At 39.8% G+C, this 72,089-nt stretch overlaps 1 protein-coding gene across 1 annotated transcript; it reads right to left on the reverse strand.

Moving 5' to 3' along the window:
* Positions 1-20,763: 20,763 nt before the first annotated feature.
* Positions 20,764-53,667, reverse strand: ZPLD1 (zona pellucida like domain containing 1). The gene is made up of 11 exons (XM_033052914.1): positions 53,581-53,667; positions 44,469-44,582; positions 39,063-39,283; positions 34,023-34,204; positions 33,323-33,395; positions 30,244-30,341; positions 29,553-29,633; positions 28,558-28,729; positions 27,137-27,245; positions 22,817-22,846; positions 20,764-20,939 (listed from the first exon to the last, which is right to left on the reverse strand). The coding sequence occupies exons 2-11, from the start codon at positions 44,572-44,574 to the stop codon at positions 20,764-20,766; spliced, it is 1,248 nt and encodes a 415-aa protein (XP_032908805.1). The 5' UTR covers positions 44,575-44,582; positions 53,581-53,667.
* Positions 53,668-72,089: the final 18,422 nt, after the last annotated feature.

The raw sequence follows: 72,089 nt of genomic DNA on the forward strand, positions 1-72,089 counted from the left end.
ACTGGAAGCAAACAAGGCACAAACAAGAGAAAAGGCATACAACTACACAGCAAGAGCAGAGGCATGTTCAGAAGGAGAGGTGAGACCAGAAAGTTCTGGGAAAGGTGTCAGTCCCCCTCCTCTAAATGCCAGACCCACGGGCAGATGAGTTAGCACTGCTTGAATAGCAGCACAGCGGGGAGGAAGAAGGCAGGACACTCATGACTGCTGTCCTGCAGGCAGTCCCTTCTCATTTTACATCTGCACAGCCTTTTGCTGAGGGAGAGATTCACAGGAGTGATTCTTGCCCCAACACCAAAGGCAAACCACCTTGTTTTTCAGGAATGCTACCACCCCTGGCCCAGCCCCATCACCTACCTTTCCAGACACAGCTGTTTCCTCCCCATACCCAGGGCAGGAGTGGAGACTGGCTGGCTTCAGGAGCAGAGACAGCCCCCACCGACCCCCTCATCACAGTCACAATCCTCCCAAGGCTGCTGACATCACACCAGCACTGCAGACCTCTTTTCCCTTAGCTCCCACCAAACTCCAGCAAAAGCAGACTATTGTCACTCTGTGTCAGACCAAACCCTCCCAATCTCAGGGAGCCCCATGGCTCCCCATCCTGCCCCACAGCCCTCACAGCTCTCTCAGCCCAGACTCCAGAGGGAGCACTGCCTGCTGCACTGCTCCTAGGCCACCACTGCCAAGTTAAGCTCTGCCCAGCCTGCCAAAACGCCTTCAGCCTCCTCCAACCACGAAAATTACTCCGGCCATTTATTTTTATTTTTATTTTTTTAGGTTTATTAGCTAATTGCTGTTGCCTCCTGGTTATGGCTGTGGAAAACCTTTACCCTTCAGCTACTCAATCTTTGCACTGTTATGCAGGCTCACATTTCAGTGTTTTAAGTTATAGGCCATTATCTTATTCCCTGGCTCCTCATTATGGTACTGATCCAAAATCAACGGAGGCTTTCCTCTGGCTTCAGTGCTTTCTGGATTGGGCTGACAGGACAGCACAGCAGCATCTGGCACACTGATGGCTGGTTTGAGTGAGCTGTTATCCAAAGAGAGTTCAGAAGAAAATGGCCAATAACATTTGGAGGCAAGGGCAGAGTGTTATGGAAGAGATTGGCAGTGGACATTTAAAAAGCGCCATGAGGTGGAAAAGCAACAGCTCCCTGAAGTGGTTCAGAAATCCCTTGCAAGGAGATGCATGGCTAAAAATATGCCCAGCTTGGCTGAATAAGCACACAGGAGATGGACCAGGTAAAAACAGAAGGAGAAATGCAATGAAATTTCAGACCAAGCACTAAGAAAAAAGTCCCCAGACAGACCCCTGCTTAGCTTCTGGAACACCCTCCAACAGAAAGTAATGACAAGCTATCAATTGTTATATTTACATGCAGATTTGACAAAGCACCAATAAATACTCTATTGAGAACAATTCTACAGTGACAAAGCTATGCTTTTGCAGAGGCTTTTTTCAGCATTAGGCTATGTGATTTTTAGGATACTAACTGGAAAAATGACAATTCTTCCCTCCTTTGAGATAAAAACCAAAGGAGCCATGCCAAATTACTGTACCATATATGCAAATGCCTGAATGCAAATTACGTTGTTATCCTAGTGTATACTCCCAAGGAGCCATAGCATCTTTTAAGCCCTTTCTTCTTCACATACAGTGGATGTAGCCATCCGTGACAAATTTGTGTTTTCTTTTCTGAGAAGCAATATACTGTATTCCTCAGTGGCAGAGAAGTGAATGGAGCTGCCATGTACAAAATTTAAATGTTTACACCCAGAGGGCAATTAAGTCAGTTTTATATGATAATGTTATAAATGAAATGCTAATAAGTACTGTAAATGGCCATGTAATCACATCCCATCATTTGCCAATTATTAACGGGGGGTGGGGGGAGGGGGAGGGAAAGAGCTGAAAACCTCAGTAGGGCTGAAGATGGTGTGCTACTTTAAATGAGAAAACGCAGGTACTGGGTAATGTGCACCCCTGACAGAAGCATTTTTATAACAGAAATTCAAATTTCTTAGCAATGTCTGATTTGTATTATCATTAATACATAATTATCAGTAATAAATTGCTCTGACACAAGCATTTTGTTACAAGTATTGCCAAGGGATTTATAGAGATGAAAACCACAATTTCAAAGGAACTGGAGTGCACACATACTTCACGAGCTGCACAGTGCCCTGGGAGGGCTTTGCCTGAGCTCCAAGGCTGTAGTATAACATTGTGCTCTGGAAACTGTTTAGATGCTCTGCTGTACAATTGTGTCCCAGTGAGAAGTCCTCAAACAGAAAAAATTAGTTATACCCCTCTACCAAAATGGCTTCTGGACAACCCCCCTTTCTACCACCTCAGGGGGCAATTTCAGCCAGTGCTCAACAGACTAAGCAGCAATTTATTTTCACTGAGGACTCAGAGTCTTAAGTCTGAGGGGATGCCAGCAAAACTTTTCTGAACATCATAGATTAAAGCACCTCAGCCAGTGAACTACTTGGCACATAAATTCTTCATAAAGAAACTGGACTCTGGTCCCAGAAGATCCATCTCATGGAAGAAGGTTTGAAACACATCTCAAACTACTGGGTGCTACTGTTGACCCCATTACACGTGTGACTAAACAGAAAAAACCCACAAAGACCTCTTCTCAAATCAAGCCTTCTCCCAAAGACTCATGTGGGACCCAGAATCACTTCTGCTCACACCTGTCAGATGCCACAAGGGCTGCTCATCAGTTTGATGACTGAAGGTCAGAATTTCATTTGTTCTGGAACATTTTCCTGGACAGACTCCCTGGGAGACAATAGGGAGGTGAATTGCTGGATTACTGAAATGAGAAAAATATAATCAAAATTCACCAAACTAACAATTAAACGAATATACCTCAGCACAGCTATTACAGCATGAGGTCTTAAGTAGAACAGAAGGCTCCTTGTCTCAGTCCTAGGGTTCTCCCCTGTGAAGGCACCATTTCCCAAAGCCAGTGCAGCTAGTGCAAAGCAACCAGCAGAATGCAGAGGAAAGCCCTTTCACACTGGCACAGGCTTCTTTGGTTCCACAATAGCAGTACATACCATTTTGCACCAAAAATGCAGATTCAGGTGCCTAAGTGCCAACCAAGCCTTTTTGCTAAAGCAGCACAATTATTGCCTTTTCATCATAAGGGAACTGTGTCAGGTGTTTTAAGGCTGTAGTGCCTTCTTCAAGACATGAAAAAGCACATCAGATATCAATAGGCATAAAATTTAAAAGTAATACCTCTGACATTGATTCTTCCAGCCTTTGAGCTCTTAGAGATCACATTTTCAAAATCCTCTTCACCTTTGAAAGAGATCAGGAACTTTCTAAACAAAACCTGAGAATCTCACCTAACCATGTAACTGCATTAAATGAAACTTTTTTCACAGAAAAAAAAATCAATTGACATACAGCAACACAGAGCTGGCAAGACTGGTAAAGACTTGAATAGGGAGACTCATGTTCAGAGTTACACCAGAGGACAGCAAGTGAAATAGCAATTACAACACTATCCAAAGAACTATACCAATTTCATAGACTTCCACTATTTCACAAAATAAAAGGTCTTCAGACACTCAAGAGAGTTTTGTATCTGAGAACCTAGGACAGGATGAGAAAACTCATAGTACTACCATGTTATATTTCTCAGTCTGAACTTAACTGTGGTACTTCTGACTGGGCTTTGCAGGTCAGACCCTGAATTTTCTACATCCTCTTCCTTAATGGGTATTGATCATAAGCACTGGCCAGAAGACTGCAATAAACACAGATAATAAACAAATATAACTACTGTGTAGGAGAAAATTACTTGACATTGATGGTAATTAGTGGGCAATTTCCATGCTTATTTTTGGTTTTAATCAAGACCATGAAACATTTTTTCTTCCTATTGTGACAGATGAAGCATGACAGACAAAGCAAGTCATGAGCTTCACTTCTGACCCAATGTGAGAGGAGATTTCTACAATTCACTGTGTAGAGCATGTTGTTATGTTTTATACAACTCAGTAGCTTTGGAAGGTAAGGTCGCAAAGATTCTAAAAAAGCACAGCTACAAAGAAACTACAAAGCTCAACAGAAGAGTAAGTCTGCCTGCCCAATGACATCCAGTAGGACATTGGTACACATGAAACCTCATCTACTTTTTAGCAGTGATGTAATCAATTCTGCAGCATTTGTTGTCTGGATGAGTAAGAAAAGAGTGAGCAGCCCCCTGGCAGCATCACCTGAAGTCTGAGGTTGGTTTTGAATGTTGTCACCACCCCTATGAGTGGTGACAGGGGAAGTCAGGGGAAAGTTTTAAAGTTGGCATTTGCTTTTTGCCTGCATGTGTGCAGGATGCCTGGGCTCTGTGCTGGCTCTGCTCAGAGTCTTCATCACACTCACAGGCAGTGATTTGGGCACACGTTTGATCCTTGGGATTTGCCTTTGTATGCGTAAAGGAAATTACTTCTCTTTGCTGAAGTCCATACATTCCCTTCCCTACCAGTAATCTAGATGAACTCAAATCTATGAGTTCACTGGAAGGACCACAAGGACTACACCGGGTTTTGCTTTTCCTTCCAGTTCTGCTCCGTCTGCTCTTCTCAGCATAGAGAGTAAAATAAAAAAATTAAAAATGGGGAGCTCAAACAATCATTTAAAAGAACAGCACCACATCCATTACCCTTCTCTTCATGACCAAGCCAGACACCAGGACCCTTCCATACACTCAACATGCTCTCCATTGGCACACTTTGTTTACCCTTTATGGCCCAAACTCTGGCCATACTTGTAACGAGGAGCACCATCCTCCACACACAGCCAAGGCTTCTTCAGCTGAGTGCTCCTGGCTGGAGAGGAGCAGATTTTTTGGAAGGCACCATCTCAGTGTTTTCCCTCAGGGCAACTACCAGAAAAGAGCAAGGCTGCAAAGGAGAGGAACACCAGACCACACCTATACACCTCATCATAGCCTGGAGAAATGTCCTGACAGCCAGGAGCTGATGGATTCCACTGGAGGACAGCTACAGTGGGCACAGTAAGGAAAGGTACAGGACAAGGAATTGCAGTGTGTTTGATCTATTGTGTTTAAAGCCCTCTGAAGGTGAAAACCATGAACTAGAAATGGGAAAGAGCCATGCCAAAGCTTCCCTGCAGAATGTTTGCTCACTTCACACTCAAAAACAGCTTTTTTAATCCTTTCTCCCACTTGAAAAAGAAATCCATGCAGAGGAATTGAAAGAAATCTCTAGCATTTCTCAAACAGTGTTTAAGACCCATGTTCGACTAGGTGATCATGAAGGTCTCTTCCAGTCTTGATGATTCTGTGATTACTCTGCCAACATGTGAACTTGTTTGCTACTTGAAATTTTCTGATTTCCAGTGTGAAACACTAGCAAAGTTACAAAAGGAAACAAATCCCAAGGAGTTTACAGGATCCATGCATATTAGGGGAAAAGTAGAAAAAATAAACCGCATGAAACAGGGAAGCCAAAAATCCAGCAGGGATACCAAGCAACTGATTTCCTTCAGCAACAGAAGACAAATGGGGGAAATTTCAAACAGGTGAAAGAGATTATGAACATGGGTTCACAGAATTAGGAAGCATGGCTTAGCACCTCTCATGCAGATGGAAAAACTAAGAAAGTTTACAAGATTTGTGTACAAGGCATTCACATCTAAACATGATTCACAAATTAAACATGATTTGCAAGGTAAGAGAGCCCCCTTTCACCAGTTTTCCTGTTTTTCACAGCCTCCCACTGTTAGGCATCAAACCCAGCTCAGGGCCCAAAGGCAAGCAAGAACTCCTGGGTTGTCAGAACTACTGCATTGTCAGGAATGGATGCTGAATTCAGTGGAATGGCTTAAACCATCAGCAGGGATGAGACAAGGATCTGGCTCCACATTCATGGGGGAGTTTTCTGGAACATTAGCTGCAAGTAAAAGATGTAAAAGTCACAACACTTAGTTTTACTCACAAAAGGGTATGGCTCAGTATGCCCAAGGAATAGAATTGTTACATAGATAAATGCCGTTCCTACACATTGCCATTTCTTTCCAAAATGCACATTTTTATTGGAACAATGCAGAATAGCAAGATATGCATAATATGCATAAAATGTATAACAGATTCATATTTTCAGTGGCTGAAAAGCCATTCAAAACTACCTTAATTTCTCCTGAAAACATTTCTAGAATAACTAAAAAATATTCCATGCAATCAGAATACATCTACATCCTTGTAATGCAATCTGCTCTAGGTGTAAGTGTCAGAAGGAGTTATAAGGTGAGCAATTATAACTGAACTCCACATAGCCAGTGGCATAAGTACAAAAAATATGCAAGGCTACAGGGGTTTAGATTGAAGGGAGAAATATATTGTTTTTATTAAAACGCATTAGGATCTCATTTGTCTAATTCCCAGTTTAATGATGCAGCCTCTTGGCAGAAAAATAGCTTTGCCATTAGTTAACTTGATTGTGTTGAAGGGGGACATTTTTTTGTAAACAGAAAAGCTTTAACATCAAATTGATTTTTTTTTTCTATTCAAATGAACAAGCACAAACAGAAAGATCTTATTTGGGCATATATTTTTACTGAGGAGAGACATTTTTGTCCATTCTCTTTTGGGGAAAGATTTTGTGGAATGAATCGTCACTAATCTAAGTTACTTCTAATTGTAGCAGCCTATTTTCACAAAATTATTCCTGAGCGAAATGTAATTTCAATGGAAATGCCTCATTTATTCTTATTGATTTGAAAAACAGCCAGAAGATCATTGTCCTGAACCTTTTGCAAATTTGTTACTTTACATAGCAGTAAGTTATTGATGTAAACAGCCTCAATATTAACCAACCAAAAAGTTAACTCTAGGAAGATCTATTAAGCGTTATTTGACCAAAAAAAGACAATAATTAAGTTGGGAGAGTCAAGATATTGTATACTTATCTCTTCCTTTTTTAATTTCTCCATAAACTATATAATACGTTATTGCTCTGCTTTGTCATGTTTAAGAGGAGCAAGTGCTAGAACCCTGTTTTCATATAAAAATCAAGAAACTGATTTGAAACTATCAGTGGAGGTTTATGGATTCATCTTTACTTTGGATTTGAAGAAGCAGAGAAGACATAATGGTTACGAGAGAAATAAAGGAACAAAATTAGGGAGTGGGGAGGAAGGTGTGAGGATGGGGGAGAAATGCAGAGAGCAGTCCAAGCAGCTAAGGAACATTTCCAAATCAGAGGCAGAAGATGGAGGCAAGCAAGCAGTGTGAACAGAACCAGCATGCCAAGCCACAGAAACACACACGCTGCCACCACCCCTTCACCTGCTCCAGGGAGGAGTTAACTTGCTGTGACTTTGCAGCATTTCTCACATTTTGAAATATCAGTCAAGGCTCACTTTCTGCACCATTTAACTCATTACAAACTCAGTTTTGCAAAGTCACTCATTGGAAAAATCTTTATATTTTCACATGTTTAATTAGATACAAAGGGGCAGAGATGAGATTAAAATTCCCACAAAGCAAATGTTTTTGCAAGATACAGCTGTTTAGAAGCACGACCCATTGTGGAGCTTCTTATCAAACTGTTACAAGAAGTAGGTCGCTGCAGCTTCAGCTATTCAAATGTCACTCTTTCCTTCCAAGAATCAGTCACTGCTAGGTCTTGGCTAATAAAGGCAAATCTCCAGCAAAGGGGGAAAAAAAGCAAAAGAGAAGCAATTTCCTACAACAGCAATGGCAACTCATTAAATGGTACTGAATTTGTAGTATCTGCTGACAGAAATTGTTGTAAGAAGTCAAAGGAGTGCAACTGTCAAGACACCTGTCTTGTCATTACACTTCTGAGTTTCTCATGCATCATTTAATATTGAGGGAGCTTTGTTGGCTTGAGTAACCTATCCCTAAGATGTTTTTTCCTTTTCATTGTACAATACCCTCTATGTTTATTCCTAGGCACAGATTGCTATCATGCTGAGGCTTTTTGTTCTCCTTTACATTACCCCTCACCATCTTACAGATAAAAAAGTGCTCCTGTTTTCTCTAGTGTGGAGAGGGAGGTTGCTTCCTGCTTCATGAAGAACATCTGCTGATATTAACAGGTCTCTGCACAGTGTTTCCCTCCTGCCATTCTCATACAAGACACCAAGAATATGAGAAAAATGTGAAATGCAATAGGCTCATGTGTGTGTGTCTTCCACTGTCTTACCAGCTAGCACAGACTAATATCAGAAACCAAACCAAACCAGAGACTGTTGCCCAAAGTCCCTGAGGCTCTCTGCTTTTGTTCTGTGGAGCTCAGGGTTTAGCATTACTTAACTCTGTGTAGTGCAGTGATGAGTCCCTGAGAATTTCTTTGCTACAAACGTACCTGATACAGGGTACTCAATTTTCTGTGAGCTGATGCTCTGTGTCAGGGCAGTAACACTTTTCTTTATCAACTGAAACTTCAATACTGTTCTGCTTTAAGTTTCTGCTTGCTCTGGAGGTGCTCTACAACACACTAGAGACTTGCAGTGAAGAGACCAAAGACAATCTAGTTGGCCCTGAAATCAATAAATATGAGAGGAGATAACAAGGATTGCTCTTCTTTCCTTTTCATGTTATCATTCCTTGGCAATGAACTATCTCCCCTGTTTCCTCTAAAGCTGAGAGACGTTGAGTGCTTAGTAAATAACTTGAAAAATCAGGCCAGTGGCAAGTAAGACTGCTGAAATCTGATCTATAAAGGGTTAATTGAACTTTTTAATGGTTACAGAAGTGCTGCCTTTTTAAAATGTAAGAACTTTAACTTTTTTGATATCTTCACACACCCTGGGCTCCAAGAAAATAAATCAGAGAAAAGCAGAGGCAAAAGGTATTTACAGGAATTCAATCTGAAACAGAATGGTCAAGAAGCTCCTGATCTCCTGGGCTTGCAGCAGCTTTTGTTTTAACCTACAGCACGGCAGCAACCTTGAAACAACACCAAGCTAATGGTGGTGCTGCATCCCGCTTATGCTCAGGTAGGATGTCTTACCTGAAAATCAGTTCCAGAAGAGGGATGCTAGGAAGATCCACCTGCTTCACTGTGGAGCAAACACAGGACTTTGCCTCGGCCAACACGGATGTTGTGTAGTCTGAAGTTACAGCCTTTAAACCCACCCATGCAGATGAGTGTGGAGAGCACTTCTTGCACCTCCTCGGTGCCCTGGAACATCCTCAGTGCCACACAAACCTTCTCTGTGGTGTGCCATTCAAAATGGTGCGGCTTATAATCATGAAATTACTGTAATTTTGGAAGGACAGGCCTTAACGTGAAGACTCTTACTACAGACACATAAGGACTTTTATTCAAAACAGTGCTGTACTCTTCAAAACTGCAAACTGCTTCTTAATTTTGTCTCTTTCTGTGTAAAAACAGCACACATTTCTACCAAGAATATAAGTTTTTAATATAAGAAAACAATTATCTATTTGCATTTTCAGCTGGCTTTTTAATTGTTCAGTCAATAATCCTGAAAAACCCAACTCATTCCATCTTGCTGCCAAGGAGTTTATTACACATGCAAAGGGCATCTGTATGGCCTTTGTCCGTGGAAAAAGCAAATAATGGCATCAGATAATAAGAAAAAACAACCTCCTCATATTCCAGTACAACACAGAGCATTATAAAATCAAAACACAATATTACTCCTCAGCACAAAGTAATTTTCTCAGAACTCATCTGGGTGATGTGAAATAGCCTTGTACAGTATTGTAATGATTGACAGACCTGATATAAAATACCAAGATAGATAATATGTGCTGCAGGGCTCTGATTTCTGCCACTATTTGTGGGATGAACCAGTAGCAATAGGAAAGAGATATTGAGCTGTCATCAGAAGCTACAGGACAGAATCTTCCTATCTTTCAAAAGAGGGCAAGAGATAAGGTCAAGAATTTTAGTTCATTGTATACAGATATATAAATTCCCAGTGTATTTTCAAATGTTAATCTTTGCCTTTTCTCTACTGGTAAATATAAAGTGTAACAACTGCAAAAGAAGTATTTTTCCCAACTCTACTCCAAGAAATCCTCTGATATAGCTAGTGCTATCAGCAGTGCTTCTCTGGGCACTTTCTGATCTTACATGAACATCACAGACGCCACAGCACTACGTGTACTAATCTGAATGATTCCCATTAACTCCTCAGTAAATTTACTAACCTTACCATAAATGAGAGCAGTTGCTCATGAGTCCCTCATGCTGCCTTGACTGCCTTGGAAATGTGTAGTTCAGAAACAAAGCCTGCATCTATCACACTATTTTCTAATTTACCAGTGTAATCCCTGGTCAGTAAAATAACCTCCAAAGCATTGCCATCCAGAGCTATACTCCACCTAGCTGATGTGTCCATACAGGGAAGGTGCAGCAATACGTCCCTAAAACTCCAGTCCGGATTCAAGGAAGCGATTCAGGCTTGACCCTTTTACAGTTACCCGCAAAGTTTTCATTCTTGCTTTTTCATGTTAATTCTGCCTCCCTCCCTCTTTTCCATCATGATCCAACCCACAGGTTAAACATCAGGATATGCTATGACAAAGATGCTCTACAGCATACGTAGGTGCTGTTCTAGCATAGCAGGAGATGAGCGCTCTGCGCTCCAAAAAGCCAGTGGTTGTCCTCCCAGTGCTCCAGGGAGAAGTTACACCCTAATCTGGGCATGGATTTGTGTTTTAGTTATCTTTTGGTATGTATCTAGTAGCTGCCCCAGGTCAGCTGCCTCATCCATCCCTAAGAGCAGATGAAGGTTGCCCAAGTACCATAACAAGTTCACAAACCACAGCTTTGCACCTCAGTTTTCCTCCCAGTCACTTGCTCAAGACAGATACCACTATCAATGAATAATTCTTGAACTGAGGACTGTACAGGCTTGTCTCGACAGAATGGACTCAGAACACTACCAGATGCCACATCCCATTGCAAGGAAATGAACAAGTCCTGGCTAACTAATGATCCCATTATTCTTGCTTGGATATCAACCATACCTGCACAATACCACCATGTCTAAACAGCTTCTTGCTACCTCAAAATCACAGCTGCCAGCTGGATTTAGTTTATTCACCACCACTCTCTGGGCCTTGACAGTTTTTTACCTGATAAAGAGCATTTCCGTCCAAGCCATGAACAGCCAGTTGCTCCAGGAGAACTCTGTGGGAGACAGCATCAAATGCCTCACTGAAGTCTGGACAGACAACACCCACAGCCTTTCCCTCATCAGCAGGTCATTTTGTCATAGGAGATCAGGTTGGTCAAACAGGACATGTGATATTGAGAGGTCTATGGTATCTCACAGGAATATCTATCCATTTTCTCAATTTTACAGTGGCATAACTCTCCAGATGACTGAATGAATAAAATGGTAACAAATAACTTGTTTTGTAACCTCTGCTCACAACCTTCGCAGTTATGTGTTCTTTGTTCATATTTCACTGGAAAAAGCCCTGATCAGCCAAGGCACCCAGTTGCAATTAAAAGCAAGTAAAGCATTCTCTCTAGCCTAGGAAGACAGGAGGTATTTCATCCAATATAGAAGGATACACAGATTTTTTTTTTTTTTTCAAATAAAAGCCTACCCAAAGGCTAATTTGCTAATCCTGACTTTCGCTGTTATACCTCAGCAAATTCTTAATCTAGACTATCTTGCAAAAATCAACTGAGAAAAAGGAATTGATTGTTGTTTATTATTTTCCTCTTTATATATTTTTTCTACTGTCCCTAGTAGCTTTCAAAAGAACAGAGAAACAGGATCACTGTAACTATAAAATACATCACTGTGTTACAGCATAAGTCAGAGGGAGAAGGACTATTGTAACAGTGCTGAGGAAGATAGTGAAAGATGACTATTAGGGAAGGAAAGTTTTCAGAGAGAGGAAACCAGAATTTCAAAGGAAAAGAAACCATGCACAGAAGGAAAATAATTTAGGAAAAGGAAGCATGCAGCTTATACCACAAAATTTACATCTCTGTATAAAATACACTCATGTTACAGAATCACAGACTGGGTAGGTTGGAAGAGACCACAGTGCATCATCTGGTCCAATCTTCCTGCTCAAGCAGAGTCATCCCAGAGCACATGGCACAGGATTGTGTCCACATGGGTCTGGAACATTCCCAGTGAGGAAGACTGCACTACCTCTCTGGCTAGTCTATTCTACATGCTCAGTCACTGCACAGTAAAGAACTTCCTCCTCATGTTCAGGTGGAACTTCTGTGCATCAGTTTCTGCCCATTGCCTCTGCTCCCATTGCTTGGCACCACCGAGAAAAGCCTGGATCCATCCTCCTGACACCCTTCCTTCAGGTACTTGTAGGTACTGACAAGATCCCCTCTCAGCAATCTCTTCTCAAGGCTGGACAAGTCCAGCTGCCTCAGATTTTCCTCATAAGAGAGATGGTCCAGTCCATTATTCATTTTCCTTGCCTTCCACAGGAACCGCTTCGTGAGTTTCATGTCTCCCTTGTCCTGAGGAGGCCAGAATTGGACACAGCACGCCAGATTTGCCTCACTAAGTCTGAGTAGAGGGGCAGGATCACCTCCCTCGACCTGCTGGCAATGCTCTTCCTAGTGTGTGCATTTCAGTATTTCAGCAATTCAAATGGGAATTGTTTGTGAAGCAACTCTGTGAGAGGTCAGACTGTTTTTGCCAGATTGAATCAGATACAAATACCATTAGCTATTCTATTGTATATTCACAGCCTGGTAATCATTACAGAGGTATTCCTCACAGGGGGAAGCTGTTTCCAGACAGCAAAACAGCAGCAAAATTCAGCTTCTCTACCTGCAGGCAGCCAATGACAAGTGATCTCCACACCTACCTTAAAAGGGATTGTTGGTGGTTCCAACCCACCTGGAAGCAGAATTAACCCAGTCAATCATAGAAGCAGAAACAAGAAGCAGGATATAGATCTCTCTCCAGCTTTTTCCATAGGAAAACATGTGAAACAATGAGAATGGCAAATAACATCTGTATCATCAGAGCAAACCTGTGTGAGTTGTAAGGACAAAGAGCTGAGGAAGAACTTAAGAGGGATGCTCTCTGAGAACACAAGTGTCTTGCTGCTTTATTTTATTAACTCTAGAAGGCCCTCATGCTGTATGCAAATCCCTGTAAATCAGAATGTATCAGTGACATTTTTTGCACAACTCCAAATGGAATAGACCAAAATTGCTACTGAAGCACATAGATTTCAATTTATTTTTTAATTATGAGGCAAGTGAAAAAATCAGTAAAATGTGTTGCTGTTGCTTAACATGTTTACCTTCCTTTCAATACTATTAGATCTTCTTTCTAGTGTGACAACAGCAGCAGACCATGCTCAGTATATTGAGCATCAGTTTATTTCCTTAAGACTTACCCAGAGGAACAGTAAGTTTGACATTTACCAAAACAAGAACTCATTTTCTAGACTGTTAGCCACTGTATGCTTTCATTACTGTAACCAGAGGTCTCCTATGCCCTGTCCCAATACAACCACCTGGAGGAGGGACACCAACACTCAGAACCAGAAACACAGTGAGGCTAATAATGCTTACATGGCTCCCACATGGTCACAGCTTAGGACTAAGCTGGGCTTGATGGACAGACACAGAATTGCAGTCAAGACAGGCTGGGGCATCCACCCAGTCAGGAGAAGCAGGCGCTATGGTCTTGGGAGAGCACAGGGGTGACAGCCCCAAGAAGCCCTAAAGCAGCAGGGTCGGAATACACACTGCAGTTTACCTGGTGGAAAATTGCACCAGGAATGATGCCAAGTATTAAGGCTTTGGCTAGAATACATTGGATGTGGAGAGAAGGTTAAGAATTAAGATAGAGAGCATGACTTCAATTTAAGCTGTCATTCCAGACGTGAGAGTGACCCAGAAGCACCCTCCAACTGGGCAAACCAGAATCAACCAGTTTCTCCATACAGCCATTGTCTTTTGAATCATTTCCTAGCCTTATTCACTAGAAAGTTAACTTCTTTAGTAAAGGAGATAAGGCTCCACTTAAAGGAGGCGACAATGTCCTTTTCAAACATTGTTTGAAACTACCCTGGTTCACTGTTCACCCTGTACCTAGCAGGCAAAGCAAGGTTCCAAGGAAAATAAGTGCCTTTCCAAGCAAACACACCATGCCCAAGCGCAGCTCCTTAATACTTTACTTCCTACCACTAACCTTCTGTCAGGATTGGATTTCTGATGTAATTTCCTGACCATAAATAAACACTACAACAACCTTTGCTGTGTAGCATTGTCATTGTCCCTATCCTAAAAGATCAGCAGAGCATGAACCTTGAACTGACAGCAATAATCTCTTTCAGATGGAAAAATAAAGGAATTATTTAGTTCAGCAGGTAGTAATCACAGTCTACCTGGATACCAGCAACGAACTGAGTACTGTGGAAGTCTGCTTGAGATTGCCCTATTTAATACCTTTATCAATGATCTGGAGAATGGGACAGAGCAGACTATAGTCAAATTTTCAGATGTGACAAATTGGGATCACCACCCAATACTCTTGAGAGCAAGGTTGTCATTTAGAGGGACCTCATCAGGCTGGAGGAATGGGCTGACAGGGACTTCATGAAATTCAAAAAGTACGATTGCAAAGTCCTGTATCTGTATGGGAGTAACCCCTGCAGTGATACAGGCTGGGGAATGACTGGTTGGGAGCAGCCCTGGTGAAAATAATTGGAGGATCTTGGTGAACAGAAGGTTGCACAGGAGCCAGCAGTGGGTCCTGGCAGCAAGGCAGGTCAGCAGTGTCCTGGGCTGTATGAACAGGAGTGTGGCCAGGAGATTGAGGGAAGTAATTTCCCCAATACTCACTATTTTTTGTACAAAGTAGATATCCTATGTCATTTTCTGATCCCCACATTAGAAGGAAAACATCAATAAACTGGAAGAAGTCTAGTGGAGGGCCAACAAGATAGTGGCTAGAACACCTGTTGAGGGAATGAAAAACCTAACAGGCTTAAAGAATTTGAAGACTTGAAAAATGCTAAGGAAAGATAAAGCACCATCATAAGCTATTGGCAATTTCCACTCTAAGGATTAAAATTAGGGTAGTAACTGAAACAGAACTGCACTCAAAGCATGTCTAAGTTTCACATTAGAAGTCAAGGCACAAGTCACACCCACGGTTTGGGCCTGACAGACCAGAAACGCTTTTATTAAGTGAAATTAATTTAATAGCAGCTCCCAGGAAGAGGTTCCTATCTGAGCACTGTACCTGTGCAGTGTTCTGCAAGTGCTGATAAAAAAACTGACAGAATTGAGAGCGCCCAAGTGCCACTGAAGTAAAACATATATTGCTGCTGTAGAAGTGATCTGTATAAGAAAAACGTAGGTGAGTGCTTAAGTTTTCAATCTGAATGCCTATGGTCTTGATGCAAGCTTGGTATAAAAGCAGATTTCCTGGTTTAGACCACAGAGCCTACATTACGCACTAACTGCACTGGAGTGTACCAGGCCAACCATAGATGTTTGGTTGCCCCATAGACACCATAAACATTAAAAATTCCTGCCACATAACCCATGGAAGAAAGCTGTTTCTCTTCCTTATAGCCTGACATCTTGACAGCCCATTCTGCAGGGGCTGCTGCCTTGCACCTGAGGCCACAGTCCTGACACCTCCCCAGCTCCCTGCCCCACCTTCATTAGTGGGAACAAACACGATTAACCAGAAAGGGGATTAGTCAGTGATTTCCCACTAACACGCTTCTCTTTCTGTATTTAATCAGTGTTCCCAGCAGAGCAAGTCAGTGTGGAGTTCATGTGTAGCAGAACAAGCTGCTCAGCAGTCTCCAGGAGCAGCAGTACAAACAAGCTGCACAAGCACTGCCATGGCTGTGCTCCCGCTTTTCCAAGCTACAGCCCAAGTGCAGAACTTTTCCAGAGTCAGAGCTGCAGTTTGGGAAGCACCAGGACAGGGTGAGGAGGCTGACTGGGAGCACCTGTCCTGGCCACCATTTCATGGTTCTGGCCATACTCATCACAGTGCTGTGATGACAATATGCAGCCCAGTGCTCATGTTTTGGGGTGAGGGAGGGAAGCCCCAAGGCATCACTCCATCACATGGCATTCATTCAGCTGGGCAGCCCCTAACATCCAGACGCAAGGTTTGTCCCTGAAGTGAGGTAGCACCCTGTCACCTTACCTCCTGACACGTCACTGGCTCCAGAATGGATGCAAGCCTGTGCAGAATATACCCCTGCTGTGTGTGCATGATCCTCTGAGCCATTCAGTACAGGTCCTACACTGAGCTTTTGCCCTCACAGTCATTTGCAATTAGCACTTGAATTAACAGGATCGTTATTTTAATCTATTAGAATCTGGAGAGGGGAAAACACAAATGAGGAATATCTGCTGTATAAAGTAGCTTGAGACTGTAATGATTAGTCCAGTCCACTAATTCCTCTTCATAAAGTAAAAACAACAACAACCAAAAAATCAGTTTAAAAACCTCACTAAAATGAGGCCTGTCCCTCAAAACAGCTGCTGAGCAGAGAGATATTACTACCTGACAAAAGTAATAAAATTGCTTGAATCAAGAGACAAGGGATTACAGCAGAGGAGAAAACAGTCACAAGAGCAGATTCTTCTTTACCTCCTCCAAAGAGTGTCAGCAATGGATATAATCCAGCCTCCTTGTCTTGATGAGAAATACAGCAGACTGCTGGCAGGAACACCAGGCCTCTCCTGATTCAATCTTCAGCCCAGAAAAGGGGGTTGAAAATATGCTGAAGCAAAGATATTTCTAATTTTTGTTTAATTTATGTAAAACAAGCAAGTCTGATAAACACGCTTCAGAGACCTAGAGTCTATACAAAGGCAGTTCAGGATGTAAACAGAGCATTTGGTGCCTATTCAGGTGAGGGTAGTGAATGCGTATAACCACCACCATCTCATGAGTTCAAAAGAGTAAAGATTTCCTCTTTGAGCAGGGGATTGCAGAAAACATTTCAGCTGTGGCTGAATCATATTTTTTGGTTACAAAGACAGGAGTGGATCCTACTTTAACACAAAGTATTTGCATGCTACACCCTAAAGTTCAAAAGCAGAGGTTACAAATGCAATAGCAGCATTTGAAATCTGGCTGGCCAGCATGTACCTTGGTTTACCAAAAGTGATTAATTTACCTTCTTCACAAAATAAGTGACTTGAACAACTTTTCCACCATATATTTTCTATTTTTCTAATCTCAAGGATGTGCTTCCTAATTGTACAAAGACCAGGGAAGACTTGATTACCTAATAACAGAAAATTTCAGAAGAGACATTATGGCAAAGAGCCATGACGGTACTGAAACCACGGGTCCAGACTGTGCAGAGCTATTCTCTGATGTCTGCTCCACATCCATCCTAGCTCTTTCTTCCTGAAAGAAAGTGGAAGGCTCAAGTGGTATTGAAATAACACATGGGAGTAACCCGAGGAAGGACCAATTTGCAACACTTGGAACATTTCCTAGTTTACCACAATGCTCCTACCTATGTCTCCTCCAGATGAAGAGATGAGTAGTTTAATCAGGGCAAGTCTGCTTCTTCTGGCACATTTGTAGAGTCTAAGAGATATGGAGAGTAATACTGTCTGCTGAATAAAGTAGGAAACATTATTTGCTTCCAGGTTCCTCGGCCAATAAAATATCACCTGAATTTATCTCAAACACTGGAATGCACAGCTCCAGTTGGCTATGCCAATTATCTCTTCCAAGGAGGAAGCCTGGAAGCGTTTTCAGCCTTTTACAGGTTTATTAAATTCTACCAGATTTAGAACTGAGCTTAAAATTTCAGTTTCTTTCAGTCTGCCCCACAATCTGGACCACAGAGTTGAGAATATTTCAGTACACTGTGCTTACCTGCAGAAACCTGACCTCTGTGCATAAAAAGCATTAAAACACACAAAACAGGCACCCCTAAAAGAAGTGCTTACATTATCAGAGCCACTATTCTTTTAGCAATTGTTTCACTCAAAACCTGCAAGACCCCCATTTTGCATTAGGCCGGAGCTGTTCATACAAAGTACAGTGTCTTCTTAGTATCAGAGCTTCATTTAAAATTTGATCTTTCAAGTGCCCACTATATAATTTTTATTTTCAATTCATTCCCCATTCCCTCTCCCCTGACATCCTGTCTTTCAAAAAGTCGGGTGTAACCTTCATGCACATCCACTCAACTTCTGCCTAACCTGTTACTTGAAACTTGTGAGGTCCCAAATTATGGATTCCACATGTTACTTAATACCTGGAAATTTCTTTCAAACAAAGCAGGACAAAGATTTTTTTTACAAATTCAGTCAGTCTTCGTCTTCCTAGAAATATTTTGCCAACCTGGCTCAAGTTTTCAGCTTCCCTGCAATTCATAAATCATCCCCATATTAGATCCATAAATGGATAAGCCTTGGTTTAGGTATCATTTTCCACATGTGGCTCTCCATGTTTCTTTACCAAGGTGGAACACATAATGAAAGATGGAGACAAATAGCAAGCTCAGTAATGATTCCTACAGATGGCTGTTGGAACTCTGTCACTAATTTATCTCGCAGGAGATCACCCTTTGGTACCTAGCAATTTCCACATGAGAAAAAGTTACACAAATACCTTACCAGTTCTTCACAAAAACAAACCACTCCAGAAATTTTAATGAAAAATAGCCTCGAAAAATGTGGTCAAAAACACTTCATTAATTACTATTAAATACATTTCCTTATAGAAAAGCAACAAACTGTCTTCCAGAAACACAAAGAAATCAAACAGGACAAGTAAGATATTATATCAGCAACTTGTTATAATACTAACATCATTCACTTTCTTTTTCTGTGGTCTTAGCCAAACTATATGGGATTTATGTTAGAAAAAAGAAAAAGTCTCTCTCTAGCAGACATAAGCCTGACTTTTTAATGGCTGGTAAAAATGGTTAAAATGGGCAAATTCACATTAGCAAGTATTTTTTAAAAGTATACTGAAGATAGCAATTAACTGCTGAAACAACTTTCTAAGGATGATAATGGCTATCTCCATCACTGGAAACTTTCAGCTAAAGCTGCTCCTTACTAAGTAGTAATTACATTAATGGCATTTTTGTGGTTCTCTTTATTAGTAAATTAAAATAGATTATCTGAATTTATTTATCCCCAGTCTGGAATATAAATATCCAGAGTTTACCACACTCCTTTAAAGGTCAGTAAATCTATAATTATATTAATTTATCCTGTATATTGAAAGCTTGTACCAAACCAATTTTAAAAAGCAGGTCCCATTTTCCTCTTTGTAGAATGAGGTCCCTGGAAGCCTGTACAAAACTAACAATTGGACAAGGGGAGGAAAATAGTTCAGACAATGCATCCACTCTGAAATGTTTCAAATAATTTTATTAAACAATCGTGTTTTACATGTCATCAGACCTAACCCCTGAAGTGCAAAAATGTTTCTGAGGTATTAAGACTGGAGGAAAACAGGCACAGTATTGGTTGTTAGAGATACTGCCCTACAGCACAGTGGAATTTGCGAACAACAGGCCTTTATACAGCATTTGCAGGATCAGAGAAAACTGAGAACAAGACTGTATTTGTCTTTAGCCTTGAGAGCCAAAAAGCCCTGATCATTAGCCAGTTCTGTCACATCAGTGAAGACACGGACATGGTTAACACAGGATGATGATAAATATCAATGAGGTGTTTCTAGGCCAATATGTACAGTACATGAAAAATGAAATTTAACTGCTGTATGTGTGACCAAAATCCCGACTGTCTATCCAGTCCAGCTTAATATGTTGTGTCTATGGTGGCCTCTCTAGCACCAGCATTTTTGTGTACTCTACACAGCCAAGCCACTGCCTTGTGCTCCTGTTCGAGGGCACCTGGCACTCATTTCAGGTAAATCTGATGTTCCCCAGATTAACAAGAGACAACAGCACAGTACTGCTTGCAGCCTGTTGTACTTCTAGTGGCCCTCTTCCCCTCATCCATACAGTGAACAAGTCTAACTCACACAGAAAATCCGCTAAAGAAATAAGCACTGATTGATGACTCTTCATGTGGAAATGAAAGCTTTATCAGAGAACTGAAAAACTCACCAGACAAAACTTGCCCTTAGCAATTAGTGTATCAGTGAGATTTTTACTCTGTTGCCAAATTGTGCTCCAAAAATAATTTTCTGTGAGGAAAATTGATAAATGATATCTCCACAAACCAATGGAAGATATATTAAAGAAAATACATCCAAATTACAAATAAGGAAAAGTCACTTGTTCCAAGCCTCTCTTAGGTTATTTTTAGCCAAGACAGCTGAAAACAAATTCCTCCTGAGACACACTTGTTTTTTGTGAAAAATGTAATGACAAAAGAGAAGTTAACCTTATCTTACTGGGTGTTTATGGACTTATGAATTGTTCTGAATATGTCAGCCTTTGTATTAAAGTGGTATATTTGGAAAGGTTCTCATCTGCAACCTCTTCAGCTTTCAGACCTTGCTGAGCAGATGAAGACATGAGCTCTACTGTCAGCACATTCATGGGCAAATGTCAAGCAGTCTGATCGCAAACACAATTGAGATTCTCAACATTTTCTAGGTTTCTTACCAACATCACTGCTGCCTACCTACACAACATCATCTAGCAAATCTACAAATATAGAATAGCTGGAACAGAAGCTGGATATCACTGGAGTGTTGCCTTAATATTACTTTTTAATGGAATCATATTTCACAGATGAGAAAGGCAACCCCAAACAAAAAGTGCAAACAAATCGTCACTTTCAGTTGAAAACTGGGTTCCGGATGCCACTCAGGACCGAAGCATTGGGCCAGTTTCTGTGCAGAAGGGTTAGAGAACATACAAAAAAGAAAATGCTTGAAATTCCTAGGACAACAACACCTGAAATCAGCGCGCTGGTGACTGTGTTCATCTGGAAAGGAGGTCCATTTGGGTGAGCTGCAAGGAGAAAAAAATTTCTTAGGTAAGATTTGGTTTTATCCCTCACGAGTGTCAAACACTTCTGCCTTCCCCTTCCAACACCCCCTATACTATATAATTGCAATGAAGTAAGTAAAACTAACTGTACTTCAGAATGGGCACCTGTCTACTTGGACAAAGCTTATCTAAATACATTTTGAAAACAGTTATTAATTCTTTCAATATCAATCATGCTGGGGAATAAAAACATGTGCCTCCCTCCTCTGCTAGTGACCAACCTTGATCTGTGTTACTCACGGCAAGACTATCATTATCCAAGGACTTATCCAAAGACTATCAAGGTAGATGTACAAGGATTTGTGGCCTAATCAAGTTAATGAAAGGATTTCTCCCCCACTATCACTATCTACATTTCAATCCAAAGTTTATGTAAATCAGCAGACATGTCTGGCACCAGATATCAGACGTTCTGGAAGCTTGTTGTACACCTTCAGAAAGGGCTTCTTAATATGTTTATCAGTTGTCAGATAGAAAAGGTGACATATTTAATACTTATTGTAGTTCAGCAAGCTGTTTATGGACCAGTTCTGAGATAATGGGCTGCGCACATCCACAGCTGGTACCGTTTTATCCAGCAGGAGGGGAAAAAAGGCATTTGAGTACCAACGAGAATTGCCATTACCAGTGGTGGAGAGTGAGGTGAAATGACAACACAGCTTCTATGTTAGAAACCAGACTGCTCCTCGCAGAAGCACCCACCTGCCCTCAACACCATTAATGCCACCCTCCTCACCCAAGCTGAAGGGAAACCAGCACTGTTGGTCTGGTTACCCTCTCCTTCCCAACACTGTGCTGCTTTCTGTTTGCTGCTAAGCAACAACCTCACCTCACTCTACCTCTGTGCTCTCCCCCAGGGACAGCAACAGGCAAAGAAAAGATCGTTGCTCTGGGATGGAGAGGCTGCTGGTTTTGTTGGATGGGAAGGAAAGGTAGCAGCCATTAACACAGCAAACTGTGCGCAGCAAATAAAGAATTTGCTTTGGATTATTTTAATTAAATCCGTAGTTTGAAGCACAGCAGGGAGCAATTAATTACAGGGAGAACTCTCCATGACAGACAAGAGCAGTAGCTGCTTTTATATATTCTCAATTGAGTACAGAAAGGAACAAATAGTATTGGTGTTCAGAGAACAGGATGGATTCCTTGCTCCACTCAGTCCTGTTATGAAGGTGGAATGGCCCAAAGTACCACCTGATCATCCTTTCTTAGCCATCAGCCACTCCTTGTTACCAGCAGAGAACAGTAACAGGCTGAAACAAGAGTTCCAAGGGCCCAAAGGAAAAGCAGCCTAAAATAAAGAGCTGATCTCCCCTGCAGCCTATTGCCTTCACTGCCCTAGCAGTGCATAAGTTCTATCCAAGTTTCTCCATAGGCTCTTTGTGAGGCTAAATGCTAGGAGAACAGGAGCTGAAGCTCTGACCTGCTGGCTTTCAGACATGAACTAAGCTAGACTGCATCATAACAAAAATGTTCCTTCTCTACTCCTGTGTGGCATGGGAAAATTTTACTGTTTAAGTCTGGTTTTGCATCTGGTGGCTATAATGTGCCCTTCAACCTCATATGCTGCAGCATCAGATCTTAATTTCAATTTCATCATAGGAATTAAAAGTTTCAATGTAGATGGTGTTGGGTGGACAAATTAAACTGAGAATTCCATGTAATTGCTTTCCTTTCAGCACATGTTGGTATTGACTCATTTGAGCAACAAAAAAAAATAAAACAGAAAAATATGAAAAAGAATCCCAGTGCATAGATATTAATCAAAATGGAACATGCTCAGTTCTACTTCCCTCATAAGCCTTCTCTTATGTTTCTTGGCAATCTGATTAACTTACCAAGCTGTGAATTGTTGGTTGGTGTCTCATCTATATATATAAAAAAAAAAAAAAGCATGTATTATATTTTTAAATACCTCCACTTACCTCCTCCCTCCTGCAACACAAAAGCCAGAAGTTGTAATTTACAGTAATTTCCAGATTATAAGCCATACCTGATTATAAGCCACACTTCCGAGTGTTGGCAACTTTTCGTTCTTTGTCCATATATTGGATTATAAGCTGCACTTTCATTCACAGCGAGGATCCACGTGCAACTTTCACAAAGTTGCCAATTAGTAAGAGAATCACGGGGTTGTAGGCTTTACTGGCTAGGCCCTGCTCAGGGCAGCCGCCAGGAAGTGGCCCCGGCCTCGCTCTCCACTGCCACCAGGGCTTGGCTCGGCGCTGTCCTGCCACCACTGGGGCTAGGCAGGCTCCGGCTCGGCTTGGGGCTGCTGCAGGCTCGCGCTTCCGGGTTGGCAAATTTCTGAACTTCATCCATATATTGGCCACTCCTGAGTGTAAGCCACGCTTCCAGGTTGGGACCAAAATTTAAATCAAAATGGTGTGGCTTATAATAATGAAATTACTGTAATTTTAAAAATCAACTCTACTTGCCACATTGACTAGCAGCTTTTAGCATATACCATCTTTAAAATATGGACATATAAAAAATGGACAAATAACATAAATTGCATGTCATTGCTTTGTTTTTAATATAAAGAGATATTAAAATATTAATTAATATTTTTAATGTGTTTTGGAAAAACAAACCAGCACCACCTTAAATCAGGAATCTTTTAATTGAAAAGGTGGTCAGTTCTGTTGTCTCCCTCAATAACAACATAAGCATAAGCACAATGTTATGTGTAAGCCCCTTCACTTACTCATATTATAAAATACCTCTACAGGAAAAAAACCTTGAGTTTTACAAGAAAAAATATGTCAGCAATCATAAATTATTACAAAAAAAGCTCTTTTCACTATACTCATTTTCCTCTTGGCAGTTACATAGTGGTTTTATATTCAGGGTAACATTTGTATTTTGTCTCCAGTTTTTACTTGCTTACCGATGTCCATTTCAGAATTACATTTCTTGTCATTGTTTGGGGGTTTTTTGTGCAATCAGTAAGCACAGTTCACGTATATATTTGTTTTGAGCAGCTGTCTCCCAAGCTTAAGTGAGACATCCATCAAAAGCTACATAATTTTAACTTCACAAGTAGGTACCTGCTTTGTTTCCCTACAGGGACTCAAATATTTTCTTCTGTGTATGTCTTCTGCAATGACTTGTTTTAGATTAACAAAAAAGAATAACATTTCTCTGAAAAGAGCCATATGTTAGAAATATGAGGTCAGAAGCACACAGGAGAAGGACCAACACTCCTTTGCAGTAGCACCATTCAGTTCCTACCAAGGCAGCTGCATCATCAGCTCCACTGCTGGAAGAGCTGGTGACAGGTCTTGGGGAGACCTGGATACCTTGGGGAGCCTCTGCAGTGCCCTGGGACAGCTGCAGCTCCTCCCTAAATGAGGGAAGTGAGGGGTTGCACATCTGTGCAGTCCCACTGCTGGCGTATGGACCACGGTGAGCCAGGTGCAGCAGGTTTGATGGGCTCTGGACAAATGTATCTGTGCTAAAGCTAGACCAGATTTGGCCTTGAAAACAGTGAGAGCACTTCCATGCAGCATCACATCGGTTCAAGCCAGTGCTACACTCTGGTCTTCCTCATCCAAAATTTACCTAATTTTTTTTTATATTTTCCAAATTTATCCCAGATTATTCACCATCCATATAATTTTGGCCAAGTTCTCGCATGATCTTCCCCTTTATAGTTTGTTAACTGTACTATTCATAAACTTCCTGATTCTTATGATCTTATTTTCACAATGGGAATTGACAGCAGGACAAATTCCCTCTTTCTGATCCAGAAGAAAAAGGGAAATGCAAGTGAGATTGAGGGACTTGCCAAATGATACTCATGAAATTTGTGGCAGTGTTTAGAATCGAATCCCATGTTTTTTCAAGTACAGTAATTTCACGACTATAAGCCACACCTGATTATAAGCCGCACATTACAATACAGAGTGTGATAAAAGGTATCTATTCTACCACCATCTGTTGAGGGCGGGAGACATTCTGCCAATGGGCCATCCATTGAAACCAGGTGGGGCATTGTTCTTTATCTTTTCACAACCCATCCTTCCTCCAGAGAGTTATTTTCTGCTAATGGCCATTGAGTCCCACTGTGGGACTGATAAAATTACTTCATCCCATTGGAAGTTGCTCCAGCCAGGGGGAAGAGCCCAACATTTCTTACCAAAATAAAAACAGAGGTTTTGGGACACTAAGGTAGCCCCTTTCTCCACTGGACTCCAGAGGAAAACCGGATTTCTCCACATCACCACTGGACCTTTAGAGGGAAACTGCACCTTCTGCAGGAGCACTGCTCCAACTGAACCACATCTGTCACTGCAAGGGGGCTGCAACCACCATTTAATGGGACTGCTGCCAACACCCTGCCTGACAGGGTGTCAGGTTGTACTCTGACTTTGTCAGGGTTTGGAGTTTGTTTCTTTGTAGTGCTGTGTTTCTATTTTAATTTCCCTAGTAAAGAACTGTTATTCCTAATTCCCATATCTTTGCCTGAAAGTCCCTTGATTTCAAAATCATAATAATTTGGAGAGAGGGGGTTTACATTTTCCATTTCAAAGAGAAGCTCCTGCCTTTCTCAGCAGACACCTGTCCTCCAAACTAAAACAGCAACTTTTCGTTCTTTGTCCATATATGATTATCAGCTGCACTTCAGGTTCGGACCAAAAGTTTAGTTAAAATGGTGCGGCTTATAATCGTGAAATTACTGTACTTCCCATTAAACCATCCTTCGGTTAGCATGACTGGAATAGTCCAAAAACACACTAAGAAGATGGAGAAATCAAAAAATCTTTACCCATCCACTTTTAAAATACACTTAAAATTATTTTCCTTTTCCCAGTCTTATTAATGATTTTATTTAAACAACCTCAACAGTTGTCATGAAATTATAAAATTTCTTATCCTTTCTTTGGGACCATTAAGCATCCATCAGATCTTTGTTTGATGCTATGCAGTATTTAAAGGAAACTGATACATACCCTTTTTTTAAAATTGTAAAAATAGCATTCACAGCATTTGAATCATGAGCTCTATTGTATACCAGGGGCTGCTCATATAAGAAGCTGTATCTAGTTTCCATTCCTTGCCTAAAGCAGCATTATTCCAGCATGCTTTTTGGCTGAGCAAATCAGTCCTTCATTTCCCATAAGCACGCATGTGTGTAACTTTGAAGTTGGTTCTTTTCACTTTCTCTTGGCTAATCAGATGGCAGCAAATAGGACCATGTAGAAAACAAACAAAAAAAAGCACTCATTTTCATTGCAGAAATGCTGCTCATAATGGAGCCCATTTGTTCTAGAAATGGCCTCTCATTAGGGTGGGTCCCCATTCTGGAGCATCAGTTGCTCTCCTTGTATACAGTACAACTACTTGGCATTTCAAGAATTATTTTATTCTCAAGTTTTAAATTAGTTTTCCTAGACCATGTTCAGTCCTACTCTCAGCATCCTAAACCTTGGACTGCTGATATCAGTTACTAAACTGCAACTACTTATAAATATCTGTAATTCATAAAACTTAAACAGCAGTCACATTTTTTTATTTTCAGAGACTGCTGGTTACATTTAGAGCTGCCTTTTGCTTATTTTTTCCTAAAACAATTAGCAATAAAAATGAAAATCAGGAGATTTCACCCTCAATTTAGAGCAGTGGATTTGGGCCCACTTATTTACAATGATTTTGTCCCATTTATTTCATATAACTGAATCTAAGAATAGTGTGCATTAATTTTAAGCAACATGTAGATAAAAAACCAGAGGGAGCTGGAAGAAACGGTGAATAAAAACTGATAGTGGATATTCATTATCCATCCAAATTAAATTGCAACAGTGAACACAGTACCTTAAATTCTATTATCTCTAGTGAAATCTGGTAAAAAAAAAAAAAAAGTCAACCCACTGAGTCTGGACTTTCATAATGGCCTTATATGTATAACAGTATCCCACAGTGATTTTATTGGGGGAGGAAGTATGTGAGAGCCAAACAAAAATACTAGCTCAGAATTTCTACCAAACAAAATAGTAAAAAAATGTAGTAAAAAATACTCAGCAGCAGTAAAAAAACACTCAGTAAACTCAGAGAATTCACCCTTTAAATCACTGCAAATTCACATTAAACTTCAAAACATTTCCCCAGGTTTCTGAAATTCCTGCAGTCCATAGAGAAAGATTGTTTATTCCTACCACTCCTCGTAATGATGGGGCCAGCAGAGATTACAGCATTGCCAGATGTGCTCTGAGGGCGCCAAGTTGTCCTTCCACCAGTGTCTCTTTTTTCTCTGTTACTGCAGATCTGAGTGGTCAATCAAAACAATCACAGATTGAGTGCAACAGAATCCCGGCATTTTTGTGCTTCCTCATGCAATATGAAGTCTTTGGTAAGCAATACTACAACTTTGATTTTATTTCTTAGTATGCATTTAACTAGTTTGCAATAAAAACATCTGCAATATTGCCTAGAAGTGCATCTTATAAATTCCTGGCTTGCCATTTTATTTTGCCTCACTTTGTTTACAAAACTACATTGCTGTTGTGTACAAGATCCATCTTATAGTATATTAAATTTTCCGTAGTTAATTTCCCAAAGCTATGTTTACAGACAGTTTTTCCCAACAAATCTATTTTGTTTGACAATCCCTATTCTAGCAAGCTTCTCAAGTGAGAGTTTGCACATCTTCAATGGAGTTCTAAACAGCAATGACACTAAAACAATCCCAAGCACTCTCATCTGGAATCCACCTTTAACATTTGTAATGTGTCATCTACCTTAATCTAGGGTAATCAAGTATGCCTCAAACAAAAGCATTTCCTGTTTCAGCTTCTTGTGAAAGAACTTCAAAAGCCCCAGAACATAACTCGAATGCAAAGGTAATTATGTAAATGTGTAACATAAAAATATAAAATAACACACAAAATTTCAGGAGTATACTGAACTGACCGCACTTTAAAATTCTAGATGGGAGTCATTCAGTAGGAAACACTGCTGTGTTCTGAAGACATCACAGAAGTTTGTGTTTATATATTTATTTAAATGTTTCCATTTCCAAAATATATTTGTTGTTCCTGATACTCCTAAAATTAGTTAATTTTAAATAGACATAACCTCATGAATTTCAACAAAGGAGTAGTTTTCAGATGACAAGGGAGATGATAAACTCTAACAGGCCTGGTAATTTTTTTCAGTACAAGAAACTTTCACAAATTTTCTTTGTCAGTATAACAGCACTTCCTATAGCTTTAACTTTTCCATAAATTATATTCTAAGACATTCCTCTTCCCTGCGGTGATGGATACCTTACTACTACACTAAGAATATCAAACCAAAAGCCATCTCAGAGCTGTTACTTTTAAAAATTAAGGACCACAAGGCAAAGAGGTCATTTCCCATATATTCAATAACCTGTGTTTTGCAGGCCCAGTATTATTTTAGCTCCAGAGGACAGTATTCATTTCCATATTCTTCACTAGTTTTTTTCACATTCCTTCAGACATAAAAAACATTCAGTCTCTACAGGTTGCTTTCATTCTGTGCCATCCAAACTTCCATAACACTTGTATGCAGAACTCCAGCGTGCCTATTTTATATCCAGATAATTACAACTTACTGGCACGAGGAAGGGGCAGTCATCTGCTCTGCACAGCTTTGTCACACAGTGAAGGAAGACCGTGGACATCTTCTGGTTCTTGTGCTTCACAAAGCGGAACACCTCAAAGGAAAACCGGCCCATTTGACTCTTGCCGTTCTCAATTATGGTTGTCTGCGGATCCTTGTCACAGCTGTTTTTTGTAGAGAAGAGTGAAACTGGGATGAGCAGCTCTGTTAGTATTTTGAAGCTCTTAGCTGAGAAGCAGAGAGCTTAAGCAGCAAGTTCAGCACTTCAGTTCCTTGGAAAAAGAGCACAGTGCAAATGTCTGCAGACACAATCTTCCTGTTAGGCTGCAGCTTCCTGTGCTGAAACACATTCCTACAAAAACACTGTTTTGTTTTCAGCACCACAGCTATAACCAAGATAACATTTAATTCCACTGCTCAAAGTAATTTGAGACCTGAAGCAAAAGGAAATCAGGTATGCTAACCAGTATAGACAGGTAACTCCAAATGAAGACAGTACCTCTCCAATAGGTGTCACAGGTAAAATTTAATCTGAGATACTGCTTAAGATGTTTTTCAAAGTTCCAATTCAAATAAATGTTATTACTGGGAGTAGAATTAGGAGCATCTATTTATATTTAATCATTTGCTTAACTACTTTCCTGGACTGAAGTCTCTGATATTTTACATCACTGTCATTCATCACATGCACCCTTAGTAAAATAAAGGCCAGTTTAGCCATCCGCTTTAAGCATTTATAGTATCTCTAGTAGAACTACTTTGGATATATGCTTTTCTACCTTCATAATTCTTATGACTTGGCATCTGCTTCTGTGTTTCTGTTCTCACACAAAGAAGTTCTGACATGTTCTCTACAAGCCTAGCCCTTGATCCTGCCTACTAATCACACTTAAACTTTCCAGGCAGTTTAAGACACCACTATTGAAGAGATTGATTTTTTTTTTTTAAAGGAGGACCAACAAAATACTGGGTTTGCACAGGACCTACCTGAAAAAAAGATCATACCGAAGATCATCACTAGGATTGCCAGAGGGTGTGGTGTAACAGTAGTCCATCAAAACATTCCACCTGCACAGGGAGTAAAGAGATAGATGAGGGGAACTGGCAATGCAAGTGTGGGAGGTATGAGGTGAGATGAAAGAACACTACAAAAAAGCACACAAACAGGTAATGCAGGCTGTTACAGTGAGACTGAGTTACTGTATTGAACAGGTCACATGCAAGTCATCCCATTTCTTCAACTACTTGGAAGATTAAACAGCACAACATAGCAGCAGAATTTTATAAATCAAATCATTTGGTTTCATATAAGTCAACCATCACACCAACACACATTGCACACCTCTCAGAAATCATGGCCACATGGGACTATAAATCAAAATTAGCCCCCTTTTAAAAGCCCTGGGTTTTCTTGCTTGGTCCAACAGGGGCCTTTTCTTAAATAAAAGTGATATAGGATTTAAAGTATAATTCAGGAAAACTTTCATAACAAGAATTGCAGCAAAATATGCATTCACTGCCAAGGACCTGACACCCTCCAGCTGAGAGCAGTGATTACTGAACACCAGCCATGCTTTTGAAATACAAAAAGCTAAGAGGAAAGCCAGATGCTTCTAAATCAGATAAGTAACAAGAGCTGAAAAGCAAGCAAGACAAGAAATAACACCCTTTATGGTACCTGCCATCAAGGTTGGTTGCTCTTACAGCTGCATATATTTTGGTTTTCAAAGGTAAACCTGTACTTGGAATAAGGAGTTGCTGGCTGTAGGTTGAATCCTGTAAAACAAACATTGCCTCAATTGGAACAAATTCCACTTTAACATCTGCATCCAGACTGAGCTCTGAGCAATTTTTCTGACCCTTCTGTGTAGAATGATTTTTTGCTTTGTCCTCTGTAAGGGAAGAAGCAAAAAGCAGTGCCAGAGAAATTGCCTACAAGTTTGTCTGTAAAGACTGGCTTTGCCCCATGCAACAATTTGGGAGAATATATGATTTAATAAGGTGGTTGGACCAGTGATTAAAGAAAACATATCATTCATTGACCCTTCAGTAAGTCTCCCAGAGCTTACAGACAAACATAGGAGCTACTCTTGTTTTCTAATGGAAGAGCTTTACTGGATTGTCACACTGCACTCTTTCCCAGGAAAGATTGCTAAGGTTATTTGAATTAGTGGAGATATCAATGCCATGAGATGTTATGTATTTTTAGCTATGGTCTGGGAGAACAAAGACATTCTGTTATGGAAAGTGTAGTTTCTATGGAATTTGGATTGTTGAAAACTACAAGTAACAAACATTTTCATTTACATTTTAGTATTTCAAAAGAGTTCTTTCAAGAAAGTTGTATTCCACATAAAATTGGGAATTCCCCATATACTGCTACTTAAACGTAGCTGTTTTATTGGCGTTTTTGTTCAAAATCTAAACCATTAATGTCATTTTAGCAACAAAGCCATGAAACAGATCTGTGTGGTAGATACTAATTGAGAATATCAAAATGCACTATCTGGTAAAGTCACCTATGTCAAACACATTGCTAATGCAGATAGTACAGTGACTGAGCATTGTTGAGACCTCTTGTGAAAGGTCAAAACACTCAATACACATGAAAAAAACTGGTAAATAGGATTTCAACCAGGTTCATTGTGGCAAGTGAGACCACAGCAAGCAGCAGTTGACAGCAACAAGGTTCACACCAGAAAACAAGTGATTTTTTTCAAAAAATGCCAAAATTCACAGCACTCCCAATATCTAGTCTATGCAGTATCAGAGGCCTTCAGGTAGGTTTGCCTTCTTTCAAATTAATTATACATTTCTACAACACAGCTCTGCCACATTTTCCTACTGATTAAAAAGTGCTAGATCCTCACTATTGCACTCTACAGTTGCTCTTTTATTCTTTGAGAGTCGTTTTTATTAATTTAGACAGATGTTTGCAAAAAGGCATAAAAGCCCATAGCCACTTAGGCTCTGTGAAAGCCCATTAAACATTTTGCTATTAAACTCTGAGTCTATCATAACAGCTCTTACCTTTCCTAACAACGGCATGTACTAGCATCACAAAGTAAATCTAGGCACCACTTTGTGATGGAAGACAGAGGTAAGCTAAGAAGATGAAGATCAGTGCTAAGAAATAACACTACAGCTGAATTTGGAGAAGACAGCTGCTTGCAGTCAAGAAGCACATCTGTACACATCCCCTCACTAATAGCAAGGGTGGACATTAGCCTTGAGGTCCCTCCCAAAACCAGAATTGCTAACAGGGATCAAGTGAGCCCGCAGGGCACTCTCAACAGGGAAAGATGCAGGCAGTGCACAAGCTGCCCATGTATTTATCCAGCCCTGGGAAGCAAAGCAGAAGAGCATATCCACCACTGGAATCTGCCAGCCTTAGCAGTGTTATTCATGACAGCGCTGCTCACTAGGGCCAGCAATGTGACCACTGTCAGGATGAAAAGTACATTTTGGTCATGGTCAACTTGCAAACTTACAGGGGTGGGCAGGATGAAAGCATGGTACATCTGAGGAGAGAATTTGCTCAATATTAACACCAATAGCATTTATTCCTGACTCTTTGCTGAACTGAGCCCTGAAAGGCAGTGGTCAACACTTGGTTTGACTGAGAAATTTGCCTACCCTCATTCTGCCCCATCTTTGTGATCACAGGCTTATTTAAAAATGAGAGAACTATAATCAGCATTTGAACAGATTATAGGTTGTTATTTGGAGCTCTGCTCTTTCAAACAAACACGATTTTTTAGAGCATGCCATTGAAAAATGTCCTGCTGCAATATTTATAGCTCATTATGTTCAAAGCATAAAGCATTGACTTTTAAATCAGTTGCATGAATTATAACTCAGTAACATGATGGCATGAATAATAATGCAAAAAAATCAGATTCATAATTTACAAAAAATGATGCTTGATAGATTGAAAAATTGATATTTAAATCAGGTATTTAAAATGTATGAGTAAAAATTTTAATCAACACAAAAATATAATTTCAGGGATTAATATTAAGTAGAGGTCCTTCCATTTTTCATGTTTTAGTGTCACCAACCCATTTTACATGGTAAAAGCTTTTACAGTAATACATATTCAAATTATCTAAAACATAAGGAAGAAGCATTGGATGAAAACCGTTACAATTATTAACTCTTAAAATCTTTAAAGTCCACACCATAAGGCAACGACTGCATCAGGCTATAGATTTGGAACTAATTCATCCTTCACAACAATCACAGCTGATCAAAACACTCTGAGGTTTGGACATAAAAATACCCCAGCCAAAGTGCTACAGTTCATAACTACAGGAATAGGTCTGGAATAATTTTACAGAATACTACAGACTACTCTCTGTTGAAGCACAAAGCACCTATACACACGCACAGAAACATAATAAATGCAAACAAAATATGCACTCTGGAGTACATTTGTTATGGTTACAATTGATGAGTCACGTGGCACTACCAACTGAAAGTCAGAGATGTAAATTGAGGAACTGCATAAATACAGGACAAAAAAGACTGTGTCTGTCCTCAAAGACCAGCCATATAAATACAACACAACCGGTACATGCAAACAGAAAGGATAAAGGACTTGAGAAATGAAAGATGCCTGGAAGAAAGACTTGTCTCATGGGAGGAATGGAAAGTAAATGGCGAATTATGAAGAGGTCTTTGGTCTGCTACAACAGTTTGTATCCATATAGTGCAGAGATTAATTTAGTCTGGGTCATGCTGTGTTTTATACTCACATTGTAAAGCAACAAATTCAAAGTGCTGATAAATGTACCATTGTTCTCTCTTACAGAAATAGCAGCTGATGACCTACAACAGAATCAGAAACCAAAAACCATCATGAAGAAAGATACCTTATTTTTGTTTTTGCATACTTCAGTCGGTTTTATCATTAAAAAACTCAATGAGTCGTATCACAAGGACTTAATTTATGCATTTGGGTTATAAACTTCAGAAACAGGAATTTATAGTGGAAATACTGACAGTCTTAACTATGCAGAAAATAATGGATGCTACTTGAAACATGAATCAGAAAAAAAATTAGCAGAGAGGCAAAGTGACAAAAAGGAATTCACTTTACATGATGTACAAGGTTTACTCATGGAAATATTTTCTCTTGCATTTTATATTTACAAGCTTACAAACCATTTCATGAAGAATTTCTCCTTTTTCTGCTATAATTTTTCAGAACATCGGAATTTTAAGGGAAGTTTTACATTATCTAAGGGTCTTTTCATAACAGCAGGTCTTCATAAACTATATTATCTCATATAATGACACCTCACTTGCAGTACTTTTTCTTTTGGTGCTTTTTCCTTTCCCTTTACTCTTGCACAGACAAAAATTGCTACATGGACAATGCTGTTATGGTATGCACACATACATATTTACTCAAACATGGGGATGAAACATAGAGAAATGAAAAAGCAGACTTACGAAGCGAGCTGGGTATTGTTAACCAGGTACTCCAATGGGTAGCTACAGCTAAATTTATACAGAAGCCCAGGCAAATAGCTGATAATCGTTGGTGGGTCTGGTGTATCAATATAGCCTGAAACATTACCTATCTGTACCACTGAGGTATTTCCATAAGCATTGATACCTCGAGCTGAGGATACCTATTGAGGAAGAGAGAACATTATTATTAGCTGAAGTTTACCATGGAACAAAAAATCTTAAGGACACTGATGGTTTAGCCCATAATTTACACTGAAATATCTTCACTAAGACCTTCAAAAATTAATTTAGTTTAATAATACCTTCCCTGTGTTCTGTTTTGCATCTCCCTGGAATCATGTATATAAAATTCACAAGCTGTATCCCTGTTCTTAGAACAGACTTGAGAAACATTTTAAAAAAATTATGAATCTTGGAAGCATATTTTTTGGTAAGTACTTTTTTTCTCTCTACATTCCCAATGAATTCACATGACTCATTGGGAAAAACTAAAGTGATTTTTTGATTACAGTTAAAAACTATTACTTTACAATAAGCTTCAATATCAAATAAATAGGCCAATACACAAGCAATTTTGTTCACAGAAATTATACTCTCTCACTGCTGAGCTTTGGTTTGGACACATCAAAAAATAATGTACAGCAATTTCACAATTATAAGCCGCACCATTTTGACTAAAATTTTGCTCCCACCCCAGAAATGTGGTTTACACTCAGGAGTGGCTAATATGTGAAAAATTTTCTGAAATTTCCAACCCTGGAAGTGCAGCCAAGGTGCCGAGCCGAGCACCTGTCAGTAAAACCCGCGATTGCGCAATTGTTACAAACTGGTTACTCTGTTGCGGGTGGAGGCAGGTTTCGAGCCTGCTGCACGGTGGGGAGAGGGAGTCAGGGGGCGGGAGGGAGGCGGGGGGCTCCCTCCTGCCAGCCCCACGGCCCGGGGCTCCATGCCTGCCTCCCACTGGTGCTGCGGGAGCGGGCGGGGGGGCTCCGTCCCCGCCTGCCACCGCAGGGCAGCGCCGAGCTGGGCAAGCGAGCCCAGCAGCAGCGGCAGCCAGCCCTGAGTGGCCCTGCCAAGCGGCAGCATTGAGCTGGGCCACCTGGCCCCGTCAGCAGCCCCGAGCAGGCCAGGGGCCTGGCCCCAAGCCGAGCCAGTAAATCCCTCGATCCCACGATTCTGTTACTATTTGGCAACTTTGTTGCACACAGGTCCTCACTGCGAACGACAGCGCGGCTTATAATCAGGTGCGGTTTATGTATGGACAAAGACCTAAAGGTTGCCGACACCCAGAGCTGCAGCTTATAATCAGGTGCGGCTTGTAATCGTGAAATTACTGTACTTTATAAGCAGACACAAGCCAAATAGTTGCACTTTGAGTGTGTGGCTTTGCTTATATTATGCATTTTTAAATTATAATTATAAACACTAAACTGTCAGAAATTAGAGAGCTGAAGAGTAATACAAACTTAATGCCAATGCAGCCTAAATTACATCCATGGGCACATGCTATTCTGTATTGCTCAGCTCAGAGAGTGCAGAGCCTAGCCCTCAGAAAAACTGAGGGACACTTCCCTCCTGTTACCAGCCCAGCCCCACTCCATCTGTAGCTACTGATCTGAATAAGGGGTTGGTTTTAAAGCAACTGAGAAGCAGCACAAATTCCTTTCTCAGTAGGCACATAGACCACAGGGCAGATAAACACAGCATTGGACTTCAACTGCAACGTTTCTTTTGTATAACTATTAGCAAGACAGATGGTCTCAGTAGCTTTAAAATATACAGTTTCTTAAAAAACATTTCATTATGGAAGAATCATCATGAGTTATCATATCTTGCAAAAAGTAGCACAGGACACACAGCAGGAATTTTGATTTGTCTACCAAAAACACACCTAAAAGACAGAAGCAGGCATGCATTTTGCCCCTATTGTACTTAGTAATTTTCTGAATGGCACAAAAATGTTGAAAATAGAATTTTCCAGGATCTGAGTTTTGCCAAAACAGCACAGGCTCAAGCCTGTGGCTTCCTCACCACTCTAGCCCCATAAAGTAAAAATCTGAGTGTACTGTATTGCAGAAAGACCTGGGTTTCACACAAGTTCTGCCTGAGCTATTGTGTTTTCTTTACTTTTACTGAAAATTATCTTGACTCTCTATGCTGTGAAACACTGCCAAGAAATGCAGGAGACTGGAAAATTCCCGTGTGAGGAACATGATAAGAAATGCTCCCCACTCCTTTTTTGTCTTCATTTAGGACACAGCATGAATAAACAGAGAGCATGGAGGGAATATTTTTGGTTATATATATATATATATTTGAAATATATTTTTAGCAGCTGATGCTTTGTATTCAGTGCAACCTGGTGGGGGATTTCATGGGGAGGAGCTCAAATTATTTAGACTTATCTGACTGGGGGGTCTTTTTGTTTCATTTTTTAAACATCAAGCTCTTATGATCATGATCAAATAGCAAGTTCAGGGAGTTTACAAGTTGAACTGCTAGCCAGGAACAGAGTTGCTTCCTGAAAAATTCTTGTACTACACGTCATGGAGATGCTCTGGTTGGAAAAGAGTCTTGAATTGGCTGAACTGTTTGGGGTTTTTTTTGTTGAAATTTTAAAAGAAAACTCAACTTAAGACAAAGAGGTCACAGAGCATATCAAACATTTCAGCAAAATTATTAGCAGCAAAACAGGGGGTATGTTATAAAAGCTGACAGGGATCAAGTACAAATAAGAATCCTGGAAAGAATAAAAGCCTTGAAAATAATACATTTTTAAACTTGTTTTTTTAGCTATTCACAGGCACTTTGGTGTCACTCAATGTGATTGATACACACAAACTGTGAAACACTGCACTTCTGCAAAATCTAAGGCATGATCAGCAAGAATTTTGTAAACACCCTGGAAAAATCTCATTCTTCTACTAAAAAAATACTTAAATTAAAAGAATACTTTCCAATTAGAGGACAAATGTGTGTCCAACCATGTTTTCTCAATAGTAATCAAGATTATAAGTTACCAACTTTCTCTGATTTTCTTTGATGTATGGAATATGCTTCTAACTGGGTAAGACAAAGTACAGTAATTTCACAAGTATAAGGTGCACCAGAGTATAAGGTGCACTTCCACGTGTTGGCAAATTTCTGAACTTTGTCCATGTATATAAGGCGCACCGGAGTATAAGGTGCACTGGTTTTTTGCAGCAAGAATCCTCACACAACAAAGTAACCTATTAGTAACAATTGCATCAGCCGTGCTGTCTTGGGTTACAATACAGGATGTGATTGAAGTATCTGTTCTATCACCATCTGTTGTGAACAGGTGGGGCAGTGATCCTTACCTCCGTGGGAGATACTCTGCTAATGGCCATCCATTGAAACCAGTAGGGCATTGTTCTTTATCTTTTCACAACCAATCCTTCCTCCAGGGAGGTATCTTCTGCTAATGGCCCGTTGAGTCCCACTGTGGGACTGATAAAATTACTTCATCCCATTGGAAGTTGCTCCAGAAAGGGAGAAGAGCCCAGCCTTTCCTGCTTAGGTAAAAACTGAAATTCTGGGACACCAAGTTGCCCTCTTTTCCCTGGACTCCAGAGAAAAACCAGACTTTTTTCCCATATCATCGCTGGACCTTCAGAGGGAGGCTGCACCTTTCTACAGGAGCACTGCTTCAACTGAACCACATCTGTCACTGCAGGGGACTGTAGACACCATTTAGTGGGACTGCTACCAACACCCTGACTGACAGGGTGTCACCCTGACGGGGTGTCAGATTGTACTCTGACTTTGTGTCTTAGTTTGGAGGACAGGTGTCTGCTAAGAAAGGCAAGAGCTTCTCTTTGAAATTGAGAATGTAAAGCCCCTCTCTCCAAATTATTATAATTTTGAAATCAAGGGGCTCTCAGGCAAAGATATGGGAATTAGGAATAACAGTTCTTTTCTAGGGAAATTAAAATAGAAATACAGTACTACAAAGAAATTCCAAACCCTGAAAAAGTCAGAGTACAACCTGACACCCCGTCAGGCAGGGTGTTAGTAGCAGTTTGATTAAACAGTGCCTGCAGTCTTCTTGCAGTGACAGATGTGGTTTAGTTGAAACAGTGGTCTTGTAGAAGGTGCAGTTTACTTCCAGAGTTATAGTAGTGATGTGGAAAAATCTCAGTTTCTTCTAGAGTCCAGTAGAGAAAGGGCTACTCAGTGTCCTAGAATTTCAGTTTTTATCTAGGTAACAACAGCTTGGCTCTCCCCGCTGGCTGGAGCAATTCTCAATGGGATGAAGTAATTTTATCAGTCACACAGTGAGACTCAGTGGGCCATTAGCAGAAGATACCTCCCTGGAGGAAGGATAGGGGGTGCAAAGATAAAGAACAATGTCCTACTGGTTTCAATGGATGGCCCATTAGCAGAGTATCTCCCACAGAGATAAAGATCACTGCCCCACCTGGTCACAACAGATAGTGATAGAATAGATACTTTGATCACATCCTGTATTGTAACCCACGACACTTTGTCAGTGTTTGGTGTTTGTTTCTTTGTAGTACTGTATTTCTATCTTAATTTCCCTAGTAAAGAACTGTTATTCCTAATTCCCATATCTTTGCCTGAGAGCCCCTTAAATTCAAAATTATAATAGTTTGGAGGGAAGGGTTTTACATTCTCCATTTCAAAGAGAGGCTCCTGCCTTTCTTAGCAGACACCTGACCTCCAAACCAGGACACATGCCAAGCCCCACTCAGCCCCGCAGCCCCACGCAAACCATGCCCCACCCCCACGGCCCTGCACAGTTCAACTCGCAGCTTGCAGTTGCGAGTTGGCAAATTTCCAAACTTTGTCCATATATAAGGCACTCTGGAGTATAGGGCACACTTTTGGGTTCAGACCAAAATATTAGTCAAAAGGGTGTGCCTTATACATGTGAAATTACTGTAAATATTATTTATGAAAGATACAACGCTGTCAAGAACATTCACTTCTATGTACACATGGCCAAGCCATAATTTTGCTTTGACTTGGTCTTACCACTAAAGTGTTTCCACAAGATTCCAAAGTACTCAGATTGATGATGAAAATGACCACTGCTGGAAAGGTGTTGTTATTGATGAAGCCCCTGCAGTGGGCATCCCCATGTTTCCCATTCAGTGCCAGGTCTGTCTCAGAATAACCAGAAAAAAGAACTGTGCAAAAATTTATCTTCATCGTGATTGTCTGAACTCCACAGAAAACATTGATATCTCTCTCAGCTGCAAGAAGAACACAGGGAAAGACATCATAAGAAGATTGGAAGTAATTATACAACTATTGTAGTAGTTAGTCCAGCGTTGTGACTTCCAATCAAATAAATTTTCTAGATTTCAGTGGCAGCAAAATATTAGAATATAAAAGTAGGAATTGAAGTAGTCTGAAGAACAGATTTGACTCTATAACTTCACTAAAGAAAAAGCCAAGAATATAGTAACATAGTGTAACCAAGCAAGAAATACATTAATCCCACAGCAAATCTTTTAGTACCACATTCATAAAATGAAACACTACAACAGAGTAGAAAACAGCAAGTGGTTAAATATTTGGAGTCTGATTAAGCATCCCCCTCTGGAACAGAAATTTCCAGCAATTTTGAGGAATTGAGAAGGCCAAGCTCTGCCTCCCAGCCCAATCTGGCATGGAAACTGGCTACATTTTTCTGAGTTGTCTGGAGTTCACTTTGTATGAGATCACAGTCGCAGGCTGTGCAGGCTTTGAAGTACAATCAACAGCATATCAGGGTAATTTATTATGATCTCTCTAAAGTTGGTTTTTCCCCTTTTTTTTTTTTTTAAGAACCATCAACTTGAGCTGTAATGAAAAATCAGTTGGCTCTTGAAAGACTGTGATAATACCACAAAGCATCTTGCAATCTTTCATTCTGTGCATTATGACAACACAAAAGACCTAGAAAGAAGCAGCTGTTAAAACTGATCAATTTTTGAACAGCAAAAAAAACCATCTTCTAACAATTTGACCTTTTGAAATTAAAGTTCTGAACATTTTTATGTACTGAATGGAAAAGCATCAGGTTCAGTTACAGGCACAAGCAAGAGACCATTTTGCTTTAAAGCTCTAACGTTGCTCTTCTTCAAGGTCTTCTTTGCCCACAGATGGCTGGGGGGCTGTTCAGGTGTTTTCCCCAGTGCGTTATAAAAATACGTACTGCATTGTGTTAAACATAGACATTACTCCTTTATAGGACTAATTTATTACATCTGCTTAAAGATTAAGAGCTATTAAAAATTGTAGAACAACTTCAGTCAATACTGTACCATTAAGCCTGCTAAAAGTGAATTGTTTCACTGCATAGTCACAGCAGAGAGGAAATGAAATTTCCATTACAATGAACTAGTTCTTCCCCCATGGTACAGGAGCACAAGTAGTTTAATTTAGACAGCTTTAATGGTGGCTTTCAAGCTAAAACAATTAAGTGCAGAAAATAACAGGCCAAACTCAGTCCTGAGCCAATGCCATGATAAATGTTACTCACTGGGGGTAAATTTGGGCAGAAAGGTAGTGGAGGCAAGACAGGAGTTGAAGTGATTTGGCATGAAATTCTCCTGGTTTGTACACAATCATAATCCCACTAATGTAACACACAAAGATCAGGAAGCAGCATGCCTTGGTTTTCACTGCAGGAGGACTATTACATTCCATTTAATGAGTGTACTAAGGTAGAGGGGCCAGCACAAAAAGGGGAATAGCAAAGTGGGCATTTGTGCTTCCTTAGACTGATAAACAAATAGTCTAATTGTAACAAATTGCAGGATGTAACAATGTAGCTCAGGAAATTTCATAACTCCAAGCCTTTTCAAAAAGCAGAATAATAACTTTTACCAATTAATTTACCATGACTGGTTGCAAAATTATCGTTTGACACTATGGGAAATGAGACCATACCATACAAAACCAACTTTTGTGTGATACAGAAGGATAAACAACCTTTCCAGACCTAGCCTTTTCTGCCCACTACTTCGGAAGTATAGTTGCCAAATTAGTCCATTCTGGAAATACAACATTTTTTGTTCAGAAATTTATCTGAAGCCAGTCCCAAACAGATCTAATGCCCTCTTAGATGCTAAATATCTAGCTTATTTCTCGACAATATGGGAAGGTAAATAGTATTCTTCTAAAAAGAAACAAACAAAGAGGAAAAGGTATTTGCATTCCTGCATTAAAAGCTTCTGTTTTACTGAGTCAGAGGAGTGATGTTTTGAAGGTTACATCACCCAAATTATTAAGCCTTAACTATAATGGCCCTTCTGACACAGAGTTTCCATACAGGCAAACCACTTGATTTCTTTCTCACTCAAATCACACAAGCTCACTATAGCCAGCAGTGCTCATGGATGTCTCTCAAGAGGTACACAGATCCTACAGTAACAGAGATCATCTTGAATTACGGGCAGACTCATGGGGGCAGACACTGGGAGCTGCCCACTCCTGGTCTGTTACCCCTCCACATATTGACAACTCACCCCAGGGCAGGCAGCAAAAAAACCCTCAGAGGACAAGAGTTTTCCACATAACACTTTTGATAAAAGTCATTGCATCAGAAGGGAATGAAAAGACCTGAGTGGTTCAAAATCAGTTTCATGAACCTCCTCTTTGATCAAATCACTGCTTTGATATTGAATACAAATGCATAGGGTACGTGAAAAAGCTGCAACATTTCCTCAGTCCCTACTAAGGTCTCAACATGCACTTAAGGCAAGAACCCCCTGAATCAAAACTGCACATCCCAGCTGTAGGCAGACTGCTATGGCTCTATGCCCCAGAAACCTTCTAAAAGCTATGTTCTACCACAATAGAGAACTAAAGTTTTTTCCTCTATGTAAGCTCTCTGAACGATGGCAAGATCTAACCTAATTATATATTCTCTAGAACACATCCGGCTTTGGCACAAAAAAACCCCACTTCATTTTTAGTCTACCAAAAAATGGGGCTATTTTTCCTTCATTCCTGATGACTACTGCATACTTGCACTCTAAAATAAACCTGTAAACTGCAGAAACAAAAGTTCTGTCTGATTGTCATCCTATTTATGCAGCACTATTCCTATGCAAGGGAGTCACCTAAACGATGAATGATAAAAGCACAAACAAATGAAAAATGGATGAGCTCCATGGTTCCTCTAGGAAGGCTTCAAAGAGGACAAACTCTTTGTTGGAGACAACTTCTGTTTCTTATCAACATTAAAAGAAAAAGAGGTGACAACTTCAACACCCAATGGCTTCTCTGGTATCTGCATGCCATGCTTGGAATTCCAGTTGACAGTAATAAAGACTACTTGTGTGGAACAAATAAGGAACAGGAAGAAAATCTATCTGTAACCAGGTTCTGTGAGTAGTATCTCAGCCTGGAAGAGACCAGTTTTAAAATGTTCTCCTTTTTGACCCGTCTCTCACCTCTCCCCTTACATTTGAACCCCCAAGAGCTCCGAGGCAGAATCCCTGAAACCACAGCCTGATCCAAGTGCTGGGGAAGCCAGCACAGGAAGAGTGAGCCCCTTCTGCCTGCAGAGGCTCTCACCCATCCTCAGCAGCCTCTGAGCTACACTAGCCCAGTCCATTACATAGCAGACCCTTCCGCATATTGAAAACAACCCCTGTCAACTTTGGGGCAAAAAGGGTTCCTGGCTTTTGCCTCCATCTCAGGTGCACAACTAACAAACAGAATTATCTGGCTTTCCTAGCTTTCAAAATCAGCAGCAAGACTGTTGATTAAATCCTGGCCTTTGAATCTTTACTGCCTTAGATGACAAACAAGAAAAAGCAGGACTCTGCTTTCAGCTCCTATGGCCAGTGAGGGGTGATTAGAGTTAACTTTTTAAAAAATCTGTTTGATTGTAACCTAAACAGATTTTCTCCCAAGTCAATGAGATTTGGCAGACATGGAATTTGATATGACTCATTTTTATGAGGCAGAACTGCAAGAGGCCCCTAAATACCCTCAATAAGAGATGAATTCAATTCAGAGGTATCACATTGCAAATAAACATTGGCACAGAGCAGGTGCAATAAATGACCAGAGAAAAAATTTAAAACACAGGTACAGGAACATAAACTTCCCTCTATCTGTTGCAAACCTCTTAAGAAGCTTGAAACAAGGATCAAAAAAGCCACAATTTCATAAGAAACTCAAAAGATAGCTCTGAAGCAGGTGGGCAAAATTCACTCACCCTTCAGAGGCAAGCCTGTAAAGAGCCTAAAAAGGGGAAAATATCATATCATGTCAATGTATATATATATAAATAGCTTGTGAAATACTCAGCTGAACTGTGATTTTCTCAGGAATGGATATAATATATTTGATCTCCTTTGCATGCCTTATTTCTCTGTTCTTCATGTTCATATTGATTAAGTGGAAAAGAATCAAACTCACTGTTGGTCCTTGTGCCAACAAAACACCTAGTGGTGTGGTAGTAACACAGGAATCAATAAAGACTTTCTACCTTCTGCTACTTAAATTTAATAAAAGAGCTGACCCTTCCTGAAAAAAAAATCAAAACTTTTATTATTCAGAAAGCAACAACAGGAAAGGTATTACAGTGTAATACTACACTGAGTGTTCATTACTGAACTATTCAATTCAATCACTACATCAGAAAAACAAGATGTGAGAGAGACAGTATTCACAGCCTTCTTTTTATTGTTATTATTCTGCCCAAGATACAACTGAAGTAGGAAGGATAAGCAATGTAATAGAAACTAAAGAGGTCCTTTGCCTGAGTAAACCCTGATATCATACCACTAAGACAGACATTTCATTTCTATTTCTCATTGTACTAACAGCTCTGAACATCCAATGTCTCCAAAATGACTTTGTTCCCATTTTCTGCGAGGAAGGAAAATACATCATCCATAGGCATACCCCATTGCCTCACCTGTCCCTAACCGAGGACTTAATGTTGAGTGAGGCACTAAAATTTTGCCATTAAGTTAATTTTGCTTAAAATAGATACATATTTCTTTATTTTACTAAAAGACCATAATTATATTCTCTTACCCAGGAAAAAAGACTATAAAACCCAAACATGAAAGAAAACCCAGTCAGAAGTGTGAGTGTTAAATCTATAGGGAACATGTACAACAATATGATCTCTGGTGAACGTCTTGGACAGTTTAGAGCTCTGGTAAAAGCAGGTCAAGCCCCACTGGGGAGTGTGGAATTGTTTGCCTTGCTACCAGGGTGAATTTGACCCATTGTGCAATTAAGAAGAAAGTAAAGTGCAGCATTAGGCAAGTTCATTGTCACAAAAACAGTTAAAACTCACTTAATGTGGAGTCCTATCCCCAGGCTTTAGACAGATTTAAAGCTCTGTATTTAAAAATAAGCACTGCTTTGAACCAAGACAATAAAGAAGCCTCTAGAAAAAAAAAAAGTCTATTAAGTACTTACCAGGAAACCTGCTGTGGAGGTTAGCATCACAGTTGTATCCATTGAACTGAGCAGTCACTGGCAGCACTTTAATCGTCAGCAGGAGCAGCAACCATACCTGTTCCATTGCAAAACCTAGCAAAACATTAAGTGGTTATTACACACATCTGTTCAGTGCATTAAAGATGCTTACTGCAAACATTCTATGGCTCAGGAGGCGATGGTCTCCAGCAAAGGAGTTTGGGATAAAGCTCACAAGCTTGTGGGAAAGAGGTCACAGACAGCAGGGTCCATTTCTCTGCTCCTGAGTAATGTGTAACTTCTATTAACTCCTACAACTTTTAATCATAACTTGTGGCAAAATAAAAGGTACTCAAAGACAATAGAAAAGGTTAACAAAAAACTACACTAAATTATATTGATAGATTAGAATTGTTTGAATATTTAAATTCCAACTGTTTCATGATATATCACAGTAAAACTTCCTTGAGAAAGACATCTTGCTAAAATAAAGCTTGTTCCAGATCATGGAAAACCACAGAGATAAATTGTTAGCCCGGCAATCTCAGGCTCAAGATCTTAAAATAAAAATCAGTTCATACCTATTTGCCAAACATTTGTTCTTTGCAGCACAAATGCAATTAAATTGAGCTTACACAAAGAGCTGGTACAGACGCTCGCATCTATTTGAATTGTATCTGGCAATCAGAACATATTAATTTCTAGTGTTCCCAGTAATAATTCCTTTTGCAAGAAAAGTTCCAAGGTGTAATATTTACCACCACCAAAAAAAACCCAAAAACAACCCCAACTTCTTTTACATGTCTGTCAAAAGCATCCCAAAATACTGAGATTTTTGTCAGTGAATCCAAGTGCACTAACTTTTTGTTTGGTTTATTTTATTTGTTTGGGTTTTTTATACATGTAAGGTTTTATCATTCAAGAGAATATAGGTGATGATGTAGATCCCAATGTGGCAATGCTCCTCCTTTGCCTAGACAGAAACTCAGCAATTCTAAGATTTAGGAAATTGCTTCCTCTAAGACTACAGATGACCTCTCTCCAAGTGGATAAGGAACATGTGCAAACTCCAGAGATGTAAAGCAACCTAAATGCAGCCATACCTGGCATGGCAAGGGACTCTCCTGCATTGCTGAGAGGAGCTGGCCATAGCACATGGAGAGAACATTTGAGACAAACTCTTCACTGGATCTTTCAAGGCTACACAGCAGTCTGAGTTGCTTCTCCTCAATAACACAAAGGCTTTCACTAATTTTCAAACCACGGTCATGTAATGCTCTGTGTTGAAAGAAATACCCTTAAAGGACACTCCCACATGCTTTGTCAATGAACAGATCAATTCCAACAAAAGACTGACTCAAATTCTTCTAAAAAGTCAAAGGTATGACCAAGTGTAATTCTGCTTGGAATTAGATGGAATAAAACACAGAACTGGAAATGCCACCTTCCAGTTAAGATGTACATTTGGTGCAACTTTTGCTATTACCACATCCAAAAGCAGCTCTCCCACCTAGTTCTTCAGAACTTTCTCAATGTGCAAGTCACACCAACAATGCAACCTCCTTTTTGTTTCAGACGGACAATAAATTATAAACAAAAGCACTCTTTGACCCTTAACGCTTTTTCCATTAGATTCCTGTGGATGTTGACAGCACTTGCAGCTAATGTTGATGAAGAATTGTGAAAACATAAGAAAGAAAAAAATTTCCAACTGGGTTGCTATGAAACCTCTGTATTTTCATGATGTCTTCACCCTGTCCATCACTCTCAGATGAAGAAGCACAGCAGTGTTTTGCTTGTTTGTTTACTCTGAAAATTCATACATTATTTTGAGAGAAATATCTTTTCCTTCAGAAAATTGGCATTTCTCCAGTGTCCTGGAGTCTTGCTTCTACTTGTACAGAAGTTAGATTGATAAACTGGGTATTGCTGTTCTCTTGTATATGGGCTGATATCTGATGTCCATTACAATGGGATATATTAAGGGAAATTCACCAAAATCTAAATCTGAGTTTAATTTTCCAACAGCCACAGTGGTTTTCTGCTAGGAAAAAAAAAAAAAAAACTGTTTGAAAAGATTTTAATGAAAGATGCCACTATAAAGCTGTAACTATAATTTTGGATAAAAAGCAGAACTTCACAATAAATCCTAAAATTTTAATTATTAAACATAACTTATACGGCTGCATTTTGGAGGAAGGATAGATGAATGCTAAGGAACAAATCTGAATTTAGACATTAAGTATTTATAGTGTTATTTCTCTAGCTACATCCAGAACAATTCACATTTTAACACAACTAATAATGTTCTACTTGATTTTTGGCTATTGACTCATTTGCATATGGATCAACATGCAGATCCACATCACCAATTGACATGACTCCTGCTGCTTTTGGTTAAATAAACTAGGAACATGCATTATTTTTCATTTCTCAAGAGAACTGCAGGGTTTGAAAGGACCTTGAGAGGCCAAAATCACTGATCTGCCCACCCCAGACATAATTAAGGCAGACATTCCTGCTTTTCCAGTCTGGTCTTAAAGGTCCCTAGGAAGCTATTTCTCAACAGAAATTTCTAAACTTCAGCCCCCCAAATGTATAAGGCATCCTAACCGAAAGGTTTGTACCATACTGATAGGACTGACCATTTAATGCAATTAGAGAAACATAAAAGTTTTATTAAAATAGTAACAGGAACATGACATTATTGTTGACATATGAATATGAAGCTAAAAATCCATGTACAGAACTGTAAAATATCATGCAAGTGTCAGGAATGGGATGATTTATAAACCAGGAGTGAAATTCATGAGGAAGATACCTCCCTTTTTTTCCTTTGTTTTGTATATTATTCTTAGTGTGCCTTTTTTGAGGAATGCACCTCTTGGTGGTTTCAAAAAAATAAAAAGGGCTTCTTTGATCTAAAACAAACGTGTTTGGCTGTTAAGAAGACTTCCAGGATTAAAAAGATGCCACCACATACTGCAAGGGAAGTCTGGCCCTTTCTGTCCATTAAACTCAAACAACAAACCCGTGCCAAGATCAGGCCCTACTGCTCTGTGCTGCCCATCATTGAAGAGGCATCACTCACAACATGCAGTCCTCACTTTAATTGTTACCACTTCACAAAGCCCTCGTCCCTGCTTTGATAAACTTCACCATGTCAGAAAACTTGCAGGAAATTCCCAAGTAAAAATGTTTATGATTTAAACATGACAAGCTTTTGCAGTCAAACTAGGAATTTTATTCCACGAAGAAGGTGTAGTTTGATGTAAACTCCCACTTCTTTCCTCTGTCATGACCTGATATTCATGTTTCTTCTTTTCCACCCTCTCTAAAAATATCTTCAAAATTTTTCCATTGTCAAAAGCATTCACTGATTCAGCCCTACATTTTTATTGAAATGCATCTGTGAGCCAGTTGCAACTTCTGAGTACATTATTATTTCAAATATTCTCCCTGTATTTTATAAGAACTTCCCATAATCCACTGTTTATTCTCAATTTTTAATTCACAGTGTGTGGTAGTTCAGCAGAATAATATGGTAATCTTTATGCCTTCTGACTGGATACATCTTTCAAAAAGAACAGTTAATAGTAATAACAAAAAATTCTGAAGGAAAATTAGAGATGTGATGAGCGCATAATAAGCTGGTGGCACATTTATAAATGTTTTCATATATACCTAGTAACTGTTTAAATGTCTAGCAATGTACATTAGGTACCTACAAGGAATGGAATAAGAATATTATTTATGCCCATAAAAATATTCTTAAATTATCATTCCATAGTTCAACAAGTTCATCTCAGTCATCTCATGACAAAATAGTTCCTTGTCCTTCTGGCTTGCATTCATCTTCCTGCCACACTTGCTTCTGCACATGCACACAAGATGTGCATAGTTGTGGAGTGCATTTACTGTGCCACTGTCAGGTCCTCCAGATCCACTTTGCTTCTAAACACACACAAGATCATTTGCCATCACTTAAAAGTAACGCAGTGAACAAAAACAGAAGAATACTGCTCTGCCTCAAGTTCTTCAATGGAACTTTCTCTTCTAATTTGTGCATCTTATTGAAATAAATTATCCAGATCGTTTTCACTATCACTGTCCACTTTATATCCTTGGTTCTTATCATGCAGATGGAACAGGACTTGGATCTTTACAGTAACTGTTTTAAAGATAAGCCTATCAAAACGAGATAGTTACCTTTTTTTAAAGTTTTTTTTAATAGAAAAAAGGGCAACTGAGATGCAAAGAACATTAAGACACATTTCAACTACAAAATTTCTCTGTGGATAATCTGTGGTTCTGAGACTTTGAAACACATAGCTTTTTTTAGAGTGTGCCATCACATTTCTGACACCTAGAAAAACCTGCAAAATGGAAAAAATAAATATATACAGACACGCACACGCGTATACGTACATGACAAATGTAAACACAGAGGCACACATGTGCCTTGAAGTTCAACAGTTTCCTACTAAACCTGGGAATAGCTTGTACGTTCCCAAAATTACATAATTTGAGGGTTCATAGCAAATTTAATTTGACATATATGAGGAAATAATAAAACTAGAAGTCAGAGATCAGTGCACCTCAGAATGTACAAATTGGATGATTTTTTTAATACATGGAAAATGTGAAAATATTTTTGTTCTAAATAAGTAAATTAATCTCTCTCATAGCTATTCAGAACACAGCATTTGTGGACTGGATGAGAAAGACTACAATTGAAAAACACACATTAGTCGGAGACTAGTGAGAGACTGGGCTTCGGCATCAATTATGTGGCCCCAGAATGACCTGTATGCATTTCCTAGTCATATTTTTCCCCTCAATCCTTGAGATTTAAAAAAAAGAATACTGAACTAGCTCCATAATATACTAGATTTGTAATTAAATATTGGGTCAAAACTTGGAACACCTCCTCAATCAAAATTCTATCAAAACCAAACAGGAGCTTTCCCTGACCAATTCTAAATCATAACTAAAGTCGTAAATGGCAAGATGTTTTGTGAATCAAGTAGGTGCCCATACTGCCCAAAGAAAATGGGACTGGAGAATAAATTTTTTCAGTTTTTGAAAAACAAAGCTTTTGCTTTGGTTCAAAATTTTAAAATATTCTAGTCTAAGTTAGAAGAATTTTGAGATATTTTCAAGTCTTTTTATAATAATCTCTTTAATGGAGCAAAAAAGCCAAAGGATCTGAGAAAGAGATGTTAAGTTTCCACAAAAGGAAAGCACATCAAAACCATTAGACTTTATTCTGAAAGACCTCAAATTCGCACCAGCACACTACAACTTATATTCAAGATCATAAAATATTTATATTGAAGCAGTACATAGTGTTCTTATGAACGGAAATGAAATAATAATTCTAAACCCTGCTGATCACAAAAAGGATGAAAACCTACATCTGCTTCCAGAATACACAGCTCAGTATTTTTTGTGAATCGTATTACAGTAGTGAGAAATAAATGTGCATGTTGGGTAAATAATAGAAGCCTTACAGCCATGCAGAGCTCTTGAATCTATGAAACCAGGTGTGTTTAGAGAAAGGCACTAGCACAGGTCCATCTGGAGCTTCATTTCAGAGCCGCAGATAGGCAAAAATCCAGCTGAGACACCTTTTCTGCCTCCCTAATAACTTGAGAAATTTAATTGGTGTACCATACTACCAAAAAGATTTTTTAAAAAAACATCTACCTTTAAACACTTCAAAACATTCCTAATAAACTTTTAAAGATTGAACCTTAGCATGCTTTTATTTTTACAACCAGTCCTTGGATGAACTGAGGTTTTTTCTAATCTAGTCTGAAGAGAAACGAAGTTAACTGCATATTTACAGTGTAAGAAGAGTGATCAAGTGAGTACTAAACCTTTATGAAATATTTCCAGAAGATTTATACAAAGTAACATAATATATTCTTCCAAGGAGACAGCTACTGGGAAAATACAGTTATAAAAGTACAGATAAATCTAAACAAACGGCTGTTTGTTGAACAAGCCAGAGATCTTGACTTACTAGGTCTAAATTTATTCACTTGCAAGTGTTGAGGTCATGGAATAAACTGTTTACGTGCCATTCTGTGTTAAATAACAGATTTATTCTAGTGTTTTCTACATGCACTAGTACAATAATATTCTTCAAATGTGATATCTTCCTCCATGTTGTTCCATATTATTTTCACCATAGCTCTGCTTAGTGATGGAACAGTTGAATTTTAGCCTGAATATTTCCAGAATTTTTGCTTTGCTGTCCCACAAAAGTAGCCTCAAGTCTATAATCATAACTGTCTTTAAGACATTTATTTTAACAACATAAAAAATGATAGCATTTTTCAAATTGTGCTTATTGTATCATACAATAGAAGTACATAATTATGTATCTGAGAGATAAGCTAAAAAAATCTAAGTGTCTGTTTGAAATCATGTTTTCAAATCCATGGTTCACAGATACCTCGATAAAGTGTGAAAACACAAATCAGCTTTAAGTTCCACATATAGAAACGCACAAAATGACATCTCCTGAGCCTCACAGAAAAGATTAATTTCTATGCTATTCTTCCAACCTGCATGAACTAACCCGTGTTTCCCACAGGACATTCGTGCACGTACAAAGCACAGAATGCTGCCAGCGAAAGCAAATTTGAGATGAAAACTGGTCTTAAGGAAGCAATTTATGGTCAAGGCCTTGGACTGAATTAAACAATTTTGAACAGATTATCCTCTCACTTTCACACTCTTCATATTGTCTACTGCACCAGAATAACTTTGACATCAGCAAGATACCTGAGGAAAAAAGAAAGGAAATTCAGTATAAGATTTGGAGACTATTGCAGTGAGTAGACTGAAAAGATCATTTTGGTTCAAATTTGGATGCTCTTGAAAAATCAAGACCTCTTTTTAAGCATTAAAATCTACATAATTTGGCTTGTCGTGCTCTGCTTTTCTTCAATGTTGTGTTTTATAGTTAACTCTTTAGTGCAACTTCAATGGATTCAGTTGAAACCCCAAGAGCATAAACCAGCTGAAAACATTGATAGATTCCCCGTTGAGGTCACTGCATTTCTGACTCACATCATAAAACTAATATAACAATCATGTCAGATTTTCTTTATGTTATTTCCGTTACAAAATAATATAAACAAGTTGATTACAAAACAAGAGCCATCAGATAAACACCAGCTGTGCCACATTCACTTACAGACTGGCAAGCACATATAGAAGTCTCTGTAATGAACACAACTGCAGTGTTTAAGATACTGTCTAGTTAATCCAATAGTGAGAAAAAAAATGGGACGATTTAGCTCTATCACAGCTGGTCTACATCGTGTTTCTCTTCCACTTCCAGTGGAGACACTGCAATTTGACGTTCATTGAGACTAAAGCAAGTCCAGGATCATCTTGGACTGAAACACAAAAGGAAAACCTGTGTCATGTCCTCTGCACAGGTAGTGTATAAAGACTGTCCCTAAAAATTGGAACTAAGAGATTGTTTCTAAGCTTAAATACATTCTCTATGTATGCACATTCAGTCCACAGATTTCCTTCTCGGATAACTGATCATTATGGGGGTTCCATCAGCTAGCAAATTTACAAAGACTGTCAAATCATCTGATATAGGCCCCTGAAGTATCATCACGTTATACTGGCCTTCAGCTGCCTCTAACCATGGTCTGGATTCAAACACACTGATCTAGTGATGAGAAGCTCTTAGTCTGTTGCCTGACCCAAAGCCCTGCAATCACATGGGCAGATAAAGATCTAAATGAGTATCATTCTACTTAATTACTCTTTTTACGCTTTTGAAGAGGGCGATATAAATATAAATCTTCTGTAAAATAATGTTTGATGTCACTAGTAAGTAGATTATACTGCAGCCATCTGTTTGCAGTTTGAAAAGTGACCAGGAAAATAAGATTTCCCTGACAAAAAGTAGCAAGAGTTTATGCCATCATGATTACTTCAATATCCTCACTTTTAGAAACAACAATTAAGCAGTAAGAATGTAGAATAACAGTGTTGTAGAGTACAACCTTATCTAATCCTTGGAAGTTAAACAAATTTGTAGTAAATGTTAATATCTCAGTCAAAGAAAGCATGTAATATCACAGATTTCATAAATTGTGAAATCAAAGAGATTGTGTTCCCAGATTTATATTTAAAAAGAAAAACTATTTATATTCTGGAATAAAAGAGATTTACTTATGGTTATGCCTTTCATCATGCTTCAAGTCCATGTTATAGCCATTTGGGACTTAAAACAAGATTTGAAGTAATTTTTGAGCCAACCTGCGAAACAAGCCTGAGGCGTATTGCTCAAGATCTAGCTGAAAGAAAACAAAACATCGTGCACTGTTAAAACCATTGTTTGACCAAGAATATGCAAGCAGGGCCAGCATTCCTGTCTTCTGCAGTTCCTAAGGTTTTCCCCCACAGTACACGAGGCAATTACAGTAACTATGTCAATTTGGACAGTATCAGTTCATCAGCTTAACCAAAGACTAGATTTCAAATCCCTGCGATCTTCACTGCTGAATATATCGCTGTTATTATTACTTTAAAAATAAACAAAAGTGGTGTAATTACCATGTCCAGCTTTGTGACCGGAAACAATGTAATTTCCAATCAACAAACTCCTGTCATTCAATTGCCATGGAGCCAGATAAGAAGTCCTACTTATCAAAATTTTCCTCCATCAATGCAATGATCGTGGGAAAAGGCTGACTGACACAAGTTGGATAACATTGTCTCCTTCAAGCAATTGTTTCCCTCCTGAAAGCAACACGAGTGGGTTTGACACACACAGATAGCCTTCACATTGCACAGGGCTTACAACCTTCCTCCCCTAGCATTAACAGCACAAGTCTGGCCTGGGTAACCCCAGGTAAAAGCTAAGTTGCAAAAGTCAATCACAGTTGGATGCTAACGCCTTCGTGTTTGCATCAGCCACTCCCTGCATACTTCTTCCCCAGCAAACACTGCTGAGATTTCCTAGTGGGGTCAGACAGGTGACAAAGTAAGAATTTGTTTTAAAAGCAATTAATACTGTGATATTAACCAATATTTAAGTAAGTTCTAGTTGGCTGACATGGCGGGCACTTACCCAAATCCCCGGTAGTTGTTGAGTCAGCTGTACTCCATCTATCCCGTGCTCCTGCATGTGATCAACTGTACAACTCCTCTGCCCTGCAGAACTTTTTCAGAAAATATTCTGAGCCTGTGGATGGAGAAAAAGAGACACTCATTATGAAAATTCTTTTTAAAATAGGTCTGGATTTCAGATGGGAAAATTTGACAGGTCACAGAATACTTTACAAGCCTGTTCATCATCAGAATGAAACCTGAGTAGGTTCTTTATGGTGGCTTTTTTCAATCCTCTGCCTGTTTTTTCTTGCAGGCTTTTGATCTGCTTCTCTCCACTTGTATGGAGAAATCCAGAGGTAAACAATCAACCTGGAGAAATTATTCTGTCATCAGTTTGTTGAGGGAAAACCTTGTCTGGGGTGGGAGGAAGGAGAGAGATGGAAGCATTGAGATAGGATCAGTAACTAAACTGCAAGACTATCAATGTACCGTTGTGTATTGTGAGAAGTGTCTATTTTTTCTCTTTTTTCAGCTCCGGGCTAAACTCACAGTACTAAACAAAAAAGCAAAGAGAGCAACATTTCACGCTGTGATGAAAATGTGATATAGGAGTGTCATCATGAATACAGGTGTCAACAGAATGGTAATTACCAACAGGACATCAATGCACACAAAGCCAAGTGCACACAAAGGCAAAGATCAAGCTGCTAGAAACTAAGCCTGCTTCATAATATCTACTCCTCCATTTCTGGGATTTGGAGCTTAACTCCCATTTCTGACTCTTTTCCTCCTTCTGCCCCCTCCCTTCAGTTTATATTGTAACCATCCATGCCTGTAACCTTTTATTACACCTTTGGCCAGGGAAAACAGTAGTTTGTAGGCTTTTGCATCATAGAGACAGCTTTGAGGTGCCTGGATTTGTTGGAATGTGGGGCAATTTTTAGAAAAGAAAAGCCCTGCCTCTTCCATGCCTTCATTTTGGCCACCTCCTCTTAAACATCAAAGTGTTGCAGAGCACACTGCATACATTGATGGCAGCCCAGGCAGATCACACAGAGCAGACATGGTAGAACCAGCACTGACATGATGATGCACTGACTCACCTCCTCCTCATCATCCTCTAGTGTCAGGGCAGTGACAGAGGAAAGCAGATTTTCCTTCGAACATCAAAGTGTCACACAAACCCAAACTAAAATTTCTCTGTGTAATACCACTTTCACAAACAACTGAATTTAAAGAACATTCTAACCTTGAGTAGGTTTCCAAAATGGGAATCTCTATGTTGTTTTATTATTTAAGACATGTCCAATACCAAAAGCCATCCCTTGCCTTTTGGTCCTCAGATGAGATTATTGAAAACATCAAATCATCATAAATCACAGTGCAATTTCTGTTTCCACTGACAGCAATCACAGCTTCTACAACACCAGGTTTTCCTCCCTCTGCAGGAGTATGTACACAATGAAATCCTGACAGGTGTCATCCCACCTTTCCCTTGCTGCAGTCTGTTTTTCAACAAATAAAGGAAACAAAGCACAAGACTTGGGACAGGTCCTTACTATGTGAGATGGACTCAAGGAGCTGGTCACCAGCAGCTATCCACAGAGGAGCTGTGGTTGTGCTCTTCTGGGAGACAGGGTTCTCCCAAAAGCTGTAGGAGCAGCTTGGTTGAGGTGAGCACACTTCTACCTGCCCAAGTGTGCGAGCAGAAGTGGGTTAAAAGCTGGCTGGGCAGCACAGCCCCCCGTGGCTGCATCACCCTCATGCCAGCAGGTCACAGCATGCACCCCTATGACAGGCATTGCTGACAAGCACCTCTCACCTTATCCTTCTCAGGAAACAGGGATTAGCTACATGCTCCCAACCCCAAGCAGTTTTTGCCACCTGGAAGGGTAGCAGTTTTCCCCTCAGTCTATTAAAACCCCATAGGCAGGGTGAAAAACAGCCCAACATGTTTCACTATTAATTGACTGTTCTAATTTATAGGAAGATATCAATCAACAAACTCCTGTTCTTTGTAAAAACAAGCCCTTCACTGCTACAACACTGTACCTGTGACTTGAAAGATACACCACACGCCCTCAAAAATCCAATTTTCCTTTTCAAGTACTCCATAGAGGAATTCAGTAATTTCCCTGCTATATAATATATTATTTCTCTATTATTTACATTTAAAATAAAATTTCACCATTAACTTTTGAGAGAATGTGCCCCCAAATATTTGTCTCTCTAACCTAAGTGTGCATTCATAACTATTTTCACCCCATATAATAACCAATGGTTTTGAAAGTTTTCGGCATGATTTCAAACAGTTATTCTGGTCAGAGCACATATGAAAACCACAATTCTCTGAATAGATCATAACAAGCTTTCCAAATGTAACTCATTATGAGCAAGAGACATCTTGCTCATTTCCAAATTAAAAATCTGTCTTTATTCCACAAATCCCACTGCCGATCTCACTCATATTTTATGTATTCTTTGAAATTGGACAATTCTAAACCGTAATTTTTGAGGAGATTTGGACAGTTTGACTACCAATTTTATCAATTAACTTCTAAGGAACTTTCTCTTTTCAAATCGAAAGGTATAACACATAAGCAAAACCATTTATTTTTCCCTCTTCTCTAGGATTTAGAAAAACCCCACACCTTGCTACCCATATCTAAACATCTGTGAGGAGACAGAGAAACTGCAAGAGAATAGAAAAATTCAATAGAGAACAACAAATTTCAAATAAAATTACAGTAGTTTCACGAATACAAGCCGCACGGAGTATAAGCCGCACTTCCAGTGCCTCGACAATGTTGCTGTCTTTGTCAATAGATAAGCCGCACCCCGAATATTAGCCGCACTTTCGTTCGTCGCGAGAATCCGTGCGCAGCTTTCACAAATTGGCCAATTAGTAACAGGATCGCGGCATAGCGGGGTTTACTGGCTCGGGGCGAGGCCAGGCAGGCTCGGCCCGCTCATGGTTGCCGACGGGGCCGGCCGGGTGGTGCTGCAGCCGCCGCCGCCGCGCTCACTGGCCCCCCTCTCCAGTCAGCACCGCCCCGCTGCTGCGTTTAGTCGCCCTGCTGGCGGGCCAGCTGCCGCCGCCGCTGCGAGGCACGCCGGCCGCCCCGCGCCATGTTAGCTCGCCCGGCCGGCAGGGCTGCCGCCGCTGCCAGGCTCTGCCGGCAGGGCGGTCGCCGCCAAGCTCGCCGGCCGCCCCCTCCCGTCTGCACCGCCACCGCGTTTGCTCGCCCTGGCCGGCACTGCCGGCCCCCGCACCGCCGGGCTCCCCCACGCTGCTGGCCCCGATTCTGCTGGGCTTCCCCCGCTGCCAGGCAGCCCCACCCGCCGGCCTTCCTGCTTCTGCCATGCTCCCCTGCACTGCTAGCCCCAGTTCTCCCGGGCTCCCCTGCCCTGCTGGCCCGGGCTCTGCCGCCCCCCCTGCCCCGCCCTGCTGGCCCAGGCTCAGCCGCCCGCCCCCCGCACTGCTGGCCCCGCCTCTGCCAGGCTTTCCCACCTCAGCCGGGGCCGGCCGGGCTCCAGCTTGGCTTGGGGCTGCCGCAGGCTCTCACTTCCTTGTTGGCAGCTTTTAGAATATTGTTCATGTATTAGCCGCCCTCGAATATTAGCCGCACTTACGGGTTTCCACCAAACTTTTGGTCAAATTGGTGCGGCTTGCATTCGTGAAATTACTGTATATGTCCAAAGACTTTTAACCAGTCCACATGCAAGCCAAATTCTACCGTTGTTTTGCCCACAATGTAATTACATATTTTGCCAGATTTGCAATTATCTTAATAAAAGATAGGTAATATAATCCTTTATTATTAACCAGAAAAAAGAGTTCTTGGGTTTTATCACTCTTATCTTATAGATAGCTCTGAAATTACCTTAAACTTGCTTCTACCAAACACGGACCACATCACATTTTTAATGTGAATTTCTCCAAACCTCAGCCAGATTGCTAGCTTGAAGCACAGAGGCTATTTCCAAACAAAATATTCTTCAATGTCATAAGCCATATGACATTCCCATTCTCAGTTTAAGAGTGAAATGCTTTGCTCTGTGAAGAGGGATTTTGGTTTCTTTGGAAATGAGCTCTGAAGGTGCACAGTGATTCCTGGACCCTCTATGAAATGAGTCCTGCAGCCTAAATGATCTTCTAATGGAACAATTCAGCCAAAGCACATCTCCATTGTCTAGGAACAGAGGAAGTGTTATGCACAATTAAATAAGTAATTTTTCTATTCATAGGTTTTTTGCAGAATATATGTCAACATCAAATGTTTAAAATATGTCTGAAAAAAATGATGATAGTTGAAAGAACAGCTTCAGCTGTCAAAACATAAACAAGCAAATATTTCTGACAAAATAACCTGTCAAAGTTTAGCATATTTCTGTGTATAGGCTGTGTATATATGCTTATATTTGAGAGTATTCTCATGGATTCCCTCCCTAGATCATTGTCTGTACTGACAGTGAAATTTTGGAAGCTTCCAAACAGCCCCACACTCCTTCTCCAGTTGCTATGTGTTTCTCATAGCTGTATTCATCTGCATTTAAACTCCCCACACACTTGCTTTTCTAGGCATTTCTCAGTATTAAGTCCACATTAAGTCACTTGATATAAGCAAGTCACATTACTACACAGGTTTCTTTTCTGAAAGATCAGATTTAATTCAAACCCCAGCTAAACTGGATCAACAACTTAAATAATTCTCACTATACCTAATCAATGTGTGCAGTAGTCACAAGGAAAAAAAATTCAAAATCAATACTGCATGAGAGATTCCTCCCTAGTTGTAATCAAATATACTTACTCAAACACATGGCTTAAAAATTGTCATGTTTATATTATCGGTATCTAGAGAAAGTGCACACCACTTTTAACTGAATAGTATTCAACCTCAAAACCATCTAGTTCACTTTCCATTTTGCCAAACTGTAATTTAAATCTCTCTAATGCAAACTGCTTGCAGAACAGGGATATCATGCAGAATAATCATGAAATTATACTTGCACTGGAACATCACAGAACCCAAATCTAGTTTAGGCTAAGTTTTACCAAAGGCAAAAATGTGACATGAGTAGGTTGTAAATAACCCTGGCATCAGTTTTATTTGGGTACAGACTGTAGAACTGGGATAGACAAATACCTGTTAGTTTTACTAGCATACAACAATATACATCGAAAGACCAATATGTTTCAGTATTATAGAGGTAATCATGAATTAGAAATGGTTGTGGTTACAAACTGGGAATTGGAATAAAAAATACCCACAAGAATCCTTCAGCTTCTCTGGATTTATGTAAGCCTGCCTGCTCTAAAGTTTACTCCCTAAACTTTAGAATAGCATTAAAACCAGCTCATTTCTTGATTGAAAACTCTTTTTTATTTCACAACTGTGTTTTTAAGTTTTAGATTTTTAAGCTCCTACCAGCAGAATCTACATCTGACCTACACCTACACCATAGACGACCTTAGCTCACCTGTGGTTGTTTTGAAAATGAGTTTTCATATTGACAATTACTGACTTGAGAGCTCAGCATGAAAATATATCTGGAATCCAACTTCTTCTTGGATTATACGGAAATTTTTTCTTTTGTCCCAAATCTAAGAAAAACCCCAAAAAAATCACCATGTTACCATTTATCTTATCTCCAGTCATAGAAAGTTACACTCTCACAAGTGTAAGACACAAGTTTGTTTTTAAGGCTATGATTCCCAAATATGCACATTCTTTTTGAGAGCATCAGATGAATAGTAAACACTACACATTAGTATGTAACAGTTGAGGCACTCTCCTTTATGAACACATTTCCACCTCCCAGCCAAACCCACATTCTTTATTCCCGTCCTAGATTATGCATAATTTTTCAGTAGTTAAAGCATTTTTTCTTCTTCAGAGGCCCCCTCATCCCTCAGATGAGAAAGAAAGGGTGTCTTTGACCTGAAAGGAACATTCACCTGGTCCTCTTGCTTTACAGCATAGCCTTTTTCCTTGTCTCCCTCTGCCATTAACTTCTTCAACTAAATGCAGATGTCACCAGCCTTTCTTTAGAAAAGGGAAATAAGTGTCCCATTAAGTGCTTAGAGGAGCAGACAGATTCTCCCATTCAGCTGGTTCCCTACACACTTGCTGGTGTTGAACAGCAAATCTTCTATTTCTGAGAAAGGGCTATCACAGAGAGGTCATTTTCCTCTAAGTGGTTTCCTTATTTCATCTGTTCTCAAGTTTAGTGTTAAGTTGCTGAAAGATTACCTCATTCATATGATTGCGAGCCTCCAGAGTGTAAGGCGAATGAGGCAATAATTATTTGTTGGAAAAATATGGGTAGTTTAGCTTGCATTGCAAAGAAATATGCCTGAAGTTGTCATTATTCCAGGGACAAATCCTGAGGCCTTTATTTCCTTTTCAGAGAGTCAGGCCCTGCTCACAACGGTAAAAAATTACAAGCAGATAGTCCCAGCTTCTGCTCCAACTCAGTGAGAGCCCAAAGCCACCTGGGGCAAAGGGGTTGCCTGACCAAGCACTGCTGCAGACCATGGGTGCACCCACAGCCTGGGGCTTCTGCAAGGAGGAAAGTAATCACCAAGTAAGGTAGGATGAGAGTTTAATGTACTTTAATACAACAGTGAAGTTGCCAAGGCCGAATGACTCCCCCCCCATCTCCTTTGGAATAGGTGCTTTTTTTACAACTATAGAATCTTCTTTTGGGAATCTCTTATTTTTGGAGGCAGGGGGGATTTAGGTTACTTATTTTCAATGGGAACAAAAGCAACTTGCTGCATTAGTGGAGTAATTCAGATTTTCCCGTGTTTAGTCAATTCATGGACAGATTTCCAAGACCATTTTTGATAAGATTTCTCCCAGCCAAATATACAGCCAACTATTGTAGTTACTAGGACAATTTTCTATAATTTAATGCAAGATTAAAACTTCAAAACAATAAGACCATTAAATGTCAGGAAACCCTACTAAAGGAGTAAAAAAGAGTGACAGATCAGAAAGATTTTTCCACAGAAGAGCCTTGACCCATTCCTCCTAGGTTCCACCTGCTCTCAGAATACAAAAGCAGCAAACTGCCCCTAGGAAGAAAAAAACTTCCTACACACCCCCTGTGAACTGCATTTAAGATGCATGTTCATTATTTTGCAGAAGGAATGTTCAGCAGGATCAATATGCCATCAAGATAAAAGAAGAGTATAAATTGTCCTGAGAGTTGGTCAGAATTTTCTTTACTGTCAGCCAGGGAATTAAAAACAGGGCAGGAGGCATATTAAAACTGTGCTTTTATAAGCCTAATCAGTAGGCTGGAAAATGAGTTTCACAAAGAGATAATGAGCTCCCAAATCATAATTTGCCAAGGGTGCATCGATTTTCACTCATCTTGAGATCATTTACGAGCACCCAGCACAAGAACACCTTTCTGCCCCAGGCTCCCACGAAGCAGGGGCGTATGCCAGAACAGCTCTCCCTGTGCAAGGAGTTACCAGTTTAGTGGTTGAATCAGCTAAAAAGGACATGACTTTGGATCCACTCAAGATGGACATTTCATGGTCATTATCAAAGTTGAGAATGAAAGCATTTTCATGCCCTGTTGAAAAAATATTTGCCCTCTTGGGCATCTTCCTAGATATGGAAAAGAGCTAATCATAAGTTGAGGATAAAATCAGTGATGCTGCCATCACTGCGGTTTTACCAAGACTGTGTTCCCACCCCATTCCATCCCAGAACTATTAGGGCATTTACCCAGTACACAGGAGAGTAGACTGAATGTCCCTTCTCCTGCTCCACTGTGGGGATCGCTCCACTGTGGGGATCCCTCCATTAGGTCAAAGGATGAAATCCATGGGTTAGTGACAACAGGTTTTGTCCCCACCAGCTCATACTGGACTGGTTATACAAAGTCACTAATGTCAATTAAGCAAATGAGAGAATAATCCAGACCAGCATACATTCTAGATCAGTGCCTAAAGCACTGTCCTGAGAAAAAAAGTTGAAATAAAGCCCTGAGACAAGAGAAGAATTAAACCTAGGTCTTCTACATCTTAGTCAAGCAGCCAGATCCCTCAATTAACAGAGAGGAGCTACTGCAGAGGTAACTTTCTATCATGGCCACCAAACTTTTTTACAAATAACACAAGAGGGAAAAACATGGTAAAAAACATGGTCTTTTCATTCAAGTTGACAGATTTCTTCTTTTAAGGCAACACACAAAATCCATATACATAGTCTTGTTTTCCTTTCCCACCCATACATCATCAATCCACAAATGCCCTATGCAAAAAGGTCTCACTGGATTTTTTCAGGAGAAAGGTTGGAATCAAAAGCAACAGTCTTGTCATCTGACTCCGGTACGCATTTTGTTCTTTTAATTCCTTTATACTTTGTATTTAGAGTTAAGACTTACTTGTACAAAATTCAATGTTAACTCCTCACTTGTTTCACCCTCCAGTGCTTTCATTTTATTTGATTGCACCCTGCTCTTGTCAGCAATTTAGACTGACTGGGTATTAATTGTCTATTACATCACCTCTTTGCTGTGTAGCAGGCACAATTTTCTCTTGTAAAGAGTTATCTTTATCCCAGGACCTGGTTGGATTCCAAGGGAGCTATTTGTTTGTCAGGGCAAAATTCAATAAAAATATGTTGTTTATCTTCAGGAGCTATTTATCTTCTGCCAGAACGCAGAGTAATTAAAAACATGGTATAGTCTGGGGAAAGTGAATAGGTTGCTGAGTTGGTTTTTTCTGTTTAAATTTGGTGTTGTACTCCAAAGTTCACTAATACTTCAAAATCATTCTTGCTCTAGTGAAAGGCAACAGAATTTTAAGGGGGAGCAGTGTTCCAATCTTTAGACATATCCTTTCTCTTTTCCATTCTGTCACATCCCTGAACAAGTTAGACATTCCCTAGGTTGTTCATTTCAGTGGAGAATGAGGATTATGTCCCTTAACTTAGTAGTCAGTCAACTAAGATCAGATATTTCTATGGGGGAGTGGGAGGGAAGGAACCTGTTACTCTCTCTGATTGTTTGAATATGTATTTCAATAGCACAGTTTACCTCCTCAGGCACATAGCCCACGCTCTTCATTGTGAGAACTCAAAGTTGATGCTTCCTTCCTTTCTGTACAAGCTGAACATGCCCATGACCAGAGCTTAGCAGATCTACCAGAACTGGTAAAAATACAGTAATTTCACGAATACAAGCCACACTGAATATAAGCCCTATCTCTGGGTGTTGGCAAACATTTCGTTCTTTGTCCATAAATAAGCCGCATCTGAGTATAAGCCGCTCTGTCGTTCGCAGAGAGGACCCGCGTGCAACAAAGTTGCCAAATAGTAACAGAATCGCAGCAGGGCGGGGTTTACTGTCTCGGCTCGGCTGTGCAGGCTTGAGGTTGCCAACAAGGCTGGGTGGTCCAGCTCGGCGCTGCCCCGTGATGGCGGGGGGGCACAGAGCCCGCCGGCACCCGCGGCGGCGGTAGGAGGCGGGGATGGAGCCACCCCGTTCCTGCGGCACGCGGGGACGGGAACCCCCCGAGTCGCGGGGTCAGCAGGAGAGAGCCCCTGCCTCCCCCCGAGCCGCGGGGCCAGCAGGAGGGAGCTGCCCCACCTTCCCCACCCCCTGTGCTGCCTGCATGGAGCAGCTCCACCCACCGTGCAACAGAGTAACCATATCGTAACAACCGCGTAAATGCAGGGTTTTACTGGCAGGCGCTCAACTTTGCAGTTTGCACTGACTCGGTTTGCACTCCCAGGGTTGAAAATGTCAGAAAATTATTCACATATTGGCCACTCCTGAGTATAAGCCACATTTCCGGTGTGGGAGCAAAATTTTGGTCAAAACGGTGCGGCTTGTATTCATGAAATTACTGTAATCCCTACTTGAACTGCCTTTATCTGAAATACTCTGAACTTCTTTTCTGTGTCTGAGCACCGGAAGAGGTTGCCCAGAGAGGCTGTGGAGTCTCCCTCACTGAAGATATTCCAGTCCCATCTGGACACAACCCTGGGCTCTGGGGCAATCCTGCTTGATTCAGGAGGTTGGACCAGATGACCCATTGTGACCCCTTCTAACCTACCCAGTCTGTGATTTTATCCCTTCTTTGCTGCTGCATTACAAGAGTCTGCAAGGCAACTTCTCAGGACTGAAAATTAAAACACACTGGTGGTTCAGCCTTACACATCTTAATTTTCATCTTCCTTCATGCAAAACCAGCATAAAGAACTACAAAGTTTAAGTTCTAAATTTCCTACTCATTTTCTAGAGAAGACATAGAAGAAATGAATGCTTGCAAATCTTCATTAGTCTGTACATTATGGAAAGATACTGTAGGCTAAACATCAGAATTGCCTATTAAATGCCATAGCAACAGATCAAAGTATGCTAGTACATTGAACAAAGGCACTACAAAAAAAGCTAAAAATTTTTTAAAATTAAATATGTTAAATATGTTAAAATTAAATATGTTAATATAATCCATAAAATCAAAAAGTGAGGAAAATATATCCTCACAAGAATTACAGCTGCACTTGATCTATTTCTTTCCTTACTATTAAGTCCACTGCATTATTTATTCATTCAAGGGCTTTAATCAAGACAACCACTCAGAAGTCATTTGATTTAAAAGTGCTGTTACTGCTCAATACAGCAGTAACAGACCACAGCAGTTTGCAGCCCATGGTTACATGCGGCAGCACAAAAAGCTTGCTGTACTGAGGACACACGGCATGGTTACAGCCAAGAAAGACATTTGGGGGTGTAAAAAGAGATTTTTATCTTTCCTTGATAAAGAAATACTGTTACAAGAGACATCCCCCCCAACTTTTGCTCAGCCCCAGGACCCATACTAACCACACCAAATACATTTTGAAAGTTTATTCTGAAGATGAGACAGGGTTTAACTTCAGCGCATTTCAGGCATACAGCTCTACCCATGGGAGCCAGGCTACAGCAGCAGGGGATCCCAAGCATCATTTTTAAAATCTATCCACGAATCAGGTAAATACTCAGCCCATTTACACGGAGAAAACACACACTATTGTGCCTACACAACTTCCACAGGTGTTGGGCTTTTGAATGGCAAGCAGCGGTGGCTGAAACGATGCAGGGAAAGCCACAGACTTTCACGTTTGTTACCAGCTACACAAGGACAACAGTTCTTACCAAAATATGGCTTTTTAGGTAAAGCAGTGTTTTATTGCTATGTATTCTCACACTGTGGCTGGAGAGTCTCCTGTACTTCATTGTTTGTAAAGCTTCTTATTCTTTTCTCTACATTTTTTCGAGCAGTGAAAACAAAATCAGATTAAAGGGGTGAAAATGTTGGTTGTTGAAAATATCTCTAGTAAAATGTTAAATAAATCATTAAAGCAGCATCAGAGTTTGGGTTTGGGGTTTTTTTTGTTTTTTTTTTTTAACTTGATACATCTGAAAGATTTTTTTCAGAAACTAAATTCCACAGAACATTTGGAACTTCATTTCCATTTCAAATCGGGCTGCTGGAGAAATAAAGAGATCGCTTTTCTAAAATAAGTGTAGGGAAGTTCTCCTGTGAAATGGAGAAATCCATTTCTCAGCCAGCTGGTTCCATCAGATCTCTTTCTGAAATCAAGTCACTAAGAGATACAAAAACTTTTAAGTAACATAAAAAGGAATACATTGAACACTTCAGCTAAATTGGAACACAGATGGTTTTAAAATTAGAACAGAGAAAAGAACATATGAATAACAGTGGGTCACAAAACAGAAGTGTGAACTTTAGCAATACTATTCCTGGAGAAAATACAAATCACAGTTTCAAGAGCGTCCTTGTAGCAAAGAAGATCCGCAGACCTATGATTAACTTAAAAGAAATACTAGAAATCTCATTAGGTTGCAGAGCTGCAGAAAATGAAGATAATATTTTTTAAAATCTGTCCAACACATACACACAAACTCTACTTATGTAATAAATATTTTTATACATAAAAATTTTTTTTTTCCTCAACAGGACCCATGTACAATCTTGAAGACAATCACGTAAGAGACAGAGTCACGTTTTTGATGGCAAAATAGATGTAAGCTCATGGTAACATTATCAATAATAAAAAATGGAATCTGAGTAAAGCAGATGAAAACTCTTACTAAAATAATACAACTGTAACCACTAATTATTATAATAATCTTTGAAGAGATGCATCAGGTCGTGATCTTTTATATATTTTAAAGTAGTTTATCCACAGACAACAACTATACCTGTAGCTTATAGCTTAAGCTAGCACATGGGAAGGGAGATCATAAACAAAGTCTACTGTTTTTATACTCTTTCTATACAGTCCACATCATTTCCAGTTTTACTTCCAAACAAAAGTAACTACTATTACTTTTTATTATTCTATGCAAGAAGTTGCTCTCTTAAGATGAAAACATGCTACTTGCAAGACAAATACATTTGGGAAAACAATTGTGCTTTGGAGAGTTTACTGTCTAGTTTAATGCCAAACACTCTAAGTGGGAATAAAAATAATATATGGAAAGAATATACAACATAATGCACTAGTTAAAAAAGCCCATACTTAAATTCATTTTTCTTAAATAAATAATATTTTCAATTCTCTTTCAGCTTTGTATTTCCATTTTTTTTCAGCTAAAGCTCTGGTTAAAGAACTTTATAGAGAGTGCTTTATCTAGCTAAAATCCATTGATTATTATATACTGTTTCTATTGCAATAATCCTACATTTGTGCCAGAGACTGCATAAACACCAAGACCATAGCATCTGTCTCAAAAGCTTAGTAATTATATTTTCAGCACATGAGGCTTACAGACAGGACAGCCAGTAAAGCCATGAGACCCATGGAGCAGCATGAGGAGTTGTGGTCCTTGGGCCCTTCTCTTGGAGCAGCAGGGAAAACAAGCCAGATAAATCCCATCCCCAACCATAAACCCACCCCCTGATCCCAGCCTTTCCATGCTCTTTCCTGTCATTTTGAAGCATCTTTTCTGGGAATGGGACAGAAATGGTTTAGACCATGAGCAGCCCAGCCAAGGTGTGTTCAGCCCCTAACAAAACAGCCTTAATAGGGAGGGGCACAGATATATTTAGAGATATTTGTTAGAATTTTTACCTGCATAAGAGGAAGAAAAATAATGTAGATAATCTTATAAGTTTTAAGCAGGACACATCACTGATTACAGGGAGAAGGCAAGATTATCAGTACTGAATAAGGAAGGAGCTGTAACATCTAAAGCCACAAGGGATCTTGCAAAGAGCACAGACACAAGTCAGTGCAGAAGGAAACAAGTGAACAAAGAAACAGGCAGCACTGACACAGTCACATCCTAGAGGAGTACAAGCAGAGCATGAATACACTCAGCAAGCCAACAAACAGTGAGGCAGAGCCCCCATCTCTGGAACAAGACAGTGTAATGACAAGAATGGCCTCAACTGCTTGCACAACAAGGAAAAACTTAGAGATTTCACAGAAGAGAGTTGCAGTTCTTAGACACTGCCTAGAGATAATCACATTAACACAGATCAATAAACTGAGTATGCATATCAATGTTTGAAAGTAATTACTTCCAGAATTCACTTACTTATACTCACTTTGTTTCTATGCACACAGTAAACTGTAGCATTTCATTACCCTAACTTGAGAATCTACAATAATAGTACCAGACAAGGGATCTCAGTTTGTAAATAACTCAAATGTTCATATTGGGCTAAAATAAGTTCCATAATGCCATTATTTAAAAAACACTATGAATTGTGAGCAAGAGAAGAACAAGAATGACTATCAGCATAAATACTTGGTCCAGATTTATAATCCATAATTTTGCAAGGACAGATGACCTTGCGAGCAGGTTCTTTTACAGCAGAGATGCTCATTCAAAGGATATAAAACGTCACGCAATTAATGATGTGGACAGAGTTATATTATAATAAATTTCATTTGAGTTCATTTATTGACTTAAGTTAGCATGGTAAATGTATGAAAAATATGGGAGCTAAAACACACCTACAGGTGTAACAATTAGGTCACACAATTTTCCCATACCCTTAAGAAAAAGGTTATCAGCCAATAAAACACTCCAGGCCACTTAAGTTTTCTATCTAAATATTTATATTAGGAAAAATATGGGCAGAGACTTAGCTGAGACTTCAGTCTATTTTTATGCATGTGTATTCATAATATCCTAGTAAATAGTTTATGAAGCAGATTTAGCAGCTCTACTAAATTAAGGTGTCTTATATTTACATTATTATTTCATTACCTGTACCTTTAAGTTATTTATTTGGGAGAAAAATTACTTCAGCATATATCCAGCCTAAGGCCTTTTAAACACTAAGTAGGAGCAGAGTAAGCTGGAAGTGCTTATGTATAGATCAGGACAGAAGAGTAAGTCTTTGGAAGCAAGCATAGAGGGCAAAAAAAAAGTACATAATCCACAACCACCACTGGTACAGAAATGCTAGCAGCACAGTCCAGTACTCTGACAAGAGGGAAGCAAGAATATAATGTAGTATAGGCAAACAACATTGTGACTACTTTTCTCAAAATTCACCTTTGCCAAGACTTCCCATATTTAGCACATTAGCTTTGGTCACTGCCACGAGCATCTCCCTTCTTCCACGCAAGAACAAAAACCAAAGGAATCACTAACTCTAAAGAATATCCCAATGGGAATCGAGTTGAGTTTTTTGCAGAACTCACCTGGCTCCCTGCTTCCCTGACGCACAAAAGCTTGTACCACTGACTTCCAGCAATTTAGTTTCCCATTTTAATGCAACACATTAATGTAGCTATCCTTCTCTTCTCCACTCAGGAGAAGCATACAGGAGGCTTCACTGAAGGGTGAAATGCTGTGTTAATATGGATAACATGAAAAAAAAATTGTACAAGTCCTTCCTAATTTTAGAATTATCATAGGAAAAGGAAAAATAAAAAGCCACTAGCTGAAACATCTCTCAAGGTCATAATTTCTCCAAGTTTTCATATGACTGAACAACTCCAAACCATTCCCAGTCTTGTTCCAGCACCTCTGCAACAGTGCTGCAGCATGCTGACTCCAAGACAAACCACTGTTTCCACTGCCTCTGCAGCTAAGTTTCTGCTTGGTGACTGCCACCTTCTCCCCTCCCATCACAGAGGAAAGCACTGCATATGCTCCATGGATTTTTCACATGTAGAACTGTTTCAAACACCTTTCTGGTTGGCCTGGCTGGTACACACATTCACTATACTCCACTGACATCTCGCTAAAAATTTCATTACACCAGCACATTTCAGGTTTGTAAAGAAGCATTCAGTAGTTGAAAACCCAGTTTTTTCAAGTGCTCCATGTCTGTCAAAAGAAATGGCATATGTACCATGTTTTAGACCCCACTGTGCAGAAAACCACAGTTATTACACCACTAAAGGTCTTGGGCCATCATGGCATTGTTTCATTATGCTCTGCAAGCAAGATATCAAAGAGATATTTTCTACCACAAGCTACCAGAAACACTACCATTACTTCCCCCGTAGATCTAACCCCTTAGATAAACAAACAGACAAATCAAACACTGTGGTTTCAGGACCACAAGAAAGCACTGACAAAGACACACAGTATCTTCAGGCACTCAAGTCTCCCAGGGTTGGGCAGCAGCAAAGGGCAAGGCAAGCCAGCAGCCGTGGTGGTCCTCAGCACCTGATCCCAGAGTCTGGGGACAAGAGGCAAACCTGGGTTGTGGAATTCATCAGTGGCCCTGGACAAAACGGAAAAGGAACTATATCCTCTGGGAGCCACAGCAGGACCACACAGAGCTCTCTCCCAGACTCTGCTGTGAGCCAGGCAGTGATGTCCCTGTGCTCGCTCAGCCAAAGAGGTGGGGTTGTGCTGTCACAGGTGGGACAGGGGGATTTTCCACTCATCAACCACAGGTCTGGACCTTCTCTTCAGTTACATCCAGGGAAAAGAGCCTGGCTCCCTGCTGCCTTTCACTGCAGCTGCTTCCCATGCCTCCCTGGAAGGCAGCAGGTCTCACATGGCCATGATGCATGCCTGGTTGCTCGTGCATGGGAGATGCAGGAGCCCATTGTCCCATGGACTGAGCATAGCACAGCTGCTGGCCTGCTCCCAAATTTAAGATGCTTATTTCTCTCATCAAGCAAATACATAAGGATGCACCTCTGAGACTGTGAATAGTGTTTGGTTTTATCAATTATCCAAAAGTCCATTTTAGGAATTAGCTACTCTTAATTTATTTTGATTTCTTAAACCAGATTATTGAACAATCAGAAATATTCTTACTTTACTTATATATACTAGGAGGATATAAACACATCAATGTCATGGACTCCTTGTTATGCTAATTACCCTAGTTACCAGCCTCCCAGATTAATACTCTAGTCCATCATCCATTTATTTTTATCAGCAAAGTACCTATGCAAGGGCCCTGGAAATGCACTCACAGGAACCAGTTAAACAGGGGCGCTGTACCATGTCTATTGCTGAAAATCTCTTTGCTGGAGTTGTCACTAAATGCCTCCAGGAAAAACAAACACTGATGAAGCAAAAACACAGTAGAAGGAAAACACCACCAGCAAAAATATCTCATATGAAAACTGATGTTGTTCAAAACCCTGCAAAGTACCAAATTATAGAACCATCGAGGCAGTGGCAGGCAGAAAAACAACTAGCATCATATTTTATAAATGCCAAAACCAAAGTTCTGTGTTCCCTGCATCATGCTCCATAGCATGAACAGTTACTGGTATCTCCACCACAATCAGAAACATTTGTATGTTTCCTCTCTAGGCTGCAATTCATCTCAGAGCAGCATAAATCTGATTTCTAATTTCAAATCTGTAATGTTCTAGTCTAGTCTGAGCTTATGAACAACAGAACACCTCCCCTGCTCTTTCTATTTCAGGTTCTAACTCCTGCTTGAACAGTTGTTAGGTTTATTTTGTTTCATAATCTTAGTACTGGCAGAAAAACTTAAATGGTTATCCGAGTTTTGGATCAATGGTAAAAAGTGGGTTTGATCTATGCATTCCCTTTAGCATTCAGGAATTTATTCACCTTATATAAACGGCACAAGTACAGAAACTTGCGTCCTTACTTTCATACAATCTTTTACAATCAGCTTTGAGAACGACAGTCTCCTTAAATTGCTAACCTTATCAGTATAATATTCACCAAATACGCCAGTGATCAATATCAAACTTGCAATTAGATGAACACTAAGACACACACAGTGCTTAGTCATACATTATTAGTGGGATAAAGCAAGTAACACTTAGTCATACCTCATTAGTGGTTAGTTATGTCTCTGGTTTAAGTTCCAGATCAGCAGAGAAGCTGAGTGTGGCCAAAGATACAAATGGTAGAACGCAGCATATCTGATCAGAGGAAATCTCTCTGTTTTGAACGAATTTAACATGACGGTAGCCTCCCAAAAAAAACAAAATAAATAAAATAAGTTGGCATCAATTGAGATGGAGACAGGAGCATGCTATGTAAAGGAGAGAATTTTTTATTTCAGGCCAAAGTTATTCTAACAAAGTTCAGACTTAAGTAATAAGTATGACTTCTGTATGGAACAGCTTTACTTTGTGAAAGAGAGAGGCTTAAGCAGACTGCCTCTCTACGGTTTTTGCTTCTGTCCCCAGAATGTGAGAATTCTGCCTAATTCAGAAGCATTATAGAAGAATGTAATGAAAAGCCTTATTTAAATTTACTCTGCAAACCACAGCAACGCATTTTCAACAGCTGACAAAGTGATGATAAAACCTATTGGTCTTTACAGCAATAGAATATTGTCTGCTGGATCTAGTAGCACTTGCTTCTTCCAAATCCTTTTCAGGCACCAGCTATTAAGTACTTCAGCTCTATGGAAGAGATGAAAGTTCAGACACACACAAAAGAAGGAAATAATTGCAAAGGAAAGTAAAATGCATGTTCTTAGAGATGAAAAAGACAAGGTGAAAAACACCAATTAAAAAAATTGTACTTCATTATAAAATACCAAGATAGTTGAGGCTCAGATAACTTAAATATATTGTGAGCAAATATCTTGAATTTTGATATACTTTATCTAGAAGTAGAATTGGGAAGATTAACTAATGAAAAATCTGACTTCCTTTGTTTTTGTTTAAATTCCGTTAACTTATAGGAACAACTGCACTCTCACGCAGATATAATACATGAAAAGGATAAGCATTCAAAATGCACAGAAAAGCTCTGCCAAGCCTCAACATTAATTCTGTAAACCCAAAAGCAATTGTCAAAACATGCCTAATTTACAATGCTATACTTTTTTCCATTTGTAAAACTACTTGAAAAACTTCATGTGATAAAAATACAACAATTTGCACTAGTAGCATCACAAGAGAACGCAGACATTTAATTCGGTTTTCTTAAAACAGGATCTTCCAACACCACTGGAGCTGTACACACAACAAAACACGTGCAATGAACAGCAACAACTCCAGACAGAATTCTGACAGCTGCATTAACTAGGAAGATTTAATTTAAAGTTTACTTTAAATTTAAATT

This window comes from Catharus ustulatus, chromosome 2, assembly GCF_009819885.2.
Source record: "Catharus ustulatus isolate bCatUst1 chromosome 2, bCatUst1.pri.v2, whole genome shotgun sequence".
Classification (NCBI taxonomy): Eukaryota; Metazoa; Chordata; class Aves; order Passeriformes; family Turdidae; genus Catharus; species Catharus ustulatus.

Excerpts from the sequence above, each read along its gene's own strand:
- ZPLD1 (XM_033052914.1), bottom strand. The coding sequence starts at position 44,574 with ATGGAACAGGTATGGTTGCTGCTCCTGCTGACGATTAAAGTGCTGCCA. Across the intron at positions 33,396-34,022 it reads AACAATACCCAGCTCGCTTC|GTCATCAGCTGCTATTTCTG; the intron begins GTAAGTCTGCTT and ends ATTCTGTTGTAG. Across the intron at positions 30,342-33,322 it reads TGAATTTGTTGCTTTACAAT|GATTCAACCTACAGCCAGCA; the intron begins GTGAGTATAAAA and ends TTTGTTTTACAG.